Source organism: Nicotiana sylvestris, chromosome 6 (assembly GCF_000393655.2).
Source record: "Nicotiana sylvestris chromosome 6, ASM39365v2, whole genome shotgun sequence".
In the NCBI taxonomy this organism is placed as follows: domain Eukaryota; kingdom Viridiplantae; phylum Streptophyta; class Magnoliopsida; order Solanales; family Solanaceae; genus Nicotiana; species Nicotiana sylvestris.
In genome coordinates, this window is record NC_091062.1 from 102,438,452 (window position 1) to 102,510,540 (window position 72,089).

The window sequence follows — 72,089 nt, forward strand, 5'->3', positions numbered from 1 at the left end:
GAAGCACTGTTCTGTTGCAAGGTTAGGCTTTTAAAGTGAAGATAAATTGAAATTTTGGTAATTTAGAAAGCAAAGTAACGTTACTTCCAAATGAAAATGAAAAGTTTATTCCTTTTTGATTGATAAAGCTCACAAAAAAGTCTTGATAAGACTTTGAAATAACTTTTGACTCATGTAAAGCTCAATTAATGACTCACCTTATACTAAAGGGGGCTGCCACGTTACTCTTTGGGGTGATTTTGTTACGTTATCCACTTATTAGTTAACCGGGTAATATTTCGTTACCCGGTAATTAATCTATTACCCGCATAATTTAAAAATTATCACAAATTACTTAAAATTCTATTTATTTTCAAAATACTTCATATATACTTTATATATTATACTACCGTGGTCATATGATACATTGCATGGTAGTAGTTTATAATTATCCGATATTAACGCTCGGCCAGTATTTTATCTCAAATCGACATAACGAAACTCATTTTCTTTAATTCGTGTGCCCTTTCCTTCATGGTACTTAGTTATTACTTGATATAAGTTGCATAAATATGCTAACTTCCAGATAATCTCATCCCCGAGTCTACGTCAATTAACTGAAGACGAAATTTTAATGTAGGAAAAACGCGAGGTATGACATCCTTTGGAACATTCGTCCTCGAATGTTAACTGGTGCTCTTATCATTTTCATAGACTATGTCTTCTGAAGACTTTATTACTTTTCTTGCCATCTAAGCAACTGTTCTATGATTAAATCCAAAGTCCAGGGCATTCTCCCCTTTAGGACTCTTCCTCACACCACGACTTATGGTCAGAACCTTTCCAGTCTCGTAATTGTTGCTACCCTCTATATGCAGCCTGTACGATTTTGACTTTTAAAGGTGCCCAATCTCTAGGCTTCATATGTAGAGCATGATAAGATGTCCCTTTGGTCATCTATGAGTATACTGAAGTTCTTTGCTCGGTACTTTGTTGAATTTGCAAATATTGCTATATCTTATCGCATCGGTTTGTTTAGCCATCCGTATGAATTTACTTCCATAACTCTTACTTTAATTTATCGTTGTTGAGGTCTGCTACCAAATCCCAGCTTACTCTCGTTGCTTATTCCATATGTATAAATTTAAGTCCTTTAATGCCTCCTCATTAATGATCATCTTTAGAATGACGGCCTAATTTCATCTGATACTTTGTGACTTTTGTCCATCCATTGTTGATTCACCTCAATATTGATCTACAATATACCACCGATAACTTGAAACTTCTTATGCAATACTTTGTCACTAGGGCTTACGTTATATCAAGGAATATTCGAAGTGATTCCCATACTTCTTACGCAATACTTTCCTTAAAACTTTTTCGCTCTACCATACTTTAGCTTGCGACTTATACATATCCATTTATATTACTCGCAACTTTCTTTCAACTTGCTTGCACCATAGATTTTCTTATGTTATTCTGGAATGTCAAGCGAGACATCACATCGTCTCCAGTTTTTCTCTACTCTCTTAACTAGATTTGTCAATATTTAGAAACCATAGGTTGGAAGACATGTCGCCGACGATGCCGCTATCACTCCTGGTTATTGGATCCCCGTGCTTATAGCCTTCTATCCGAAGTATGGATTATTCACGATCTTCTGCCTTTGAGTAACTCGTACATTGTTCACCTTTACCTTACATACCTTAAAATTTCACATTGTATCTTCTATTTTTTTCCTGACCTTGCTCCCACCTAGGTGTAATTCACATCCATAACTTGAAGCTCTATTATAATACTCGCACCTCTGCTATATACACAATTCGATGGGAGCTTCGTACTGACTTCTTATGAGACTGGTACCCTTCTAACTAGCTTTATCGTAGAGTCGTTATAGAACATAGTCGTTGTATTATCTCTCTTGCACCTCTAATATTAAGAGTGATTCTGCAATGTTCTCAATCATGATTCCTATAACTTCTGGGTCCAATAATCAGATTCCTGATTTACTTGTTGATGTAACTCTTTAGTTTCCTTCTTCTTCTGATTAGCCTTTATGCTGTCTTAAGTTATCTTCTAATCGGCGACTCATGGTATTTGTTATTACTTTAGCCCTCCATTGACGCTATGAATATCCATGACACAATCTTCTAGCAATTCATTCCTTTGTCTATGACCTGGGCTTAATTCTTTCTTTTAACTTATACCAGAATCTTTTACGGCTGTATGATTGCAACATATATGCTGCATGTATAAAAATCCAAACTTTTAAGTGCATTCATAACATTACCAACTCGGGATCATTGATCAAATAATTCCTTTCGTTCCTTCTCAGCTTTCTTTTAACATAAGCTATTACCTTTCCTGATCTTTCTTCCCTATTGTTGTGTGCATACTTAGCTCCCACGCATGCCGGAATTTCCGTACAACTCATATGATCTTCAAATATTTCTTTTGATTTTTATTTCCCGTTCACTAGCCACGACAGATTCCTCTTTCTTATGGAGGACGTACAATGTTATTGTGAAACTGTTATTACAAGACCATTTCCTCTTTAGGTCACTATGCTTAGGTTGAAGCCTTCTTCCTTATTTCCTTAGCTAGTCATTCACTGTAGTACTTAGAGAGGATCCTCTGACTCTTATAAAGATGCGAGCTTATTATATCGTATTCTCAATAGAATTTTTGATGTTCGTGCTTACTTGTAATTATCCTTAGTTACTTACCTCCACACTAATCTGCTCGTACGGCTGCTTCTGAACTAAAGTTTTGACTGTCTTCCCAGTGGAACTATATTTTATTCCGTAACATTCATACGGTACCTTTAACTATCCCAACTCCTATTTGAATATTTCTCAAGTATTACAATGTCATAACTGCGGGGCTAAATTCACTATATTGGGTTTTACTATCTTTATCTTGCACGACTTGTTGTATCGTCTGTATCCTCTTGACTAGCCATAGCTAGGCTCTTCCTGAATCAACTACTAACTACTCGTTGGCCCATCCTCATGTCAATATTCGGCAAAATCTTTCTTGGGTTATTTCCTTGGTCTTAACTTACGTCTCGCACTGTCTCCTTAATTATCAATAACATCTCGGGCAGGAACCCATACTTCTTCTCCTTGACGTCGTGTTTGCATAATGTTCTGGAATTGTAGCATATCTTTAGTATTTGGATAAGTACAATCTCATCTATTTCTCATTTTTATCGCATTCTTCTTTTTATCATTCCATATTCCCCCCTTTAGGGGAGTACTAAGAGTTGGAGCTATGACGTCCTGCCTATAGATGTTTCACCTTTTCATCTTTGGCATCCTTTCACATCATCGATGACCCTTACTTGCCTTGCGGTAATCCTTCCGTACCAAGGATAGCAAAATTCCTTACTCACAAGGGTGAAACTTAGTATAACTGGCACAGACAGTCCCTTAAGCTAACCTTTGCTCACATTGCTTGTAGTAGGGAAGCGTCTTCTTGAATGACCATTCTCTGAATTTCTCATGAATCTTCTTTTGTCGTCCATTCTATTATTGGCGGAACAAAATCTGAAATTCTTATGATGGCGACTTTCATCAGTCACTCAGTCCCTAATTCATGTTTAGTTTATCTTGTTCACCAATCCATACTGATTTTATTACTCTAGGGTCTAACTTTTCCTCTTGGTAATCACGCTAGAGTTGTGAACTTATTTCTCGAAATGAGGACATGATTGTATAGCCTATACTCTTTTGTTGTCCTAATACCTGTCACTTCTCGTTTCTTCCTTCACTTGACTATAGATTTTATAATATTGTCATATTTTGATCTACCGTTGTCATCCATATATCACATCTTACTCATAATACTGCATTAACTTTTTTCTTATTTCCCGCTAACGTTTATGCCTATCACTTTATTCTGAAAACTTGAACAAGACATTCTTTTACTTTTAGCTTCCCTTTGCTCCATCCAATGGCTCTTCAAGTTCCTTAACGTTCTCGCTTTACTAGGGACACGAGCCACACTAAGGTAATATTTATCCCTTCAAGGCTTATAGTGCATGTCTTTGTAGTACTCATATCTAGCTGCACTATTTTAGAGTGTACCATCTGGGTATCTCACAAGGAGATCTGTCGCGCCCCCTTTTTCTCGCGAAATCAGGTTTATGACAATTGGGAGGACAACTCGCTCCCTTTTGGGAATTGGGTTTTTTTATTTGAAGAGTCGCCACCTAATGATTAAGTGCATTAGGACACTAGGAAGATTTTGTTTAGAAAAACCAAAGTTTGGGTAAGGGCTAGAAATTATCTCGAGGGGAAGGTGTTATGCACCCCTCACGATCCACTAGTATGGTTCCCGGCCATGCTACAATTGTGACTTAAGTACAAACAATAAATAAGCAATTAAGGGTTTCAAATATGAGGGGTTGTCACATTGTGATTGCAAATAAGTTAAAGTTTGAAGAAACAAGGAAGTTGAAATTTGAGAAAAAGGAGTTTGAAATTTTGAAAGTAACAAAATAAACAAGTAAACGGACGGGAGGTCCTAGGTTTATAAATTATATAGATCACATCAATGCAATACCCAGTAATCACTCCTAAGAAAAGGGGTTACACGTGGTATTAGTGCACCGGTTATCATATCCATATCTACCCTTTCCCACTCCGTTGAGGTATTTAAACTCGAAATGGTTTCGTTACTTATTGCATGCTAGTACCCGCCCCAATCCTATCAGTCCCGGAGGCATTTGGGGCTACTAATCCTAAAAGGAAGGGAAATGTGGGTTTTGTATGGTTTAAAAGGATAAAATTCTAAAGTGACAAACAAAAACACATAAGGCAGATTATGGGAAACATATAACAATTTAAAAGGCTTAGATGGGCCTCCTCACTTAAAGACAAATTGTTTAGCATGTCTTGCAGATATTGGTTTTGGTCTGAATTAAACTTAAACGTTAAGGAGGCAGACTTGTCTATTACACATTTCAGATAAGAAACCAGAATCAGACCTTCCTGCTGGTTGGAATTAACAGAGTCTGATTCAATTAGCTAATTTTACGTTATAGCTTGCTTAAGTGAAACCTACAAGCATGACATCTAATAATGCAGAAGTGTACTGATTTTTACAAGAAGGAGGCCTGTTGATTATAGAAAACATAAGTTCTACAGACATTGAGTAACGTTACTACTAATTTTAGACTTGTAAACAATTTAGATAAGTTGGTTACTCCTATAGACATGCTTTCTAAGCGTTATTGAGTTTAACGTTTACGAAAATGTAGAAATCCTATAGGTATGGTGTTGAAAACGCTGATATTTATTATTTAAGCCTATAAATGTGTTTTCCTAGTGATAGATGCATATGCAGAATTTAGGAAACTCTATAGACATGTTCTCTATGTGATAGGCAGAAACGCAGAAACCTATAGACATGGTCTCTATGTATGAAATGCAGAAGCTATAGACATGGACTCTATGTATGAAATGCAGAGGCTATAGACATGGTATCTACGTAAGAAATGCAAAACCTATAGACAGGATTTCTATATGAAATGCAGAACCTGTAGGCATGGTTTCTATATGAAAAACGCAGAAGTGCAGGACTTGTAAACATGATTTCTATATGAAAAATGCAGAAGTGAAAACAGGACATGATTGCAGCAATAAATACCTATGAACATGATATCTACCCTTATGCATACATGAGTGACCCTCCCCTTTTCACTAAAACCCCATAAGTTATTAAAAATTATTACAACCCAGAATGAATAAAGAAAAGTAAAATAAAATTACATCAGAAAGCTAAAAAAATCCCAACCAAGGAGAGCCTGATTCAGACTTCTGTCTGAAGCATGAAGTAAACCAACTCCAAAGATCAAATTCCAAAGCCTTTCTCCTATTCGGGATGTGTCAAAGTTCCCTAAGAGTCTCAAGTGGACTTCGGGCAGTGCTTACACCCAAATATATTACAGAATTTGATTATAGTGCAGTGTGAAAGGGCCAGGCCTCAAATGTCCAAGTTCAGAGGGAGCTCAAGGTCCCAAAGCAAGGCTCATAGGAGCGGGGCAGAACTTAGAATCTAAGAGAGAGTGAAAGTGCATAGAAGGGATTTTGGGGAAAGCCAAGACAAGCTGGTGGTCATACCCAGCAATTGGAGGTGTTGGCACACCCCAGCCAGCCTGTTAGCCACATTGTTTAGGAGTTAGGATCCATTAAAGGATCAAGTCCAGACATGAGCAACAATTTGTATGTTGCCATGTTTTGAACTTTAACTCAAACACATAGAAGGGAATAAGGGTATGGGTAATTCATACAACAATAGATGCAAAGAGACAGCATATTCAATACAGAACATAAACAACAAAGTAGACAAGATTGTTGAAACTATAAAGCAAACACATAGGGATGAAGCTGAAAGTTAAATTAGAACATACCAGTTTCTAGGAAATAAGACGAGAAGAGCGACAGTAAAGCCAAATTGCAAACACACAGCCAGAAGATTTCATAAGAGAGTAGAGTGTTGATTTGAGAATGTAGGAGTATTGAAATTGAAAGTGTTCAATAAGTGTTGTCAGAGTATTGAACTCAAGGTCTTAAAGAGTATTGAGTTGGAAGTGTTCAATAAGTGTTGTTAGAGTATTGAATTCAAGGTCTTAAAGAGTATTGAATTGGAAGTGTGTAAAAGTGCATAAGGCTCGTGCCCTTTATAGTGCAGAAAGAAAGTAAGAAAAGGTAAGAAAATAGTTTCGAAATCAATCACATAAGGCCTCCCTTCAATTAAGGGATTCTAGTTTCAAACGGGCAAGATAATTAGGAAAGAGTTTGATCAAAATCTTTTCCAAAGTAGCACAAGAAGGATCAATACACAGAAGTTATTTAAGGCAAAAGTCCAGTGGTACATGGTTTGTGCAAATAAGGAAAGGTGATCACTCAACAGCCAGTGAAATCAAAATTGTAGGCTTTGTTCGAATGAACCAAGTCAGGAAAAATGAGAAAAGGGTTTTACTTAAGGAAAATCAGTAATAATCAATCAAACCTTATTAAGAGGAATTCCGAATCAATCACAAGGTGACAAAACCTTTTGAAGGCAAAATTCCTCATATACAAAGCATACAGACATATCGAACAAGCAAGAACCATCATGTGAAAAAGCCTAGTATAGAAGAGTTCCGGGTCATAACAAAGAGGCTCAAATCCAGTACATAGACTCATAATGAGTTTGAGAGTGTCCAGGGTCCCAAATAGAACCCTAGTCCAAAACACAAGATCAAACTCGCCAAAAAACCCTCAAATCCCAGGGTTTTCAACTCGAGTCAGATACAGAGAAGAGAAGACAAATAACTAAAACAGGCTCAGAGGTCTCTTTCAGGGATTCATGTGAAAACAAACAAATAAAATAGCAGGTTCGAGGCAGATCGAATGAAGAACGGATTTGAAGCATAAAGAATACGTTTTAAGAAAGCTTGGAACTTAAACAAGTTTCAGAAGAGAAATGAGATAGTATAGAACTTAAGAGAATAGTAGAGGAAACATGTGTAACAAAGAACTCAAACAAATTCCAGAAGAAGGCAACTAAAGACCTAAAAGCTTAGTAGAAAATACAGTAGAGGAACATAGGGGTAAACAAACACATAAGATAAACATGTGAAAGCATGATATAGAAACCAGTAGAAGAAAGAACAGAGCACAATAGAAGGACATGCAAAATAAGGCAAACATAAGAACACAGGAGAAGGACATGCAAGGTAGAAAATAGAACATAAAAAACATAGCATAGACAGATTCACACAAAGAGAAAAATAAGAGGAGTCAGAAAACATTTTAAAACCTTTTCAGAGACCCTAAATCGAAGAGAAGTAATTTTTGAAAGAAAATTAGGGAAAACGTTTAAGAACTCAAGTAGAGCACAGATATAGCATAAATATAAGACAACAACCAAAGAAAAACCTCGAATAGCTTAGGGTTTCAGAGAAACCCTAGAAATGAGAAAGGCTTGGAAGAAGGTTCGATCTTGAGTCGGAGAGGTCAGAAATAGGCTTCTGATGTTTGAATACGCCGGAGCCAGGCCGGAGAGGCCATAGAACCTTGGATCTGTAGAGATCTGAAAGGACACCATCAAGGTTGGACCTCGAAACTTCGAACACCCAGGGTTTAATGGTGGAGGAGGGTGAGTACAGGCCATCCATGGCCTGAGAAGCCAAGAGTTCCGGTGAGATTGCGGTTGAAGCAGGGTGAGAGAGGCTAGAATTTTAGGAACCTTCGAGAGAGTTTGAGAGAGGGAGAGTATTCAAAGGCGGCTGAGAGATGGAATGAGGGGATTAGGGTAGGGTTAGTGAATTAAAAAAGGTAAGGGGTGATCGTGGCCGTTGATCTAAACGATCAACGAACTGGATTGAAAGAAAGGGCCAGGCGGGTTAATTGGTTGAGTCGGGGGTCGTGTTAGATTAGAATTGGGTCGGTCCAATTGGGTTTCAAAATTGGGTCAATTAGGGGGCATCAATTTGGCTATGATTGAAATAAAAATGGGCCAGGTTTTAAATAGACAGTTTTCCCCTTTTTATTTTATAAAAAATAGTAAAATAATTTTGAAAGTAAATTTAGAGTACTAGATCATTTAATAATATATAAATATTGATTTAAAAATGTTGGAACCAATTTTACAATTATAAAAATGCTATTAAATCTTAAAGTAGGCTAGAATTGCAACTATATGCAATTTAGCTTTAAAAATACCAAATAAATTTGTAAAAATATATAAAAATTACCTTAACTATATTTTCGTATAAATATGGGAAATAAAATAAATTATCCACCAAAATGATAATTTTAGAAATAATTATTGGTTTTTATATTGTTGAAATGAGCAATAAATTGATTTTAAAATTCTTTAAAAATTGGGAAAGAATACTAAAACATTTGGGCATGCTTATATATGCGTACATATGTTATTTTGAAAGTATTTTGTATATAAGAAAAATATACAAGGAAAAATTGGGTGTCAACAGCTGCCCCTCTTTACCCAGGAAGGATGAAAGAGTTGTCGGGTAAAGATATGATGGTCATTTTTGACCGAACGAGATAGAGATGGTTTGAAGAATTTGACCGTGCTCTGATTCCTGAGTTTCCTACATATCCCTGGTCTTACAGGTATCAGGTCATATGTAGTTCAAGATCCATCGGCGGAATATGCTGACAGAGGTTTTATAAGAACAGACGCGGTATTCAGGTCAGGAAGGATAGTTAAGGTCTAATCCGGGCTGCGGGAACTGGAGCGGGATCGCTCCTGCTGAGACGGCCGTTGCTAGCCGTTGGACCATGAATGTTGTCTTTGGACGGTTAAGATAATGTCCTCAGACCATGACGTCCTGGGCCATGAAGCGTATAACAAAGGATTCGCAGGTCATGAAATGGTGCTCTCGGGCTATGAAGATGATGCCTCTGAGCTATGATGCCTTTGAATAATGATATGCAAAAGATAAAATGGGGTCCTTAGGCCATGGCATGGCGTTCTCGGGCTATGAAAATGGTGCCTCCGAACAACGATTCCTTCAAACAATATGGCGATCTTTCAGCCCATGAGATGCAGAAGGAGGCGATCTTTCAACCAATGCAAAAAATGTAAATGCGGTGGCGGTATTTCAGTCGATGCAAGATGTAAATAGAAAGTGACGATATTTCAGCCATGCAAAAAATGTAAATGAGGTGGCAGTATTTCAGCCGATGCAAGATAGAAAGTGGTGATAGTCATGCAAGAAAAATAAAAGTGGCAATATTTCAGCCGTGCAAGATGTAGATGAAGGTGGCGATCTATCAGCCATGCGATACATAAATAAAGTGGCGATATTTCAGCCATGCAGGTAGAGACAGGGCTTAGTCTCGAAAGGTAGAATGGTAGCCTTATGCGATGCAGCGAAATACAGATGGAGGTAGAGCTTAACCTCGGAAGGCAGAATGATAGCCTTATGCAATGCAGAGAATGCATATGGAGACCAAGCTTAGTCTCAGAAGGTAGAATGGTAGCCTTATGCAATGCGGCGAAATGCAGATGGAGGTAGAGCTTAACCTCGGAAGGCAGAATGGTAGCCTCATGCAATGCAGGCATAATGCAGATGGAGGTAGAGCTTAACCTCGGAAGGCAGAATGGTAGCCTTATGCAATGCAAAGAATGCAGATGGAGACAGAGCTTAGTCTCGGAAGATAGAATGGTAGCCTTATGCAATGCAAAGAATGCATATGGAGACAGAGCTTAGTCTCGGAAGGCAGAATGGTAGCCTTATGCAATGTAAATAATGCAGATGGAGACAGTGCTTAGTCTCGGAAGGCAGAATGGTAGCCTTATGCAAGAAATAAAAGGTAGGTGGCAGTAGAGTTTTCTTAGCTGATATCTGATTTCGATATTGTGGCTACTGGGGATATTGTGTGCGTATAGCAACTGTGAGTAAGTGACGGTTCTGAGAGTTGTATTCCTGATCAGTATGAGTGTATAGTATATTCGATGATTTTCCAACTCAAGTGCCTACATCCAAAGAAAAATCGTGAGTTTTGTAAAGGGAAAAGGTTAGTTCGTATCCCCGCTAACTTTGCTTGACCTGCTCGGCTCTGTTTCGGTGATACTGTGCGTATCATTAGGGTAGCGTTGCTAAATAAAGAAATTTTGGTAACAGACATGCATGATTCAGTAAAAGCATAATATAAGTGCATAATTAAGAATAATTTTCTTTAGATGAACCAACGACTGCGACGTGGTTCAAAACATTGCAACTTCGCTTGCTCCGGAATTTTGAGGATCCTCCTCAAAATTCTGCCCCAGTTTACCGGGCTACTGCTCCTAACGGCTGTTAATGATAAATGACTGGAATCGACTTCGGAATTTTGATGGTCCTCTTCAAAATTTTGCCCCAGTTTCCAATAATGGGGAAAATGGAAATTTTATTGAATTATGACCGAACCCATAGGGCTGTCTACGTATCCCCTCTTAAACGGGAATCAGGTCAGGCGTAGTTCAAATTACATCATAAAATAAAGCATAAAGGTTACACATAGTATCGCTTGACTGCGTCTAAATTGATCGGCTTTGGCCAAACTTCTCCGTCCATTTCTGCAAGTATGAGGGCTCCTCCTATCAGAACTTGGTGAACCATGTACGAACCCTGCCAGTTGGGAGAGAATTTCCCTTTGGCTTCCTCTTGATGCGGAAAAATTTTCATTAACACCAGCTGCCCTGGTGCGAATTGTCTTGGCTTGACTCTTTTGTTGAAGGCTTTGGACATTCTATTCTGATAGAGCTGACCGTGGCAAACTGCATTCATTCTCTTTCCATCTATAAGAGCTAGTTGTTCATAACGACTCTTCACCCATTCTACGTCGTCGAGCTCTGCTTCCTGTATGATCCTTAAGGAAGGAATTTCTACCTCAGTGGGTATGACTACTTCTGTACCATATACCAACATGTAGGGAGTTGCCCCAGTTGATGTGTGGACTATGGTGCGGTATCCTAATAAAGCAAATGAGAGCTTCTCGTGCCACTGCTTATGCTTCTCTATCATTTTCCTTAGTATCTTCTTGATATTCTTGTTGGCAGCTTGTACGACTCCGTTCATCTGAGGTCTATAAGTTGTAGAATTCTTGTGTTTGATCTTGAAGGTTTCACACATGCTTCATCAAGTCACTGTTGAGATTGGAACCATTATCAGTAATGATTGATTCTAGGATCCCGAATCGACAAATGATGCGATCACGGACACAACTTTCTTAGTCACTGCTTTGTATGATGTTGCTTCAACCCATTTGGTGAAATAATCAATTGCCACTAGAATGAACCTGTGCTCGTTTGATGCGGTGGGCTCGATAGGTCCGATGGCATCCAGTCCCCAAGCGGCGAATGGCCACGGCGAGCTTGTTACATTAAGCTCATTTAGGGCACTTTTATCATGTCCGCATGTATCTGATAGCGATGGCACTTTCGGACATACTGGACACAATCTGTTTCCATAGTTATCCAAATATAACCAGCCCAGAGTATCTTCTTGGCTAAGACAAAACCGTTCATATGTGGATCGCATGTCCCAGCATGGATTTCCTCTAGTAGCCTGGATGCTTCCCTTGCGTCGACACACCTTAATAATACCAAATCAGGATTCCTCCTATATAGGATTCCTCCGCTGTGGAAGAAATTGTTAGATAACCTCCAAAGTGTGTGCTTCTGAGTGGTGTTGGCAAGCTCTGGGTATTCTCCTTTTGACAGGTATTCCTTGATATCATGAAACCAAGGTTTTTCGTCCGCTTCTTCCTCGACATGAGCACAGTAGGCTGGCTGATCATGAATCTTCACTGGAATAGGATCAATGAAGTTCTTATCTAGATGTTGTATAATAGAGGACAGGGTAGCCAATGCATCGGCAAACTCATTCTGGACTCTGGGAACATGCTGGAATTCTGTCTTTGTGAATCTCTTTCTCAACTCCTGTACATGATACAGATAAGGGAGTATCTTGGAGTTATTGGTTGCCCATTCTTCTCGGACCTGATGTATAAGTAAATCTGAATCCCCGATTACTAGCAACTCTTAGATGTTCATGTCAATGTCCATCTTGAATCCCAAGATGCAGGCTTCGTACTCGGCCATGTTGTTGGTGCATGGAAACCTGAGTTTGGCAGACACCGGATAATGCTGACCAGTTTTTGATACTAGAACTGCTCCTATGCTAACTCCTTTGAAATTTGTTGCTCCGTCGAAAAACATTCTCCAACCATCATAGGATTCTGCAATGTCTTCTCCTATGAAGGATACCTCCTCATTAGGAAAATACGTCTTTAAGGATTCGTATTCTCCGTCCACAGGATTCTCGGCAAGATGATCTGCCAAAGACTGTCCCTTGATCGCTTTCTAAGTCACGTAGACAATGTCGAATTCACTCAGCAAGATTTTCCATTTGGCTAGCTTGCCAGTGGGCATGGGCTTCTAAAAGATGTACTTCAACGGATCCATCTTTGATATGAGATACATAGTATAGGCACAGAAATAGTGCCTTAACTTTTGAGCTACCTACGTCAGAGCACAACAGGTGCGTTCCAACAGAGAATACTGGGCCTCGTATGGGGTGAACTTCTTACTGAGATAATAGATGGCCTGCTCCTTCCTTCCCGTTTCATCATGTTGTCCCAGAACACAACCTAATGCTCCATCCAATACTGCAAGGTAGAGCAATAGAGGTCTGCCCGGCTTGGGCGAGACCAAGACTGGCAGTGTGGATAGGTACTCCTTGATTCTATCAAAGACTTTTTGACAGTCATCGGTCCATTTGGCAGCGGCGTCCTTCTTCAACATCTTAAAGATTGGCTCACAGATGACAGTAGATTGAGCTATGAACCGGCTGATGTAGTTGAGTCTTCCCAAGAAACTCATTACGTCCTTCTTGTTCTTTGGTGGTGGCAACTCTTGAATGGCTTTGACCTTTGACGAATCCAGTTCTATCCCTCGGCGACTCACAATGAACCCAAGTAGTTTTTCGGTAGGAATCCCGAATGCACATTTTGCTGGATTCAGCTTCAAATTGTACCTTCTTAGTCTATTGAAGAACTTCCTCAAATCTTCCATGTGATAAGTGGCTTTCTTGGACTTAATGATGACGTCATCTACATATACCTCGATCTCCTTGTGTATCATATCATGGAAAATGGTAGTCATGGCCCTCATGTAGGTGGCCCCAGCATTCTTTAATCCAAACGGCATCATCCTGTAACAATACATTCCCCATGGCGTAATGAAGGCCGTTTTCTCAGCATCTTCTTCATCCATCCAGATCTGATGATACCTAGCAAAACAATCAACAAACGACTGCAGCTCGTGCTTGGTGCAGTTGTTAATTAGAATGTGTGTGTTTGGCAAGGGGAAGTCGTCTTTGGGACTGGCCCGGTTGAGGTCCTGGTAGTCTACATAGACTCTGACCTTCCCGTCCTTCTTTGGTACTGGCACGATGTTGGCTAACCATGTTGGATACTCTACTACTCTGAGAACCTTAGCTTTGACTTGCTTGGTGACTTCTTCTTTGATTTTCAAACTCATGTCAGGCTTGAGCTTCCTGAGCTTCTGCTTTACCGGTGAGCATGTCGGATAAGTTGGCAGCTTGTGCGCCACAATAGATGTACTCAAACCATTCATGTCGTCATACGACAAGGAAAATATGTCCTTATATTCCTTCAGAAATTCTGTGTATTCTTCTTTTTCTGCTAGTGACAAATGAACGCTGATCCGAGTTTCTTTGTCATTTTCTGCATCTCCTAGGTTAGCAATCTTGGTCTCGTCCAGGTTGGACTTAGGTCTATTCTCAAAATACTCAACCTCTTTAACAACCTCTTCTGGTATATCATCTTCCTCTGAGTCCATTTGTCGTGTTGTCTCGTTACATGTCACAGTCGTTGGTTCATCAAGATAAGTAATAGTAATACTGTAAATAAAGTAAATGAGAGAAAGTAATAAGAGTAGGATTCATAAGAAAAATCGAAATGCTTTGAAAAATTCCATAACTGTTTTGAACATTAAAGATCTTATTGCGAAATTAAAAGGCAAAAGGAAAGTCAACTAGTAAAAATGAAAAATAGTGCATGATGCTTGTTCAGCCTTGCTACCCCGAGGCTTTCCGGGCTCTGGTGGTTCTGATGGACCAATTGTTGAGGCGTGCTCCTCGGCTCACAGCTTGTATGGAAGGGCCTTCCTCCCCCTCCTCCTCGAAAATGACACAGCAATCCATGTCATCCTCTTCCAAAAACAAATCACTCATCGCTGCCAGTGCTTCCTCTTCTTTTGACCCATATATAACATCAGCTGGCTGGAAAATCTGCTCCAAGTGAGGTATCAGGTGCTCTAGTGGATAATAAGGCCCGCGCCATGGCGGCGACCATTCATTGAATTCTTTCCAGGTGTACTCGTATCACAAATCGAAGGTGGTACCATGTTTCTTCAGCTTGACAGGCTTAGCGATCCCTTGTAGGTTCTTGCCAAGTCCCTTGCCTAGCTCATATCTGCACCAATTCAATATGCTTTCGATTTTATTATCCCACCATTTATCCTTGTCAATGGCATTGACTCGCTCGATGTGGTGATAGGTTTCTCCGCCTATCTTCCTTCTTCCTCCGATCGCTGGGATGGTTTGGCGACTATATATGGGATTGCTACCGTCGCCGTAAATAATCACCTCTTGGTGATTCCACTCAAATTTCACTGCCTGATGTAGGGTTGATGCTACAGCTCCAACGGCATGAATCCATGGTCATCCTAAGAATAAGTTGTAATATGCCGGCACGTCTATTACTTGAAAGTTGACATCAAACCAAGTAGGCCCCATCTGTAAACATAGGCTGATTTCCCCAATAGTGGACCTTTGGGAACCGTCGAAGGCTTTGATATTAATGGCCCCGTATTTTATCTCATGCAGCCCTTTCCCTAATATTCTGAGTGTTACCAGCGGACAAATGTTGAGGCTGGACCCTCCATCGATCAAGACCCTGGTGATAAAATAATCCTCGCATTGCATGGTGATGTGCAACGCCTTGTTGTGGCTCAGCCCTTCTGGTGGCAACTCATCTTCATGAAAAGTGATTTTGTGACTATCCAATACTTGTCCCACCATATTTGCCATTTCTCCTCCGGTGACGTTGCTTGGTACATACGCCTCACTCAGCACCTTCAATAAGGCATTCTTATGTGCGTCAGAGCTTTGTAGCAGGGCTAAGATAGAGATCTGGGCTAGCATTTTCTTCAACTGATCAATGAGTGAATACTCTTTGGCTTGTATCTTCCTCCAGAGGTCGTCGGGCCCAGCTTCAGTGATGGTTGGCCATCCATATGACTGCTTACTCGACTCAGCCAAGTGTTCTAGAGTATAAACCCTACTGGTCCTTATCATACCCTATGCCGCAACTACTTCTCCGAACTTGGTTTTCCTTTTCCTTCTTGCCTCGGCTGTGTAATCCCACGGTATGGCTTTTGTGTGGAATGGTGTTACGGGTGTCATTACTACCGGAATGGGCGCCCTTGCTTTGGAAGGTAATACAGCAACCTCAATTGCTACAGGTGCCTTTGAGGACCCAAACTCGACCTCAATTGGTGTTGGCGTCTTTGTAGGGGGTGGTTCTTCAAACTCAAGTGGTACATACATATTCACCTCGGTGTCCCCAGAAGGCTGAATCTGGACCATAATCGGGTTAAGGGTGACTGTTGATTTCTTTGGCTCGTCACCCTCTGCGATTAATCCCATCGATTCCCAATCATCCTCTGTCTCAATCATGTTAATGCCTCCACCCTTTGTGGTCTGGTAGAGGGTTGTTGCCGATGTTCGGGGCAGGATCTTTTGCCACGATGATCTTGTTGTCAATCAAAGCTTGGATCTTATCCTTCAGAGAGTGGCACTCATCAATGGTATGCCATTTCATGTCGGAATGGTATGCATAAGTTTTATTTGGGTTGACCCATTGGTAGGGGTTTTCAGGGGTTATGGCAGGGATAGGGGTGACATAACCTGCAGCTTTGAGCCTTTCATATAGCTGGTCAATTGGTTCGGCAATGGCGGTATACTGTTTGGGAGGTCTGCGGCCGAAATTTGGTCGGGGTCTAGGAAAGTTTTGGCGAGGGAGAGGTGATTGATAGTGGGCTTGTTGGGTGTTGTAGGCTTGGTAGACGTGTGCGGGTTGGGAGTATCTTGGTGAAGTAGGTTGATATGTGGGTGGTGGAGGTGATTGGTAAGTAGGTGGTGGAGCTTGGTAAGAGGGCGAGAGTGCTTGGTAATTTGGGGTAGGTTGATATGTGAGTGGAGGTATAGGGTAGGTTCGGTATTTGATTAGGGATTTTGTTCTCTGTGCAACCATCACGGCACTCACGTCTCTTTTCTTGGATGTGCTTCCAGACTTTAGAGCCTTGTTGGTAGCCTGTAAAGCTTCAAGGTTTGTGACCATGCCACTTTTGATACCTTCCTCGATCCTCTCCCCCAGCTTGATGATGTCGGAAAATTTCTAGCTTTCAATCAACATCAACCTTTCGTAGTACTGTGGGTCTTGAGCTCGGATGAAAAACCTGTTCATTTGTTCTTCTTCTAAAGACGGTCTGACCTTAGTAGCCTCTGATCTCAAATGAGTGGCATACTCGCGGAAAGTTTCTGTGGGTTTCTTCTTTAGGTTTTGGATGTAGAACACATCTGGCGCATTCTCTATGTTGAACCTGAACCTGTCCATGAAATCAGATGCCATACTTACCCAATTCGACCACTTCTTCGGGTCTTGGCTAATGTACTAAGACAGAGCATCTCCTTTCAGACTTCTCATAAAAAGCTTCATGCAAATCTTTTCGTCCTTCCCTACTCCGACCAGCTTGTCGCAGTATGTCCTTAAATGGACTCTGGGATCCCCTGTACCATCAAACATTTCGAACTTAGGAGGTTTGTACCCCTCGGGCAGTTCGACATCTGGTTGTATGCAGAGGTCTTCGTAGTTCAATCCCTCGATTCCTTTGCTTCCTTCAACACACTGAACTCGGCTAGTCAACTTCTTGAGTTCTGCGGCCAGGTTCCTGATAAGGGAGTCTTTATCATCAGACTCAGGTGTGCTTGAGACAAGTTGGGTGGAGGGTGGCATGGTTTCCCCATAGATGGGGGTGTTATGGTGAGGGTGGAGATGATCATTTATGGAGTTCAGTGGTTCAGGGATGAGTAGCGGGGTGTTGTTGGAAGTGTGGCAAGTGTTACAGTGGTGATGGGGAGCGGGATGGTTTTGTGGTTTCGGGATGTTTTGCGGAGGTGTGGGGTTTTGAGTGTTAGGAAAGTTGACATCTGGGATGGTGAGGGAAAACGATAAGCTTGCCAAATTCCGGACTTGATCAAGTTCCTTCTGAAATTTCAGCAGTTTCTGCTCGAGTTGGGATGCACCTTCTTTGGAGACATGAGTACCCTGAGGGATTTCTACCCGTTCAACCGAGTTTTCCTTTCTGATGTTGCTCAAATCTTCCATTTTTTCCTTGTTCCTGTTTCTGACGGGACTAGGAAGAGGAGTGGGTGGAGGGCCCTTGGATCTTGTGGAGTATGATGACGATGCCAGAGTGCACGAACTAACCTTTGGGGAGGGGAATAAAACAAAAGTAAAAACAAAAAGGTAGCAAGTTAGCATGAATTATAAGGAAAAGATGTTGCGATATTTAAACACATAGTGCGAGAATATAAACCGTGTCCTAATTTGGGAGCCTTGTTGTGCCCGAGGTAGGCCTAGCGACAAATTGATTTGGAGAACTTAGAATGCTAAATGCCTCATTTTATTGATAAAAAGCAGACGAATCCTAAAACGACACTAAATAACAAGGAATGAAATGTCACTAGTGGCCATTAGCCTTATTACATTTCATAAAGTAAAAGAAAACTCCTATCTATTTGGTCCCAGAAGGACCTTCCTCAAGTTGAATGCTCTCGTTAATCAAATCCTCCAGCTCGCGTAGGTTCACCAGTAGAAATGCCTTTGCCATGTGTTCTCCTTCATTTCCTTCAGCGTTATGGCAGTCGGTGACTCTCTTCCTCACTTTCCTTTCCAATTCCAGCAGACTGTACTCCAAATATTCCAACTTTTCGCTAGCTTTGGTGGCCCTCTCTTTCCACTTGTTGATTTGGTCATTTGATGGAAGACTCCTCCACCAGTCCAGCAAGAGTGAGAGTGTTCTAACCACACCGAAGTTGGGGACCTCGTACCTCATGTTTTTGCAAGACAAAAGGGTTAGGCCCTTACCCCCGCCGGACTAGACTATTTAACTATCAATAATTGGCATAAGCAACATTTAGTTCTCCAAATAAATGCATAGAACGTGGTAATGTCCATTTGGGTTCCAAGGAAACCCGGTGGACTTTGGACAAGGCTATCTTAAAGAGTCATTATGTGGACAACATAACTGACTCGACTAGGTTTTGACAGTGATACATGCACAATTAAGCAGAGTAGGGTTTCTATGGGGTATTAGACTGGTACCCTTGAGCGGACAACTCAAGAGGGAAAGGCACGGAACCGTCGACTACACCGTTGATCGACTAGTTTTACCGAAAATACGCCTTTGCCAAATTTAGGGGGTAATAATATCGGAAGGGCGCAACCACTCATTATAAGCGTTGTTATGGTATTTTGTTTGGCACGAGTGGAATATGATGTTGAATATGCATTTACAATAATTAAACAAATTGTCATGTATTTGCATATTCATAAGGTAATAATTATAATTTCTCGAAATTACAACAGTATTAAAGGAAAGCGGTAAAAGAAAGCATTAAGAGAAATAAAGAGAAGAAACGAAGAGCCAAGTCAGTTTTAGAAGTAGGAGAGCAAAATAAATACTTAAAGGCATTAAATACATTCAAGGACGCATAAAGTCACAAATAGCATGAAATGGTAAAAGCCTTAAAGAAATCCCCAGCAGAGTCGCCACGCTGTCGCGCCCCATTTTTCTCACGAAATCGGGTTTATGACATTTGGGAGGACAACTCGTTCCCTTTTGGGAATTGGGTTTTTTTATTTGAAGAGTCACCACCTAATGATTAAGTTCATTAGGACACTAGGAAGAGTTTGTTTAGAAAAACCAGAGTTTGGGTAAGGGCTAGAAATTATCTCGAGGGGAAGGTGTTAGGCACCCCTCAAGATCCACTAGTATGGTTCCCGGCCATGCTACAATTGTGACTTAAGTACAAACAATAAATAAGCAATTAAGGGTTTCAAATATAAGGGGTTGTCACATTGTGATTGCAAATAGGTTAAAGTTTGAAGAAACAAGGAAGTTGAAATTTGAGAAAAAGGAGTTTGAAATTTTGGAAGTAACAAAATAAACAAGTAAAGGGAAGGGGTTCCTAGGTTTATAAATAATATGGATCACATCAATGCAATACCCGGCAATCACTCATCAGAAGAGGGGTTACACGTGGTATTAGTGCATCGGTCATCATATTCATATCTACCCTTTCCCACCCCGTTGAGGTATTTAAACGCGGAATGGTTTCGTTACTTATTGCATGCTAGTACCCGCTCCAATCCTATTAGTCCCGGAGGCATTTGGGACTACTAATCCTAAAGGGAATGGAAATGTGGGTTTTGTGTGGTTTAAAAGGATAAAATTCTAAAGCGACAAACAAAAACACACAAGGCAGATTATAGGAAACACATAACAATTTAAAAGGCTCAGATGGGCCTCCTCACTTAAAGACAGATTGTTTAGCTTGTTTTCCAGATACTGGTTATGGTCTGAATTAAACTAAAACGTTAAGGAGGCAGACTGGTCTATTACACATTTCAGATAAGAAACCAGAATCAGACCTGCCTGCTGGTTGGAATTAACAGAGTCTGATTCAATTAGCTAATTTTATCTTATAGCTTGCCTAAGTGAAACCTACAGGCATGACATCTAATAATGCAGAAGTGTACTGATTTTTACAAGAAGAAGGCCTATTGATTAAAGAAAACATAAGTTCTGCAGACATTGAGTAACGTTACTACTGATTTTAGACTTGTAAACGATTTAGATCAGTTGGTTAGTCCTATAGACATGCTTTCTAAGCGTTATTGAGTTTAACCTTTACGAAAATGCAGAAATCCTATAGGCATGGTGTTTAAAATGCTGATTTTTATTATTTAAGCCTATAAATGCGTTTGCCTAGTGATAGATGCATATGCAGAATTCAGGAAACTCTATAGACATGTTCTTTATATGATAGGCAGAAACGCAGAAACCTATAGACATGGTCTCTATGTATGAAATGCAGAAACTATAGACATGGTATCTATGTATGAAATGCAAAGGCTATAGACATGGTATCTACGTATGAAATGCAGAACCTATAGACATGATTTCTATATGAAATGCAGAACCTGTAGGCATGGTTTCTATATGCAAAACGCAGAAGTGCAGGACTTGTAAACATGATTTCTATATGAAAAATGCAGAAGTGAAAACAGGACATGATTGCAGCAGTAAATATCTATGAACATGATATCTACCATTATGCATACATGAGTGACCCTCCCCTTTTCACTAAAAACCCATAAGTTATTACAAATTATTACAGCCCAGAATGAATAAAGAAAAGTAAAATAAAATTACATTAAAAAGCTAAAAGATCACAACCAAGGAGAGCCTGATTCAGACTTCTGTCTGAAGCATGAAGTAAACCAACTCCAAAAATCAAATTCCAAAGCCTCTCCTATTCGGGATGTGTCAGAGTTCCCTAAGAGTCTCAAGTGGACTCCGGGCAGTGCTTACACCCAAATATCTTGCAGAATTGAATTATAGTGCAGTGTGGAAGGGCCAGTCCTTAAATGTCCAAGTTTAGAGGGAGCTCAAGGTCCCAAAGCAAGGCTCATAGGAGGAGGGCAGAACATAGAATCTAAGAGAGAGTACAAGTGCATAGAGGTGATTTTGGGGAAAGCCAAGATAGGCTGGTGGTCATACCCAGCAATTGGAGGTGCTGGCACGCCCCAACCATTCTATTAGCCACATTGTTTGGGAGTTAGGATCCATTAAAGGATCAAGTCCAAACATGAGCAACAATTTGGATGTTGCCATGCTTTGAACTTTAACTCAAACCCATAGAAGGGAAGAAGGGTATGGGTAATTCACACAGTAACAAATGTAAAGAGACAACATATTCAATATATAACATAAACAGCAAAGTAGACAAGATTGTTGAAACTGTAAAGCAAACACATAGGGATGAAGCTGAAAGTTAAATTAGAACATACCACTTTCAGGGAAATAAGAAAAGAAGAGCAGCAGTAAAGCCAAATTGCAAACATACAGCCAGAAGATTTCAGAAGAGAGTAGAGTGTTGATTTGAGAATGTAGGAGTATTGAAATTGAAAGTGTTCAATAAGTGTTGTCAGAGTATTGAACTCAAGGTCTAAAAGAGTATTGAATTGGAAGTGTGTAAAAGTGCAGAAGGCTCGTGCCCTTTATAGTGCAGAAAGCAAGTAAGAAAGGGTAAGAAAATAGTTTCGAAATCAATCACATAAGGTCTCCCTTCAATTAAGGGATTCTGATTTCAAACGGGCAAGATAATTAAGGAAAGAGTTTGATCAAAATCTTTTCCAAAGTAGCACAAGAAGGGTAAATACACAGAAGTTATTTAAGGCAAAAGTCCAGTGGTACATGGTTTGTGCAAATAAGGAAAGGCGATCACTCAACAGCCAGTGAAATCAAAATTGTAGGCTTTGTTCGAATGAACCAAGTCAGGAAAAATGAGGAAAGGGTTTTACTTAAGGAAAATCAGTAATAATCAATCAAACCTTATTAAGAGGAATTCCGAATCAATCACAAGGTGATAAAACCTCTGAAGGCAAAATTCTTCATATACAAAGCATACAGACATATCGAACAAGAAAGAACTATCATGCGAAAAAGCCTAGTATAGAAGAGTTTTGGATCATAACAAAGAGGCTCAAATCCAGTACATAGACTCAGAATGAGTTTGAGAGAGTCCAGGGTCCCAAATAGAACCCTAGTCCAAAACACAAGATCAAACTCACCAAAAAACCCTCAAATCCCAGGATTTTCAACTCGAGTCAGATACAGAGAAGAGAAGAGAAAAAACTAAAACAGGCTCAGAGGTCTCTTTCAGGTATTCATGTGAAAACAAACAAATAAAATAGTAGGTTCGAGGCAAATCGAATGAAGAACGGATTTGAAGCATAAAGAACATGTTTTAAGAAAACTTGGAACTTAAACAAGTTTCAGAAGAGAAATGAGATAGTATATAACTTAAGAGAACAGTAGAGGAAACATGTGTAACAAAGAACTCAAACAAAATCCAGAAGAAGGCAACTAAAGACCTAAAAGCTTAGTAGAAAATACAGTAGAGGAACATAGGGGTAAACAAACACATAAGATAAACATGTGAAAGCATGATATAGAACCCAGTAGAAGAAAGAACGGAGCACAATAGAAGGACATGCAAAATAAGGCAAACATAAGAACATAGGAGAAGGACATGCGAGGTAGAAAAGAGAACATAAAAACATAGCATAGACAGATTCACACAAAGAGAAGAAGAAGAGGAGTCAGAAAACATTTTAAAACCTTTTCAGAGACCCTAAATTGAATAGAAGTAATTTTTGAAAGAAAATTAGGGAAAACGTTTAAGAACTCAAGTAGAGCACAGACATAGCATAGATATAAGAAAAAAACTAGAGAAAAACCTTGAATAGCTTAGGGTTTCAGAAAAACCCTAGAAATGAGAAAGGCTTGGAAGAAGGTCCGATCTTGAGTCGGAGAGATCAGAAATAGGCTTCTGATGTTTGAATACGCCGGAGCCAGGCCGGAGAGGACATAGAACCTTGGATCTGTAGAGATATGAAAGGACACCATTGAGGTCGGACCTCGAAACTTCGAACACCCAGGGTTTAATGGTGGAGGAGGGTGAGTACAGGCCATCTATGGCCTGAGAAGCCATGGGTTCCGGTGAGATTGCGGTTGAAGGGGGTGAGAGAGGCTAGGGTTTCAGGAACCTTCGAGAGAGTTTGAGAGAGGGAGAGTATTCAAAGGCGACTGAGAGATGGAAATGAGGAGATTAGGGTAGGGTTAGTGAATTAAAAAAGGTAAGGGGTGATCGTGGCCGTTGATCTAAATGATCAACGGCCTGGATTGAAAGAAAGGGTCAGGCGGGTTAATTGGTTGGGCCGGGGGTCAGGTTAGATTAGAATTGGGCCAGTCCAATTGGGTTTCAAAATTGGGTCAATTAGGGGGGTCAATTTGGCTATGATTGAAATAAAAATGGGCCAGGTTTTAAATAGCCAGGTTTTCCCTTTTTATTTTATAAAAAATAGTAAAATGATTTTGAAAGTAAATTAAGAGCACTGGATCAGTTAATAATATATAAATATTGATTTAAAAATATTGGAACCAATTTTATAATTATAAAAATTCTATTAAATCTTAAAGTAGGCTAGAATTGCAACTATATGCAATTTAGCTTTAAAAATATCAAATAAATTTGTAAAAATAAAAATTACCTTAACTATATTTTGTTATAAATATGGGAAATAAAACAAATTATCCACCAAAATGATAACTTTGGGAATAATTATTGATTTTTATACCGCTGAAATGAGCAATAAATTAATTTTAAAAATCTTTAAAAATTGGGAAAGAATACTAAAACACTTGGGCATGCTTATATATGCATACATGTGTTATTTTGAAAGTATTTTGTATATATGAAAAATATACAGGGAAAAATTGGTATCAACAAGATCTACTAGAATACTTGCAATATCCTTCGGAAATGTCAACTAACACAAACAATCCATTCACCATTTTGGTTTACTCTAACCCCAGCCAGATCCTGATGTTTCATCCTTTTCTTAAACTACACCTGTTAGCCCCCATAGGGCATAACTGAGATGGGTACATCCAATTGTACATACCTATGTTACTGTTGAGGGTAACTCTTAATGCTTATGTTTTTCCGTCAGAACTGTAATACTGATAACCTTCATTAACTGGGGGCCTCGTACCCTTCTTCACCTTGCTTCTTTTACTTCTTGGAAGCATTGTCTTTCACCATAAAGATGGATAGGCATTCTTGCCTTAACGCTTCTTATCAAGAGGCTTACACATTTTAGTACGCACATGATCCGCTGAAGACCTCACATTTACTTATCATAAGCATGATACAAAGTTGAATTCCTCTAATTCAACACTTTCACAGATATTTCTCTTATCGATCATCTTTCTGAACGTAGGCATCGTCTTATTACGAATAAAAATAGAAGTTCGGGACTTGAATTCTTATAAGTGAGCTCTACCACACGATCTAGAGTAAGAAAAAAGAGTGATAGTCCTAAATGCCCTGTAGTCTCTTGCTAATAAGTGTGGTGCACGACACAACCATAAACAAGACTCTACTAGACATGACTTGTAGACTCCCTAGGATAGTATGATACCACTTTTGTCACAACCCAAACCGATGGGCCACGACGGGCGCCCAGTACCTTACTCAACCGAGTACCAACGTAATGTATCTTTCTTATTACATCATCATATGCACGTGACATATGGGCCTAATATGCCAACATGATCATTTATAAACTCAAAACATAGGCCGACAAGGCCGTACAATCTTTCACATACACGACATATGTCTACAAGCCTCTAAAAGTTCATAAATATCATAAAGGTCGGGACAGAATCCCGCCATACCAAATAATACTCGTCTAAATCATACTAACCAAACAAGCAACTCCGAAGCAAATGGAGCGCACCAACAACTTCTGATGAGTTGATAGCCTACTTGGAGGGCTCTCGACCTGTCTATCGGGACCTGCGGGCATGAAACGCAGCGTCCCCAGGAAAAAGGGACGTTAGTATGAAAAATGTACCGAGTATGTAAGGCACATAAATAAGTACATAACAGACATGGAAGAAATATGGAGTACATGACTCAACCTATAAGTTTGAATAACTTTGTAAATCATGAAATAATTATAGTATCATGCATATACGTATGAATATCATGTCATGCATAGGTACATGTTTCATAACATCATCAGCCTCTGAGGGCATCCCATCATATCATCTCGACCACTGTAGGCAAAATCATCAACGTATACCAGCTGATCAGGTGGTGATGCGTATATAATGCCATAACCTTTCCCATATCCCATATACATATATATACGCATATATAACGCCATCTGGACATGGGTCAATGTGCATATGTAAATTCATGAAATGCATGTGAAAATATGTTAATAAAATGTCTCGGTACGTCATAAGACCATTATGCCTCTGATTAATATCATGAAATAAATTTTACCAACTTACGTATCTTTGAGACCCATGAACAGAAAATAGAATAATATGACACATAGGGAATCAAGAACATCGACATCTCTAGTATTTCTGTGAATAGAGTCATTAATGGAATTTGTGCATTTTCTCATTTAGTTCGTGTCGTATAGATCATGCCAAAAAGAAAGAAGGGATAGCCTTAACATACCTGGAGTAGAGAAAACTCCGTATAATACTTTTGAAGAAGATTGCACGTATTCCTTTAGGACCGTAAAATTTTACGTTGCTACGATTCTACCAAATTCTCGTTGGAACCGTGTTGCTGCACGTTGGATTGAACTTAAAATCACAGGAACTGAAATAGCTATTGTTCTTGAACCAAGAAATGAAAATGTTTCTATTGAAAATAGCTACTATTCTTGGTTCATTAGGCTTGGTTTCAACGTTTCCTTGGTTTCAAAGTTCATAGGATTTAATGTTTAAATTAGAAGCAATGTTCTGTTGCAAGGTTAGGCTTTTAAAGTGAAAATGAATTGAAATTTTGGTAATTTAGAAAGCAAAGCAACGTTACTTCCAAATGAAAATGAAAGGTTTAACCCTTTTTGATTGATAAAGCTCACAAAAAAGTCTTGATAAGACTTTGAAATCTAAACTTTTGACTCATGTAAAGCTCAATTAATGACTCACCTTTAGGCTGCCACATTACTCTTTGGGGTGATTTTGTTACTTTATCCACTTATTAGTTAACCGGGTAATATTTCGTTATCCGGTAATTAATCTATTACCTACATAATTTAAAAATTATCACAAATTACTTAAAATTTTATTTATTTTCAAAATACTTTATAAATACTTTATATATTATACTACCGTGATCATATGGTACCTTGCATGGTACTAGTTTATAATTATCGGGTATTAACGCTCGGTCCGTATTTTATCCCAAATCGACAACCTTCAACGAAACTCATTTTATTTAATTCACGTACCCTTTCCTTCATGGTACTTAGTTATACTTGATATAAGTCGCATAAATATGCTAACCTCCAGATAATCTCATCCCTGAGTCTACGTCAATTAACTGAAGACGAAATTTTAACGTAGGAAAAACGCGAGGTATAACAACTTTTGGATGACCATGGAGATAGATTGTGTGCAGTATGTCCGCAAATGCTATCAATGTCAAGTGCATGCTGATATAATAAAAGTGCCGCTAAATAAGCTCAACGCAACAAGCTCACCTTGGCCATTCGCCGCCTAGGGAATGGATGCCATCGGTCCGATTGAGCCCACTACTTCAAACGGGCACAGGTTTATTCTGGTAGCCATTGATTACTTCACAAAATGGGTAGAGGCTGCATCTTATAAAGCCGTCACCAAGAAAGTCGTCGTAGACTTTGTCAAAGATCGTTTCATTTGCCGATTTGGAGTTCCCGAGTCCATTGTTACTGATAATGCTGCCAATCTCAATAGTGATCTGATGAAGGCCATGTATGAAACTTTCAAAATCAAACACAAGAATTCCACAACCTATAGACCTTAGATGAATGGAGTCGTAGAAGTCGCCAACAAAAATATCAAGAAGATACTAAGGAAGATGGTAGAAAATCACAAACAATGGCATGATAAGCTACCTTTTGCTCTGTTAGGATACCACACTATAGTTCGCACATCAACTGGAGTAACTCCCTACATGCTGGTTTATGGTACCGAGGTTGTCATCCCGGCCGAGGTAGAGATTCCTTCTTTAAGAATCATACAGGAAGCTGAACTCAGCGATGCAGAATGGATAAGGAACCGCTATGAACAATCGGCCCTTATAGATGGAAAAAGGATGAATGCAGTATGTCACTATAAGCTTTACCAGAACAGAATGTCTAGAGCTTTCAACAAAAGGGTCAAACCAAAGTAATTTGCATCAGAATAGCTGGTACTGAAGAAGATCTTCCCACATCAAGATGAAGCCAAAGGGAAATTCTCTCCCAACCGGCAAGGTCCTTACATGGTTCACAGGGTGCTAACAGGAGGAGCACTGATACTTGCAGAAATGGACGGAGAAATTTGGCCAAAACCAATCAATTCAGACGCAGTCAAGAGATACTATGCTTAGTCTATTTACATTTCCCCATCTGATGTAATTGAACTACGCGTGACCTGATTCCCATTTAAGAGGGGATACGTAGGCAGCCTTATGGGTTCGGTCATATCATAATAAAATTTCCATTTTTCCCAAAATCAGAAACTGGGGCGGAATTTTGAGGAGGACCCTCAAATTTCGGAGCAAGTCTAGCCGACGCCGTCGCATACCAGAAAGTCAGAAATTGGTTAAGAAACTGGGGCAGAATTTTGAGAAGGATTCTCAAAATTCCAAAGAATGTTCAACAAAGCTCGCAAACGGACGGAGGATCATTTACCAAACTGGGGCAGAATTTTGAGGAGGACCCTCAAAATTCTAACATAAGGAAGCTGTAATGTCTCTTAAATGTGTTACAATCACTAGTTCATATAAAACTACTTAATACTCCAATATATTTCTAAAAGAACTCTAACTTTATCAATAATTGCATATTTTCAAAAACTCTATTTTCGTAACAGTCAGGTTACCCAGGGGAAACTCAGATAAAGCCTCCAAGACGGAACAAAGCAAGGCCAGCAGACAAAGGTGCGAACCAACCTCCCCTCACAAAACTGGCAATTTTTTTTAACGCAAGCACATTTGACGTAGCGATAGCATTCGCAAACATGCATACACAAAGCAAATTCACTATCAATCGGGCCATCAAACACTGAATATATCTCCAACTAAGAAATATACTACTCTTATTTGCTATTCGCTCTTTGCATGGGACTAAGCCCTATCCCGCATACTCGCATGAGGCTAATCCCTGCCTCCATATTTGCATGAGGCTAATCCCTACCTCCATATTTGGATGAAGCTAATCCTTTCCTCCATATCTGCATGAGGCTAATCCCTGCCTCCATATCTGCATGAGGCTAATTCTTGCCTCCATATTTGCATGAGGCTATTCCTTGCCTCCCTATCTGCATGAGGCTAATCTTTGCCTCCACTCTTTCATGAGGCTAATCCTTGCCTCCATATTTGTATGAGGCTAATCCTTGCCCCCATATCTACATGAGGCTAATTCTTGCCTCCATATTTGCATGAGGCTAATCCTTGCCTCCATATTTGCATGAGGCTAATCCCTGCCTCCATATTTGCATGAGGCTAATCCCTGCCTCAATATTTGCATGAGGCTAATCCTTGCCTCCACATCTGCATGAGTCTAATCCCTTCCTCCATATCTGCATGAGGCTAATCCCTACCTCCATATCCGCATGAGGCTAATCCCTGCCTCCACATCTGCATGAGGCTAATCCCTGCTTCCATATTTGCATGAGGCTAATCCTTGCCTCCATATTTGCATGAGGCTAATCCCTGCCTCCACATTTGCATGGGACTAAGCATTGTCCCTCCTTGCATAAATATTGCTCTATTCTAGTACTATCTGTTTGCTTTTCAATCGGGCTAAGCTCAGCCCTTCATTTCATAAGACTAAGCCTTGTCTTGTTAACATCATATTATTGCATCTTATGGGCTGAAATATCGCCAACCTATCCAAAGGCATCATAGTCTAAAAGGCATCATCCTCATAGTCGGAAGACATCATACCATGGCCTGAGGATTTCTCAAATTTGCATATCATTATTCAAAGGCATCATGGTTCGGAGGCACCATCTGCATGGCCCGAGAACACCATTTCATGGCCTGCGAATCCCTCACCAAATAATTCATGGCCCAAGACATCATGGTTTGAGGACGTCATCCTTATACCGTCTGAAAACAACTCTCATGGTCCAAAGGGAATCTGCATCATGTTTAAATTTTCACACAAAGACATGTTCATAGCATCTCTTTATATGCAGGTGACCAGTAAGCAACCGCTATCCTAGCAGGAGCGACCTCGCTCCAGTTCTTCAACTATCTCAAACCTGGACCATTCACCATAACCACTCTTGCATCCAGTCCGAAATATCGTGTTCGTTCTTGTGATGACTTCATCAGTACACTCCGCCAATGAATCAAGAACTACACATGGCCTAATTCCTGTAAAACCAGGGATATATATGCAGCTCCAAGACCAGAGTCCGGCCTCTGGTTAAAATTGACCATAATTTCTTTACCCGAAAATTCTTTCATCCTTCCCAGGTAAAGAGGGGAAGCTGTTGATACCTAACTTTTCCTATAATGTTTTCAAAATGATGCTTTGGCATCAATTAGCATTTTTTATATACAATTTCTGCATTTTAAAATATTTTAAATAATTTCTCCCAGCATTTTATTTATAAAACAATCACTAATTATATTACAAATAGTTTTATAATAATTTTTCTAATTTAATTTTATCATCTGCATTTGTACTAAGTTTCAATTGTTGCACAAATAGCCACTTTTGTATTTTTTGGGATGCAATTGCAATTACTTTGCAATTATAGACTGTGCATGCATTATTACATTATTTTACCAGACAATAGCCTTTTATATTTTTTAAATATTAAGTAATTATTTTAAAATATTTCCAGGCATGAAAATTATTTTTTATAGCCTATTTGGTTATTTTTTAAAATTGTTTTATCAATTAAATCGGGTATTTAAAAAATAGCACCTATAACCATAATTAAATTCGGACCCCTGGCCCAATCAAATACACCCCTACCCTAATTAAAACCCCAACCCAATTAACCTATCCCAAAACCCTGACCCAATTTTATAACCCGTCCCAACCCGAAACCAATCTTGGTTGTTGATCTCAAGAGATCAACGGTCTAAAACAAACCTTCCTTTTTTATCTAACCTAACCCCCGAAACCCTAAGCCATTTTCACCAAACAGCCGCCCTGGAACCCCTTTTCCTCTCTAATTCTCTCTGAGACCTAAACCTAACGCTAGCCGCCGCCACCCAAAACCAGCCCTAATCCATGTGATTCCTACTCTATCTACGGCTTCACATGGCTGTACGAGGCCTCTGCTTGTCTCCTATCTCCCTGGTTGTTTGATTGTGTAGTTTTTGTTGAAGTACCTCAAAGAGATCTGGTCCAGATCTCATTTAAGGCTCTTCAAGAGTTTGTCCATGGTCTGTGAGTGAGTTCTATTAAAGTTCCATGGTTCAAATCCTTGATTCAAAGGCCAAATTCGCTTACCCTTTATCTTTTCTTCAAGAAACCCAATGTTTGGACTTGAATTGGTTCAGATCTTCGTAGATCTGGAATGATCCTGAGTTCATCGTTGATTTCCTAAAAGTTCCTTTACTTCTTTACTAGTTAATCGATGTCTGAACATTTTTGTTATATTAGGATTTATTGGTCGAACCTCTAGGTATGTGAAACATTTTAAAACTTCCATGGCTACTCTTCTAGGTTCTTTTACTCCTTTACTACTGACCGATTTTTAAACACTACAATACTTCAGGTTTTGACTTCTATGACTTCTATTTGTTCGAACCTTTGTATGTTGACATGCCTTCAAGTTTTCTTCTTTAAGTGTTTTCAAACTAGGGTTTCATCCCTTTAAGTTTTCTGCAAAAATTCTTAAGTGTTTGACTGTGGTTCTCTTTACTTGTTCGACTGATTCTTCATATCTATGTTTTAGTCCCTAGGGTTTCTGCTTATTTCACTAATTATTTCAATATTTTGCCCGTTATTCGTTAGTTCTATCAATTAAAAGGGATTGACTAATTTTATTTGCCTAATTAGGGTTCAAATTATATTTGCCGAGTTTGGTATTTCTCTATGATTTTTTTCCTTATTTATGACTCATGACTGGTACTACTTGCCTTAATTGGTTTATTAGCCTGATTTATGGGATTTAATTGCTTTAACCGACTCCTAGAGGGTCTTTGATTGATTTATTTACCTTATTGAACCTGTACCTTGGCTATTAATTGATTCTCCCTCATTTAAGGGGTGCTTTCCGGATTTTGTTGAATTATTTGATTGGTTTAGCCCCAATGAACTATTTAATTTTACTTGCATACCTTATTTGGAACTCTTAATTATTCTTTGCATTATTTGTTTTACTCTGATAAGTGCTATATAATCTCCTCATTCTGACTTTTGAAAGACACGAACACTAGTTCATCCATACTCTCACTCTCTCAAGCTCTCTATTCTCTTCTGTTACTTGTAATTCTTACTAACCTAGCCGGCTATAAGCCAAGGCTAGCTGTTTGCACCATCTCTACTCTATACTCTGTATTCTCTCCTTAACTGGTATGTCCTGATTCAATTCACATTCCAAAACTATGTGTTTTCTTTGTTGCTGCAGTTCATTAGTTGTGATTTCCCGTTCTATTTACTATTCTACTATCATATGCTCAATGTGTAACCAGTATGCCTAGATTACACTACCTAACTACTGCATCACTTAGCATGTTGGAGTTTGTTATGTTAGAAGCTATGACTGGTTTATTTACCCATGAGGATCTGTTTACTATTTAGCATGTCCAATCCTATTTTGAGATAATTGCATGAATCTTATTTGTTCACTAGCATATCCAACCTACATTATTTATTTACTGTCTTACCCAACAAGTCTAAATTCTGCTTGTTCTATATATGATCCGTATTTCTAAACTTTGAATACTTCATGAAGCGCTTGCCTAGTTTGGTCATCTAAGTCTTACCTACTCTACTTTACTAATAAGATCCTGTTAAGGCATCTAGCCCTTCAAAGTACTCTAGTTGTGTGTATTGGTCATGTATAAGACTTATGTGTTCTCAACATGTCTTTGTTGTAATCGTTGTAACTAACTTTTCAATTCCACAACCTCTTGAGAAATTTGTGTATCTGTTTGCTTATACACTAGGTTGTATTCTATATGTCCCTCAACCCCTCTCTCTCCATGTGTGGAACCTGTTTGCCCCAAAATGTTTCTAAAACTGTGTATTCTATGACTTGCATTCTGATTTCAAAAAATGTTTTTCATACTTTCCTCAAACTATTTACCACCCTAACTAGTACTGGTTTCAAGAAATCTTTTCACTCCTAAGGCCCTCTTGCTATTGTTTACCAAAACTCTTTCAAATCATGTCAAGCACTCTCACTTATTCTTGGGTTATTAAGTTCTGCCCCTATGGTATGTGTACTGCTTAGAGTTCCTTGAGATCTCTCTGAACTCTGGCATATCAGGGCTGGCACTTCCACACTGCACACAATCAGTCTTTATTTGAGAAAATTCTGGTTGTGAACACTTCCCGGGATCCTTGAGGTCCTTAGGAAACTCTGACGCACCTAGACACGAAATTGGGCTATGGAATCTTAGGCATTTGAGACTAGTGAAGGTTTGGTACACCAGGATTTGCTTTGGGCATATTTCAGGCTCCCTATAGCTTAATGTATATTTATATTTATATAATATATTCAATCCTTGGTTTGTAATAATTATTGTAAATAAATTGGGATGTCTAGTGAAAGGAAGGGTAGTTGTATACTGTGGGTAAAGTTGGTTAGATAACATGCTTATAGGGTCCATTTCGGTTCAAATATTTTTTGTTAGATGACATGCCTATAGGGGTTCATTTGGTTCAAATGTGTTTGTTAGATAATATGCCTATAGGATCTGCTTTGATTCAAATAAATTCTGCTTGCTTTACTTTTACATAATTAGAAGTCATGCCTATAGGATCTAAATCAGCTTTAATTATAGAAATCACGCCTATAGGATCCAAAATCAGTTTTAGTTAGACCTAAAATCAGTTTAACTCACGCTTGTAGATTCTGAATCAGTTTAATTAACTAACCCACTCATCTCTTCAACGATGTGTTAATTAACATCACTAGAAAGCATGCCTATAGGATCTTAATTGTCCGTTTAAAATCGTTTACTGTTTTACTACATTCCTGATCAATTATTAGATATCATGCTCATATGACATCACTATTATACGCCTAGGCAAGCCTGTAGGGCGACTAAAATTCTGCCAACTGTAAAACCACGCCTTGTTATCTGTGACTGCTCATATTCAACAGGTCTAAAATCAGTAGGCAAACTGAATAGGTCTTTGACACTTTAGTCCTAACTTATTACTGCATATTATCTGCTCACCTAGATATCCTGTTCTAGGGCTTCTTTTTTTAAATACCTGAAACTGTGTTTAAGATGTGCATTTGCTTGCTCTGTATGTGGAGGTAAAACTTGAGCCTTTAATTGTTCCATCTTTGGTCCATTCCTAATTGTTTTGGTTGTCGCCTAGATTTTTTCCTTTAAGTACCTTAGGATGGTCTAGAACTACCTAAATTAGAGGTCCTAAATACCTCCAGGGCCACAAGGAAGGGACGGGTAGTGCACGTATAGGATATCTTTTAAGGCTGCTAGAACGCTTTAGGCTATGACCAAGGGGAGGGAATTGGGTAGTAAGGATATGATGACTGCGCGCTAATATCACGTGTAGCCCCTCATTGAGGAGTGATTACCAGGCATTTCATGGGTGTGATCATGTAGGCTAACCAACCTAGGACCCCTCTTTCCCAATTCCTATGTGTTTTGAATGAACTTCCTTTTCTTTACGTATATATATGCAAGTTGTTCAAACCTCTCCCTTGCTTCCATTACCTGAATCATACATGTGTTTAGAATGTGAAAACATGTCTTTATTTGCGAATATGTGTTGAAATTGTTTACTTGTAAAATGACTAATTCACATAGTTTAAGTTCGGTCGGGACCCACCGTTGTGGACCGCGAGGGGTACCTAACACCTTCCCCTCAAGGTTATTTCGAGCCCTTACCCTAATCTTTGGTAATGCAAACTAGTTCATGAGTTAATTGCTCTAGGTGCCCTAACGCACCATAATCCGTTAGGTAGCGACTCTTCAAATACCCAATTCCCAAAAGGAAACGAGTTGTTCCCCCATGAATGTTGAAACCCGGACTTCCCCGCAAAAAAGAAAAAAAAAAGGGGTGCGACACTAGTAGCTCATACACTTGTGACACCAGGTCTCGGAGATATGCTAGTGGTCACTTGGTGATTTTTTGATTAACTACTTCATCTCATTTGCTTTTAAACTATCTATTCTCATGTTATTTAATTTCACTTCTTATTTAACCAATAACTAAAAGTCAACCATTTCTAAATTGTCAAAAGAAATAATCACACGGTTAGTACATTATTGGCTTGCCTAACGGTAACGTTGGGTGCCATCACGACCTATAAGAGAAATTGGGTCGTGACAGCTGGCAGTATACAACTTGTTCAAACTGTTTTCTTTTGTATACAAGCATACTGGGGTCAGTTATTTTCTCTACTCACAAAGGTTTTGAAGATTATTGATTCATATTGCAAAAGATATATATGAACTGGTGTAAATGTGATTAAAAAAAAAAACTCTAGTAGCCTAGGATAGAATGTGTGCACCTAAGTCTAGTGGAGGCCTAAATTTGATTAACTTACATTTATGGAATAATGATGCTTTAGCTAAAATATGATGGGATTTAGCAAACAAACAGGATAGATTATGGATAAGGTGGATTCATGCATACTATATCAAATAATCACCAGTTTCAGAATGTAGCAATGCCTCAACAAGCAAATTGGGTGATTAGACAGATCCTGAGTGTCAGGGCGATAATGAATCATGTGCATTATAATGATCACCCAAGCAAGATCATGGTAAGGATGCTTTACTTACATCCATTGGGGGACAGACCACAGGTCAGTTGGAAGTGTTTGGTTTTTCAAAATAATGCCAGGCTCAAATCAATATTTACTATGTGGCTACAACTACATGAGAGACTACTGACTACAAATAGGTTGCTGCAGTAAGGATTCACTGTGGTCACAAGGTGCTCGTTATGCCAAGCCATGATAAGAACAGAGAGCGCATGTGTATTAAATGCAAATTACCCAGGGAGTTTTGGAAAATACTGTTGCAATGGATACAAAGACTAGGGATGTCAAACGGTGCACTGTGCGGGGCAAACCCGCAAAGATTTTGGCCCGTCCCGCCCTGCCCCGCATACACCCACCTCACACTCACACCCGCATCCACCCGCCCCGCATATTTTTTTCTTCATTTTTTTAGTTTTATTTCTTTTGAGCTTTTAATTGGTTGGACTTTCTAATTTAATCAATCAAAAGATTGAAAGTTTTTTTGTTGCTCATATACTGAATTCGACCTAAAAAAATATAAGTTCTTGCTGCTCATTTTAAAAAATGCAAATACCCCCTTAATGTAAGTATTTGAATTATTAATGTCTCAATTATTAAAAGCACTCTCTATAGACAAAAAATAAGTATGTATCTTTCAAAACTAACAAATTATTGAATTAGACATGTGATATTTAGACCAAGTTTTTGGTGGAGAAATGGGGTGTATGTGTTTAATTTTAGTTTAAATAATATTAAACTGAGATGAAACTTAATTAGAGCGTCACGGATAATGAGAATCCATATAATTGGCCCAAGTTTTTTGGGTTGAGGTGTATTTATTGTAGTATTCCTAGTTAAGATTTTAGCAACATTAACTCAAAAACGATATACTTATAAGCGAAATAAGCCTTAGTTTATAAGAAAAAAGTTACTCAAATCAATATATTTTGTGTCAAAATGATCACTTGCAAGTTTTGGCCAATTTTGCACAGTTTGAGTGCCTTATAAATCTTACATAAAAATGGATAAGGGATACAATTTTATAAAAAAGATCCGCCCCGTAACCCGCAAAGATTTCTTTCTAAAAAAAATTAAACCCGTCCTGCACCGCCCCACGCCCGCAAAGCCCAAACCTGCACCGCCCCCATAGGTTGAAACCCGCCCCGTCCTGTCCCATTGCCATCCCTGACAAAGACAACACACAGAGGCAGATAATTGCGGGCAACATGTGCACTGGGCCATTCAATGTTCTAAGGGAAAATCACTAAAAGCGCAAATCTTTAGAATGGTGTATGCTTAGATAGTTCACTCCATTTTGATAGAAAGAAAATTGAGGCTGTTCGAAAAGAGAAGGAAAGGAAGTGATATTATTGCATGAGAGATAGCCTACATATGCAACTTACGAGCTACCACTGGGACTATCAATATGGTGCAGAATTTTATGTCCCATATAGATAAATTAGAGTAGGCTTTGTTATATTTTTTAGATATCCTGAGTTTATAAGTTGGTTATGGTTATGTACAATAACTGATGATTGGTACAAAATGGTTAGTTACCAAAAAAAAAAAAAAAAGAGTAGGAACCTAACATTGACCATTTATTATTACGTCATTTAATAAATTTTATAAATAGTGTAAAGCATAATTCTCTTTACGAGAATTTTGAAATATACAATATGCATATGTGACATGTGATTTGTATACGTTCTAAGTTACTGAGGTAACAGATAGTTTGGAAATCATCGTTAGCTTCAACTTAAAGAAATTTATAAATCGTAATTTGCCAAATGCAATGAACATTTGCTGACTTATGTCAAATGCAACATTATGAATCGCACTTGTTAAATATGACTTATAAATCGCAATTGTCTCTAGAACACCATTGTCAAATGTTACTTATAAAACGGATTCGGCCCAATGCAACATACTTTTCCTGTCCGGCCACGCTCATTACCAATAAGAAGAATCAATTTTGGCGTGCCCGTTCAGCGGCTCAATTCATTCCATAATGATTGGATTCTGACTCCGCCGGCTCTTCGCTTCATATTAAAGAATGTTTGTTCCATCCAATTGGTCCCCAATCTATTCATTTTCAGCTATAAGCCCTAGCTTCCCCTGCCGGCCTCTCTCTTTTGTCCTGAATCCAGGTAAATATCGTGCTTTCGGTTTTCTGTGATCTTAATTACTATTGGGTATGTGGAATTTCAAGCATCATTCAACTATTTCTTTCTGATTTACTCATGATGAAGAGAATTTTTTTTTCTGGGTCGGAAAGATGTTTCTTTTGGATCACGATTGTCTTGATGTATAATTGTACATGAGAACTGTTTTTATTTTGATACCCCTGCTTTGGAATTGAGAGTATAGCGGCAGTAGCAGCAATAAAACTTGAGGGGAAAAAATGAAGTTCAAATGCTGAGTTCTCAAGATTAATTGATAACCAGCTTAAAGGACTTTCACGCAAGTTACTTTTTAGAGTTGACAGCATTTTGACTCCTTTTCTGATGGCAGAAGAAAAAATCTTTTGGGTGGTATACTTGTGCAAATAGAAAGGGATGTGAGTCTACTATGATGGAAAAGAAAGTGCTTAATTAATATGCTTGTTTGATATTATAAGCTTAATAATTATGTATATAACAACAATAACAAACCCAGTGTAATCCCACGAGTGGGGTCTGGGGAAGGCAGTGCGTACGTAGACCTTACCCCTATCTTGAGAAAGTAGAGTAATAATGATGTATATACACTTCAAAAATAATGCTGAAACATGTATCTATTCCATATAACTTCTAAAACGTATCTAGTCCATAATGCTGCATTAACTTTTCTCGAGTACGTTCAATCTACAACTTATTGTTCAAATTTACGGATGATCGCTTGGCGCACAAAATAACTAGGGATCACTATCTACTGATTTATTTCCTTATTCTCATTGTTGACATCTCAAACGGTGTAATAATGAGGCTTCAAATATGCACTACTGTGTGCAATGCTAGTGAATCTTTACCCACCACTTTGATATATGGCAGCCTTGAGAGTTACCCGATAATTCACTCTCAAATCGAATGCTGCAGTTTTACTTATTAGTATTTCATTCAAACAGTTAGCTAACTATAATACATGTTGAAACAGATGGAGCAACATGAGGATTCCAAGTCTGAAATAAAGCAATTGCTGGGAGCAAAATGTAATGGCAACGGTAAGCGAGCTCAGTCTTGTTGCAATCCAATTTGCTCATTCTCAGAGCAAGAGCATAGTATGTTGGGTTCAAGACAAAGGTCAAAGTCGACTATGAAACTTTGTGGGCTCATAATCTTTTATGTAATAGTCATGGCCGTGGAGACCATAGGAGGGGTGAAAGCCCACAGCCTCGCGGTTCTAACTGATGCAGCTCACTTGCTCAGTGATGTTGTTGGATTTTCTATTTCTCTTTTTGCTGTTTGGGTGTCCGGCTGGGATGCGACAAAAGAACACTCTTTCGGGTACCACCGTCTTGAAGTTTTAGGAGCCCTTCTATCTGTACAGCTAATATGGCTCGTCTCTGGTTTGCTGATTTATGAAGCAATTCAGAGAATGTTTCATCCACAATCCAAAGTGAACGGGAAGCTTATGTTTGCTATTGCTGCATTTGGTCTCATAATTAACTTCGTCTCAGTTGTGTGGCTTGGCCATGATCATTCTCTCCATTGCCATTCATATAATCCTTGCAAGGATCATGATCATGATCACGAAATGCAAGAATTGCATCCAAGAAATGAAGAAGAGAGCTTGAAACTAGTACCAGCAGCCTCTAGTTGCAGCAAACCAACGAACATAAATATCGAAGGGGCTTACCTGCATGTTATATCTGATTTGATACAATCAGTTGGGGTGATGGTTGCTGGAGCTTTTATGTGGTTCAAACCAGAATGGTTGGTGGTTGATCTTCTCTGTACTATTTTTTTCTCGATCTTTGCTCTTAGTACTACCATACCCATGCTTAGAACTATCTTCTCCGTATTGATGGAGAAGACACCAGAGGAAGTTGATATTGTTCAACTCGAGAATGGCCTTAAATCTTTAGTAGGACTTCAGGAAGTTCATGACCTGCATGTTTGGGCCATCACTGTAGGGAAAATTGTTTTGTCCTGTCATGTTGTACTTGAGCCTGGAGTCGACCAATATGAAATTATTCAGAAGGTTAGGGAATATTGTGACAGGACATACAGAATTCATCATGTAACCATACAAGTTGAACCATCTTCATAGTAGATGTATATATTGCTTACTTCATCTCTTTCTTTCTCTATCTCTCTTGTTGAGTTTAAGTTTATCGCATTGATCTGTCTTTATTATAATGTTACTGTTTCATTGATAGCATAATTGATTTACTCTATCTTTGGCTAGGGAGATAATTGTCAACACAAACTGAGAATTTAGACACTCTGTTACACAATTTTCTACGGATTTACCTTATGTCTATTGACACTGTGATGATAATTTTTACTTATTATCTGGTTATTTGATGATACTAAATTGACTTATTATGGTTAATTATATGCAATGACCTTTTAATGATACTATAGTGTGTGAAACTTTTAAACAGTTCGGTTAAACTCATTTACTACTCGTATACAAATGATACGATAGTAAGTTTTTCGCGTTTCCAAAGGGCCAAGAGACTGACAACTGCAAGAAGTTTATTTTTTCCTTCTGTCTTGTATTTTAAGGAAGATCTTTGAAAATAATGGCATCGGCTCAATGAATTGGGTTAAAGAACAATGAGATCTTAAGGTTCATACACTAGGTGATCTCTTCCTATTTGTCCAAGCTTTGGTAGATAGAGTTACTCCGTACTTGTGCTGGTAAGAAATAGCAGGTACCCTATGGAATTAATCGAGATGCGCGTAAGCTGGCTCGGGCTCTGACATCATGGTTATCAAAAAGAGAATCATGGTTATCAAAAAGAGAATAGATCACTGAAAATGCTCATGTTCTTGAGACAGTTATATGTTTGTCCCATTGGGCACTAATCACCAACTGGATTCGCAACTTGTGCCATTTCCATTTTTGAGAGGCCGCCTTTAACAAAGCCGTCAACAATCCACAACGTGACTTCGTGCACTCCATTTCCATTATACGGAAAAGGGATATTTTTGTTCCTTTCTAAGTTGCAAGAAAACAACTAAAGAAACAGATGAAGACAGCCACAAGAATCGAAGTGCAAAGCATGTCTGTCACCTAATCACGACAAAGTGAAAAAAAATGAACTGGGAATAATCACTGAATTCAAACGTTTTTTATTAGCGGATTGCGTGATATGTTTGCATCAAAGGTTAATTTATATCAACTTTCAAGTGATTAGGCTTTTTCCAGGGTTCCATTCTCGACAACTTTGTCATTCTTGTTTTTGTCATGCATTCCATTAATCTATATTATATTAAAAGCACGAATGCCCTTAGCGAAATGTTATTGCCTTTTTTACTCTTTTAAAATAATTACATCGGATAAAATAGTCATTTAATTATTTTTCTAATATTTAGAAATAGTCATTTAATTAATTCCCTAACATTTAGTAGTTTGTATAATAAATTTTTTCCTTATTTGAATTGTATTAAATATTCTGACATTTAAAACTTAAAATCATTAATATTTTACCTTATATAAATTCTATACTTAAATCATATATAAATAATAAATAAAATAAATAAAGGAGAGAGCAAGAACATTAAAAAAAAGAGAAAGTGCGTTTGGCTTTGGATGATATGGAAGTGGTCGACTTTTTTAAAACTTGTATATGTTCTGATTTTTGTGAAAATCTTCTATATTAAAATATTTAAAAATATACAGGAGACTATTCCACTAACAATTGTATTCTATGTTATATTAGTTTTCAAAGTTTTTAAATTAGCAATTACAATTATTTGGAATATTGAGCAAAAATCAATAACAAACTCCAAAATTATCCATTATTCCAACAAGATAATTTATGAGATCGTTTAACTTCTCTAGATAGTATTAAATTTAGCTGAATATAAGGGAGTTTCTTGACTATAATTATAGCTTTTAAAAGAGCATTTCAACTATAGACATTATTTTTGGTATAAGGTGATTCTTAAATTTTTGAGATTTACAAATAATTATTATTTTCTTTTTTTGGAACATGTCATGCATGGTTGATTTTTCACCTAATCGGTTCCTTACTATTTGAAAAAAATAAATTCATATCACATTAAAATATAATTGAAAATAAATACTTAAAATTTGGTCTAAGCTAGCTAATTAGTATTATTTAAATACTTATCTCACTTGAATAATGATACTTCCAAACTAAATACACACCTGCGGTTCTAACTTCAGTCACTCTTTGGAATGCATTTTAAGTGAATTATTTGACCGGTGATTGAGTATTTTTGTTGAGCAGTTTTATTTTTTTATTAGTTATATACGACCAATATTTATTATTTTCAAGAACTTGTATTTTTATTTTATAACTCAAAAATAAATTTTTTATTGAGTTAGGTACACGTGCAAAGCGCGTACACTAAGACTAGGTACACTAATATCTTATAAAGGTTAAGGGGGTGCTTCTATTTTCTCATTTCCCTAATTAGGAACCTTCTGTCTATTAAAATCATTCAAAATTATGGAGAAAAAAAAAAGAGAGCCTCAAATCTGTTAAGAAATTCCTTGGGACAGAAAGGTTAGAGGGGAACAAGTTTAGTTGGGGACTTCGAATGAAAATACCTTTCACATTGTGCATGAAAAACTTGTAAGTACATGTAGTCGACGAAACATACCTTCCCCAGCACTTCTTTCTTCTCCTTTTTCTCTTCTGCCTGTAAATATGGACTCACAATATCACCCTCTAAGTATCTCTCTAATGTTATTCATATTACTACTTTATTAACAGAACACGAGGAAACTTGCCACAAAATAAAATGCTGCAATTGAATTAACAAGTCCTGTGTTCCAAAGTCCTGGAAGATCAGAGTTATTTTGGTCTTGCGAACAGTACCAGTATTCCTTCTTTTTTTTTAAAAAAGTAAACAGTTAAACTGTGTATCATGTGAAGTACAGATTGTCCTAGACCAATAGATAATGAACATGCACAAGCTCTCCTCTTAAATGAATCAAGAAAGTAATCTACAAGCCTGAAAAGGAGAAGAAAATAGAAGAGAAGAAAAGAAAGAAGGGGAAAAAAACAAAAAAAGTTTATGCCTTGCTACAAATTCTATTTCTTTTTGAAACACCAACTCAAGTTGAACAGCAGCCTCTCTTCACATTTGCAGAGTTATCACTGACGTTGATTGTTGTACCCTGACCAGGAAGTGCAGTGCTCGCGGCTGCTTCCTGGGCTGCCAATGCCTTCTTGCTTATGATATGGTAAATATCTGTCAATATAGTCTGAAAAGCCTTGTCAACATTAAGAGCTTCCAATGCTGAGGTCTCAAGAAATGAAAGTCCTTCCTTCTCAGCTAAAGCTTGACCATCCTGCTCAGAGACTGCTCTAAGATGTTTAAGGTCAGACTTGTTTCCTGCGAGTATGATTACAATGTTAGAGTCTGCATGGTCTCTCAATTCTCGTAGCCACCTCTGGACATTGTCAAATGTTTGCCTCTTTGTTATGTCATAGACAAGGAGTGCACCCACTGCTCCTCGATAGTAAGCACTGGTAATGGCTCGGTACCTTTCTTGTCCTGCAGTGTCCCATATCTGGGCCTTCACTGTTTTTCCCTCCACCTGCATCATTAAGTAGATAAATATATTACTCCGTGAGAGATGCCAAAAGACCAGTAACTTTGTACCATCCCCGCATTTCCATGACTTAGTAATGAGAAGAAATGGATCTTGTTGCTGGCAGAAAAAGCAATTTGCATCAGTTCCACAATAGGTGAATAGGGGTTACAAAGTCGAAAATTTCAGTGTTAAGATCTTTTGTCCAAAGGACATGATAAACGCCATTAAACATTCCAATTCCCCATCAGAGATAGACATCTAGTTTTGCTGTTGAACGTTTTCATTTTAACAGAGAGCAGTATTGTGTACGGTGACACATAATTGTTAAAGGTGTCATGCCAAGTCATAAGCATTCCTACTTTATTCTCGGAAGCACATTAGTTTAGCTTCAGACAGATGAATCCATAACCAAGGCGATTAGACATAAATCACAAGTACCAAAATTTCCTCACTCCTAACAAGAATATGTCTATACAATTACAAAAGGTCTAGCTGCTTCTATGCACGTGCATCTTGTGCATACGTGAAGATATGACTGAATCTGTACTCTGTAGACTATCAAAGAATCAAATTTCTTGGCTTTCATTCAGTAGATGATGATCATGTCTGAGGTATTTGTTTTTGTTTACAATGGATGACGAGATAAATTAACTATGATGAGTCATTTAGTCAAAATAACGTATGACCATGGAAGCTGAATTCAAAATATGAAACAGAAAGCAATCGTCAGCCCATACATGTGAACGACAATCGCATTAAATTCTCAGTTTGAGAGAATAAATGCTCAAAATCAACAGCTCTCATGATTCAATAATTCCTATGACATTCACATCATAAAACACACAATTCCAATGGGCATTCGCCATACAGTTATTCATTCAACAGTTTATCTTAGTGTTCATGTTTCACAAGAGCAATTAAAAAACCCAAAATTTACAATTTCAAGTTGTATGCACTAACGGTGTAAAAGATATTTACAATCAAGTCACTTAAGGACAATTGCAAACAACTCTATTTAATAGTATTGATTGGTAATCTAGAAACATTTATAAGTAACATAACAGGTTAAATCACACAGATGTTGTAAAAGATTCATTACATTGTCAGTGTATGTAACTTAAATGCAAAACTTAAAGGTTGAACCAATAGAAATTAGAAAATCACTGTGCGCGAAGCTCAAAGGAAATGAGTAGAATATAAATACATCATGATTCATGAGATTGATAGAGACCTGAAGAGTTCTGGTGGCGAACTCAACTCCGATAGTGGACTTCGACTCCAAACAGAATTCATTTCTCGTGAACCTGGATAAAATATTTGATTTTCCTACTCCAGAATCCCCAATCAACACGATCTTAAACAAATAATCGTACTCGTGATCCACTCTATTCGCCATCACTTATGAATTATGATATCTTCTCTCCCAAAACCTACACAAAACGAGCAATTTTTTTCAGATCGGCATCAACACTCCCGATCTAATCGGATCTGATTTAAACCCTAACTGCAACATAAGACATAAACAGAGGCTATTTTCAAATATCTATTAACATATCCTGATCTTCAAATTTTTATAAGTATGCAAATGAAAAGCTTACCGAAAAAGGAGCGATCGGAACGGCGTCGTTGTGAGAAGAATCCGGAGGCGATTGAGGAAGAAAATGGATGAATGAGCAGAGATAACAATGGGGAAATAGTTGGCGTTTTGAAACGGCCAATGTGCGCACTACGACTCTTTACTCACATTTCCGTTCATTTTTTCCCCAATAAATACTCCGTCCAAAAAAAGAAAAATTCTATTACTCCATTATTATTGTTTTGTCATTAATAATTACTAGTATCACTACCCGTGCGATGTGCGGATAAATTATTTCAAATTGCGATGTAGGTTATTTGAATCATGTACAAATAACTTTAAAATATAAACCTCTCATATACAAATTATATAACATGAGAATTTAATTATGAAACATGATATGAAATTATTGTTCAAATCTCGTAGTGAACAACCAATCTTTTTAATATATATTTATAGCAACCTAACCCTTTGATTTTGGTACTTGTATTTCGTTCCGCTGTCGATATTAAAGAATACTAAATATGTCATATTGTGATCTATCTTGTTCGAGCACATTAGATCATATTATCTTAACAAAATTCTTATTATCACTTTATTTTTATCTAGACGTCAAATATATCTTATTCATCACATTGCTTTTACATAAATTCTTTTTTTTGTTCTTTTCTTATAGTTATTGTATTATTTAATATTTAATATTATTATACTATAATATAATTTATTTATTAGCTTATAATTAAATTAATGTCTTACTTTTTATCCTTTTAATAGTATTTAATAAAAATAAATATTTTATTCTTAAAATTTGGTATATTTTTATGCTTTTATCTTCTTACTCATAATATTTTAATCATTTAAATTTATCAGTAATATTTTTAAATATAATTTAATATTTTATTTTATCTATTTTTAAATTAATTTAAAATATAAGTATCCTCACACCACCTTTATTTTTTTATGTACATTCTCTTCCTATTACAATTGTTAATTAGTTTTTATATTAATATTTTACCTATAGCCAAAATAATATCATATTTTGTTTTAAATTGTAACTTTTAATTAGTCTAACATATTAATACATAAGTTATTTGATTATCATGTTCCAAATGTATTGAGTTCTCTTATAATTAATTTTGTGTTAGATGCAGTTAAATTTTCTTCCTTTTTTAGCTATAAGATACAATTTAATTTTTAATTTTCATTAGTAAGATTACCAATATTAGAAATTTATTTTGTATTTTAAAATTTTATTTAATCATAGAAAAAAATTTCTTAATTGTTTGAACACATTATTTCTAAATATTGTAGTAATATTTTTACTGTCATTTTAGTTCTTTACATAATATTTTTAAAAACAAAAAAATAATATCAACTCAAATTCAAATAATTCTTATCATTCTATTTTCTAAAATGGACCGCATTTTTAAAAAATTATGCTATGCATTCAAACTCAAACTAACTGCACTCGATTCAGATATTAATCATAGAAAAATATTTTCGTAATTGTTTGAACATATCTAAATGTTGTAATAATATTTTCACTGTCATTTTATTTCTTTACATAAATTTTCTTTCTTTTTTAGTTTTAAGATACAAATTTAATTTTTGTTAAATTACCTATATTAGAAATTTATTTTTGTCATTTAAAATTTTTATTTTTTATTATTGTTTTATTTTTCATAAGTAAAACTTCAATTTCGTGGTATTATCCATAATTTGAGCATTCGCATCATAGTTTTAAGAACTTTCTAATCTCAAAGTCAAATAGCCTTTTCTTTTAATTTTTAATAGTAAATTTTTAATAATTTAACATAATTTTGCTATTTTTTTATTCTAATATATATAGTCTTATTACATTTTATGTGGCTTTTCATTAACTTGTAAATTTATTTAATATCATTATCAACTACTTTTCTTTAATAATATAAGATAAATATATAATTTTTTTAATTATGAAATAAATATTTATTTTGTTTTAAAAACATTACTCGAAAATTTTAAATTATTTTAAATTTAATAATATTTTTAAGTATTATATATTTATTTTATTTTATTTTCTAAACTTATGATTTATAAATGTCCTTACATTATCTCTAATTTATTTTTATTGTTCAATTTTTTTAGTTGTTTATTTTAACTATTGGACTTGAGTTATGTGGACATATATTATGACTTTTCTTAGTATAATATAAAAAACTTTCTCGTCTGAAATTTAAATAAGTTTGACTCTTTTTTCTATGATAAAAAATCTGAATTTTTATTTTTTCTCTTATTCGTTATTTTATATTTTATATTATTCAATACCTAATATTATTACATTGTCATATGAATTTTTATTAGCTTGTTTGAATTTAGTATTTATTTTTGCCACACTCATTCTTATATAATATAGATAAATTTAAAAACTTTCTCATCTCAAATTCAAATAATTTTTATCATTCTATTTTTTTTACTAGGACCATATTTTTAAAAAATTATGTTATGCTTTCAAATTTAAACTAACTGAACTTAATTCAAATATAATCATAGAAAAATAATTTTCTTAATTGTTCGAACACATTATATCTAATGTTGTAGTAAATCCTTAATATCTTATGTAAATTTTAGTTTCTATATTTTAACTTACTCCAAAGTATAAATAGTTATAGGTTATCTCAATTTACGTCTTTATATATTTTTATATTTTTATTATAGTTTTTAATTAATTTTTCACCTTCATATTTCTAGTTAATATAGAAAAAAATCTATGAGTAGATTAATATATAAATATAAATATAGATATAGATACAAATATAAATATAAATTTAATTATAGATATATAGATTAGATTTGTCTAAGATCTATTTAGATTATGTATAAGATTCATTAAACTATTTCCATTAATTATGTTTCTATATATAATTTCTAATTACTAATGTTGTCCTAAAATTGCCAAGTGGTTTCTATTTAGCTTGCCAGTTGGCTTAACCATAATGCATACTACTCTCCTTTTAATATAATATAGATAGATTATACTATTTAAATAAAAGTAAACAAATATTTGAAGCGGTGTCGTTTTAGGGAAGCTAACAGAATTGAAGTGTTTGACGAAAAGAACTGGGTTGGCACTGACAGTGGCAGGCTGGAATGGGAATGTTTAAGTTAAACTATTCCTTTAATTTACTGAATTAATTCACCGAATCAAAACATTAGCAGGCAAACCGGTGGCACCTTCGACATTTCCAAGGAGAGGCTATCATATGCTTATATTCTCAACAACTACTAATTTTTTTTTAAAATTATTAATCATCTGAGATTGCAAATTTGCTACTCTTGTTTGACCAAAAGATATTGAAACCTTTTTGATTGAATTAATTAATGATGATGATGAGGGTAAATTCTAGTTAAGGATAATAAATTCTAGATCCAAAATGAATAATATGAATAGAAAAACATAGTTGAGTATAAGTGTTGACAGTGATTATGGTCAGATTTAATAGCATAAAGAGAGATGCATTAAGTAACATTAGATGACAATAAAATGTAAATAAAAAAAAAGAGTCACCAAGTCCTGAGTGAGGCGGATCCTCTTTCATTTGATAAAGATGAATGATAGACAAATATAAGAACCTTAGGACCCTTTTTGGATCTCATCAAGGTCTGGGATCACAGATCCTCTAATCTTTTTAAAGATGAATGTTTACATGTTTTCTAGAGAGAGGGAGAAGGAGAGAGAGAAAGACCCCTTTTTCGAAGTCCTCTCTTCCTATTTATAAGGGGTGTCCATAGAAAATCCTAAAAAAGTACAATTAAAGGGAATATTCCCTTTAAGGATTCCAAAGCAAACTAGCTATTTCGTCACTGCCCGACCTCGACCTTACTGATGATTATCCGACCTTGGTCTGTAGGACCTCGGCCTTATTGATGTATGTCCGACCGGCCCTATTGATGACTGTCCGACCTCGGCCTTATCGAAAACTATCCGATCTCGACCGGTCCGACCTTGGTCTGTCCGACCTCGGCCTTATCGATGATTGTCCAACCTCGGCCTTATCGATAACTGTCCATCCTCGTCCTGTTGTCTCCGCGTACCGAATTTTTTTGATCTGATTTTGACCCATACAGTTAGTCCCTCCGCTTATCGAGGTCGTCTTTTGGTCGAGCTCGGTGAGCGGACTTCATTAATCGTAGTTCGAGAAATTCGGATGGGGAGGTCGACTAGTATGGATTGCGGCTGAGGGTGCCGATCTTTAGGTCAAAGTGGTATCCCCGCGGGTTGAACTCGAGCAGAGTTTGATCAGGGCCAATGATTTGAGTGATGAGTCAATCAAGAAGATGGTAGAGTTGGAGAAGGCCGTCGAGGCTAGGATGGCGGCTTTGGCAAGGATGACGGCATCGGAGGAGGTCATTCGAGTCCTTGGATATGGACGGGCGATGAGGTCGAATGTGAATTCGGACGAGGTCGTCGAATGGGAATTCGGGCGCGGTCGCCGAATGGGAATTCAGGTGTGGTCGCCGAATGGGAATTCGGGTGTGGTCGCCGAATGGGAATTCGGGCGCGGTTGCCGAATGTGAATTCGGGCGAGGTCGCCTAATGTGGATTCGGACGAGGTTGCCGTATGTTGATTCGGGTGAGGTCGCTGAATGTTGATTCGGGCGAGGTCGTCAAATGTTGATTCTGGCGAGGTCACCGAATATGAGTACGGACGAGGTCGGCTACTGTAAATTCGGACGAGGTCGCCCACTGTGAATTCGGACGAGGCCGAATGTTGGTTCGAACGAGGTCGAACTCTTCTTTTTTGGCGATGGCCCTTGCCCGTCGGGGTATTATTTCGAGCTGGTCGAAATGTTAACCCGTTATGGTTCGAACAAGGTCGATCTCTTCTCTTTTGGCGATGGTCATTGGGGTATTATTTCGAGTTGGTCGAAATGTTAACCCATCGTGGTTCGAACGAGGTCAACTCTTCTTTTTTGGTGTTGGCCCTAAGTCGTCGGGGTGTTATTTCGAGTCGATCGAAATGTTAACCCATCAAGGTTCGAACACGGTCGAAGTCTTCTCTTTTGGCGATGGCCTTTGGCCGTCAGGGTGCTATTTCGAGCTGGTCGAAATGATAACCCATCGTGGTTCGAATGAGGTCGAACTCTTCTTTTTCGGCGATGGCCCTTAGCCGTCGGGGTGTTATTTTGATCCGGTCAAAATGTTAACCCATTGTGGTTCAAACGAGGTCGAACTCTTCTTTTTTGGCGATGGCCTTTGGCCGTTAGGGTGTTATTTCGAGCTGGTCGAAATGTTAATCCGTCGTGGTTCGAACGAGGTCGAAATCTTCTTTTTTGGCGATGGCCCTTGGCCGCGGGGTATTATTTCGAGCCGGTCGAAATCTTAACCCGTCGTGGTTCGAACGAGGTCGAACTCTTTTTTTTAGCGATGGCCTTTGGCCGCGAGGTGTTATTTCAAGCTGGTCGAAATGTTAACCCGTCGTGGTTCAAACGAGGTCCAACTCTTTTTTTGGTGATGGCCCTTGGCCTTGGGGTGTTATTTCGAACTGTTCGAAATTTTAACTCGTCGTGGTTCAAACGAGGTCGAACTCTTCTTCTTTTTGCAATGGCCCTTGGCCGTCGGGGTGTTATTTCAAGCTGGTCAAAATACCTGTCGTGGTTCAAACGAGGCTGAACTCTTCTTTTTTGGTAATGGCCCTTAGCCGTCAGGGTGTTATTTCGAGCCGGTCGAAATGTTAACCCGTCGTGGTTCGAACGAGGTTGAACTCTTCTTTTTTGGTGGTGGCCCTTAGCAGTCGGGGTGTTATTTCGAGCCGGTCAAAATGTTAACCCGTCGTGGTTCGAACTCGAACTCTTCTCTTTTGGCGATGGCCTTTGGCCGTCGGGGTGTTATTTCGAGCTGGTCGAAATCCTTAGTACCCCGTCATCAGCAATAGTCACATCTCTAGCATCACCATGCTGAACCTTGTCCTTGAGGACAAGCAAATGAGGGTCATCATAGTGACGCTCCCTGATACGATCAAATAAAGAAGACTGAGAAACCATGCAAGCTAGAACCCGACTGGGCTCCAAAAGATCCAATCTCACCAACTGGCTGGCTAAGGCCTGAACATCCATCGCCATAGGCCTCTCCGATGCTGGTAAATAAGCCAAACTCCCTAAACTCTCTGCCTGGCGACTCAAGGCATCGACCACCATATTGTCTTTGCTCGGGTGATACAAAATACTAATATCATAGTCCTTCAGCAACTCGAACCACCTCATCTGGTGCAAGTTTAGATCATTTTGCTTGAACAGGTGCTGCAAGCTCCGATAATCGGTATCAACCTCACAAGGAACCCTATACAAATAATGATGCCAGATCTTCAGGACGTGAACAATGGTAGCTAACTCAAGGTCGTGGATCGGATAATTCTTCTCGTGAACCTTCAACTGTCGGGACGCGTAGGCAATCACCCTACCGTCCTGCATCAAAATCGCTCCAAAGCCAATCCTCGAGGCATCACAATAGACAGTGTAAGACCCCGAACATGTAGGCAATATCAAAATTGGGGCTGTAGTCAAAGATGTCTTGAGCTTCTGAAAGCTTGCCTCACACTCTTCTGTCCAGTGGAATGGAGCATCCTTCTAGGTCAGTCTAGTCATAGGGGCTACAATCGATGAAAACCCCTCCACAAAACGACGGTAATAACTTGCCAAGCCAAGAAAACTGCGGATCTTTATAGCTGAGGATGGTTTGGGCCAACTCTACACTGCCTCTATGTTCTTCGAATCCACCTGAATACCCTCACTCGATACCACGTGGCCTAAGAATGCCACGGAATCCAACCAAAACTCACATTTCGAGAACTTAACATATAACTTCTTTTCTCTCAAGGTCTGAAGCACTGTCCTCAGGTGCTGCTCATGATCTTTCCGACTCCAGGAATACACTAGAATATCATCAATAAATACAATGACAAACGAGTTAAGATACGGACGGAACACACTGTGCATCAAATGCTAAAGGCTGTTGGGGCATTGGTCAGCCCAAATGACATAACAAGGAACTCGTAATGACCATACCGAGTCTTGAAAGCAGTTTTCGGGATATCTGGCTCCCGAATCTTCAACTGATGGTAACCTGAGCATAAGTCAATCTTAGAAAACACCCGTGTGCCCTGAAGCTGGTCAAGCAGATCATCAATATGAGGCAAAGGATAACTGTTCTTCACTGTAACTTTGTTCAACTGGCGATAATCAATACACATACGCATAGAACCATCCTTTTTCTTCACAAACAAGACAGGAGCACCCCAAGGTGATACACTGGGACTAATAAAACCCTTATCAACCAATTCCTGTAACTGATCCTTCAATTCCTTCAACTCAGGAGGAGTCATACGATATGGAGGAATAGAAATGGACTGAGTGCCCGGCAACAGATCAATGCCAAAATCAATATCTCTATCAGGTGGCATGCCCGAAAGATCAGCTGGAAACACATTAGGAAAATCTCGTACTATTGGGACTAAATCAACTGAAGGGGTATCAATACTGACATCTCTCACATAAGCTAGATATGCGTCGCACCCCTTTTCAACCATTCGCTGAGCCTTAAGAAAAGAAATAACTCTACTAGGAGTATGATCTAAAGTACCCCTCCACTCAACACACGGTACACCTGGCATAGCCAGCGTCACGATTTTGGCATGACAATCAAGAATAGCATAATGGGGCGACAACCAGTCCATGCCCAAGATAATATCAAAATCTACTATGCTGAGTAATAATAAATCGGCTCTGGTCTCAAAACCACTAAAAGCAACCAAACACGACTGATAAATGAGGTCCACAATAAGAGAGTCTCCCACAAGAGTAGAAACATAAACAGAGGAGCTTAATGAATCCCGAGGTACACCCAAATGCAGAGCAAAATAAGAAGACACATAAGAGTAAGTGGAGCCCAGATCGAATAGAACCGATGCATCTTTGTGACAAACCAGTATAATACTTGTGATGACAGAATCGGAGGCGACAACCTCGGTATGGGCAGGAAGGGCATAGTATCAGGCCTGGCCTCCCCCTCTAGAGTGACCTCTACCTCCCCGACCTCTACCTCTAGCTGGCTGAGCAGGTGGGGCAGCAACTGGAGCTATAACCATAGCCTGAGAACTCTGTAGGGCACACTGTGGCTGAGAAGTCTGTGGAGGCGCACTCCACCTAAGTCTAGGGCAATCCCTCACCACATGGAGTGTGTCACCATACTCAAAACAAGCTCTGGGAGGACGTGGCGACTATGACTGGCTCGGGCCAGGTCTGCTGGACTGACCTCTGAAAGCACCCCGTGCAGGAGGCGCGCTAGGTACTGGAGGTGCATAATAAGGCTCCTGAGGCATAGGAGGGGCTGGAATACCACTGGCTGCTGGAAGAGCTGAATGAACAGGGTGCCTCATATAACCCCTACCATGACGACCTGCAGCTGGGGCACGAGCACTAGAATAATGGCCCGACTCTCGAGACCTCTTGGCCCCCCTCTCCTCTCTCTCCCTAGCATGTATACCCTCAATCCTCCTAGCAATGCTCACCACTTACTGATAAGAAATATCCATCTCCAACTCATGAGTCATGCTAGACCTGATGTTGGGAATAAGCCCCTCAATAAATCGGCGAACCCTCTCGCGAACAGTAGAAACCAAGGCTGGGGCACGTCTAGCCAAACTGGTGTAACAGACAGCATACTCCGAGACAGTCATAGTACCCTGGCGCAAATGCTCAAACTCTGCGCGCCATGCGTCCCTGAGGCTCTGAGGAACAAACTCCCTCAAGAACATATCTGAAAACTGAGTCCAAGTCAGTGAAACTGCCTCATCCGGACTATCTAACTCATAGGTGCGCCACCACTCACAGGCGGCTCCTCGAAGCTGGAAGGCAGTGAAAGATACCCCACTCGATCTTGATATACTCATAGTGCGGAGGATACGGTGATACTCCTCCAAAATTTCCAGGGCATCATCTAAGGCAAACCCACTGAATACAGGAGGATCATACTTTTTGAACCTCTCAAGCCTCCGCTGCTCATCCTCTGAAACTACTACCTTATCCTTAGGCTGACCTAGGGCTATAGGTTGTACAGGAATAATCTCTGGGACCTGATCAACATGCACTTGCTGCTCAGGAGTGCGGGCGGTGAGAGTCTGTGCTCCTCCCCCGGCCTGAGATGTAGCTGCAGCAAGGGGAAGCAACCCTGCCTGAGCCAAAGTGGTGTACATGCTCATGAACTGTGCCAGAGTCTTCTGAAGGGCTAGAGTAGTAGTAGCAGTAGGCGTGTCAGGTGCCTGGACTCCGGATGGAACTGTTAGTGGCACCTCGGTGGCAGCTCGCGCGGGTGCTCTGGCTACACCGTGTGCGCATCCTCGGTCTCTACCCCGGCCCCGACCTCTAACGGTTGCAGTAGGGGCGTGCATGCCTAATCATCTTGGGTAGCGCGTGTCCTCACCATATGTGAGAGAATAGAAGACAGAAGTTTAGAATTGTGATATCAAAATCTCGCACGACAAGGAAATCAAATGAAGTGGAATTTTACTAACAGTTACATAGCCTCTCGTAGATAAGTACAGACGTCTTCGTACCTATCCGCGAGACTCTAATAAACCGGCTTGTGATTCATGACTCCTATGAACCTGGAGCTCTGATACCAACTTATCACGACCTCGGTTCGCCCTCCATGAACCATCGTGATGACACCTAGTCTCTACGACTAGGTAAGACTAACAATGCGGAAAATAAACCAATTTGCGGAAGAAATAATAAGAACAAAACAGTGAAGCAAAACAGTGTTTAAAAGTGTCGCTCGACATACACAATATCAACTCTCGAAATCTAAATACATTTCCCAAAACCTGGAATCTCATGATCACAAGCCTTTGAATGTCTATGAATGTCTACTCCAGAATATCTATCCAAAGGAAAAAGGAAAATACAGAAGGGCTAATACTAAAAAGGGGGAGTAGAAAGGGAATCTTCGGTTTGCGGACGCGGCAAATATACCTCGGAGTCTCTATAAGTGCCTCGTCTCAAGCGTAATGAGTCTGAGTGGAGGTGCCTGGATCTGCACATGAAAAATATGCACAGAAAGGGCGTGAGTACACCACAACGGTACTTAGTAAATGCCAAGCCTAACCTTGGTCGGGTAGTAACGAGGAAGGTCAGGGCCCTACTAAGATTAAATGAAATATAAGGTGCGACAGTATAAGATAAAGCAGTACAGTTAGAAGAAAGCAGTACAGTTAGAAGATAATAATAAACATCAATACATGATAATAAGGATAACTATAACTAAAACAGAAACAATTACCAAGAATACCACTCTTCTCAAAGAAATGACCGGGGATCTCTCAGTATCCCGAGTATCTCTTAGTACCCTCGATACATGACATGGATCTCTTAGTATCCCAAGGATCTCTTAGTATCCTCAATATAAGCTAGGGGTCTCTTAGTATCTCGAGGATCTCTTGGTATCCTCAATATACGTACTAGGGCAATCTCGGTATCCCGCACCTCAACTCAAATCATAAATACGTGCAGGGGATCTCCCAGGATGTCGTCCCAAAGAAAAACACACAGCAACAACACAAGGAATACTCAATTAAGCTAAATTTCGTACCACATAAAAACAAGTAATTCTAACCTAACATGCTTCACATAATACACTTACGGCAGTTTATACAATAAAGTAATTAAGTAAATTAAACATGCTTTTCTAAGCTAATAGAAGATTTAAATTTCAAGTAAAGTAAGCAAGAAAATAAAACACAATTAAAGCTACTTAAGTGAAAACACGATTTTCAACAATTAGCACAAGTACGCACTCGTCACCTCACGTACAAGGCCTTTCAATTACCGCAATACCAAATCCTAAGGGGAATGTCCCCCACACAAGGTCAGGCAAGCCACTTACCTCGAACCAGCTCAAAATCAACCCGAAACCATGCTCTTGCCACGAGTACTCGACTCCAAATAGCCCAAATTTATTCAATTCAATTGTATAATGTAAATAACACTTCAAGTAACTGATTCCACAAAAACATTTTAAGCTAATACGCGAAATTAGGTAAAATGACCAAAACGCCCCTCAGGCCTACATCTTGGAATCAGGTGAAATTTATATTTTTAGAATCCTCATACTCTCACGAGTCTATACATAACACGAATACCGAAATCGGAGTTGGATTATCCCCTCAAATACCCATTTTACGGTCTCTTAATCTCAAGCCCTAATTACCTATTTTTTCCAAATTTTTTATCACTAATTATGTCCTTAATCACATATAAACGAGTTATGAAGTCAAAAATATTACCTCCAAGTGATTCCCCTTTGGTTTCCTCAAAAATCACCCTCAAAAGCTTCAATCCCGTTCAAAAATGGTGAAAAAATGAAGAAGGGTCGTGGATGGGCTATTTAGATACTGCCTAGATATTCCTTCTTCGCGAACGCGGAAGGCCCCTCGCATTATCGAAGCACAAATTCACTTGGGCCCAAATTTCTTCATCGCGAACGCGATGCCCAGGTCGCGAACACGATGCAACACTTCCTCCTCCTACGCGAACGCAGGAACACCATCGCGAACGTGTAGGTATAAAACTCTCAGCTTCACGAACACGGGAGACACTTCGCGAGCGCGAACCATAAATTCCTCAACAGCCCCAGCTCCTCTTCTTGAACGCGAGACCCCACTCGCGAACGCGAAGAAGAAAACCAGAACTGACAGCTGCAATATTTTTCTACAATTTCTAAGTTCGAAAAATGACCCGTTGAGCATCCGAAATACACCCGAGGCCCTCGGGACCTCAACCAAATATGCCAACCATTCCTACAACATCTCTCAAACTTATTCCAATTTTTGGAATGCTCAAAACAACATCAAAACACCAATTTAGCATCGGATTCAAGCCTAAGAACTTCAAAAACTCTCAAAATACGCTTTCGATCAAAAAGTTTATCAAACCTCATCCTAATGACCTAAAATTTTGCACACACGTCACATTCAACACTACGGAGCTACTCCAACTTCCAGAATTCTATTTTGGCCCTCAGATCAAAGTCTCACTATCGAACCGGAAACTTCAAAAATTCAACTTTTGGCATTTCAAGCCTAAATACACACTTCTAAATCCGAAATCACCCAACGGAGCTAATGGAACCATCAGAATTCCATTCCGAGGCTGTCTTCACACTGTTCCAACTAAGGTCAAGTTTCCAAAACTTAAGCTCTTATTTAGGGACTAAGTGTCTTAAAACTCTCTGAAACTCCCAATAATTTTCCCCCGACAACTCACAACAGCAGAAACAAACATGGGGAAAACAGTTAATAGGGTATCGGGGCATAAATTCTTAAAACGACCGGCTGGGTCATTACAAAAGGAAAGCCAGCTATTAGCCAAAGACAACTCCAAATGAAAAGTACTATGCATAGAGTCCAAAAAAAAGCAAAAGCTATTAAGATTCAAACATCTCAAACTGGAAAATCTCTATCCAAAGAACCAACATAGATTTGTTCTATGATTAAGTTAGTTTTTTTTTGGTGTATGCTTGGTATGTAATCAGATAATTACAACTTTCTTTGTGGTAGTATTTGTGTAGTTGTCCGATTGTTTTATAAACAGCTCTTTTGTGATATTGGTAGTATTTTGTGTAGTTGTTCGATATTGGTAGTATTTTGTCCAGATGATTGTTGCAATCTAGTTTTGTAAACAACGTGTATCTATCTTACATTTCTTTTTTGTAAGATGTAAGAAAAGTAAAAGGCTTGTGTGTTTTTAGGAGAGGTGACAACATTCTGGGACATTTTAGAAAGAAAAGCATTATATGAGTTTGGTGCTAAGTGTACTTTAGGTTGTGAATTACCAGAACATGTCTTCCTATTATCTGCAGTGACTAGTGCATATTTGGCCACACAACAGTATTGTGATTAGTATGAAATTTAGGAATATTCATCTCATATGATATCTTATGTTTTAAATATTATAATTCATTCTACTATTTATCAAATTTGTAGATACCAATTAAAATTAGATTAAATTGGACACCAACCAAAATACAACATCACATTGCATACTACACTAATACATAGACTAATCTTCAATGTTCTTCCCCACTTCAGCTCTTTCTCTTGTTTATTTCTCTTCTTCAACAAACCCAAAATAACAATATTAGTTTGTTTTGGAAATTCCGGTTCATACCACTCAAAACGAATTACAAGCCATACGACCTTTAACCTGCACAAAAAGCATAACTATCACTTTTTTTTTAATGAAAAAACCTAGAACAAACCCAACATAAATTATAATCAATTTAAACCTTCTAAACATTACTTTATCATACCTTATAGTTTTTACAATCAAAAAGTCTTCTTCCCAGATTGTCATTTGACCATGAAATTTCAAATGTGATGGATACCCACATTTACAAAGTGGGTTCATCTTCAATGTCTTTCTAACGACCCGACCAGTCGTTTTGAGCTTTTGCATTTCTCTCACCAGTTCTCGGGCATGACTTTCCCCGTGTGATGTAATATGACTTATGTAAATCGTTGGTGTTGGGTTTCAGGTTAATCAGAATTTAATTTGAAAAAACAGTCTCAGTTGAAAGCTTAAAAATTTGAAAGGTTTGACCAATATTTGACTTGTTTGTATATGATCTCGGATTGGAATTTTTATTATTTGGTTAGCTCCGTTAGGTGATTTGGGACTTATGAGCGTGATCGGATTGCATTTTAGAAGTCCGTGGAAGGTTTAGGCTTGGATTGGCGAAATTGAGATTTAGGCACTTTCCGGTTGATAGGTGAGATTTTGATATAAAGGTCGGAACGAAATTACGAGAGTTGCAGTAGCTTCGTTGTGTCATTTGCGATGTGTGCGCAAAATTTCAGGTCATTCGGACGAGGTTTGATAGACTTTTTGATCGAAAGCATAATTTAAGAGTTCTTAGGCTTGAATCCTATGTTAAATTGGTGATTTGATGTTGTTGTGAGCGTTCAAAGTTTTGAACAAGTTTGAACGATGTCATGGGATGTGTTGGTACAATTAGTTTGAAGTTCCGGGAGTTCCGGGTAGGTTCCGGGATGTGTTAGGCCGAAAATCATAGCTGTAGCAGGTCCAGAAGGGTTGCAGGCCTCGGAACTCACTCGCGCGGTCCGCTCAAAAAGAAGTGCGGCCGCGGTACGTGCTGTGCGGACCACACAAAAAGAAGTGCGGTCGCGGTAGATGATGTGCGGACCGCACAAAATGCTGTGCGGCCGCGGTGGGAAACTTTTAACTGGTCCTACTTCGGAAGCTCATATCTTTTGATCTACAAGAAATTTTGAGATGATTAAAAAATGAAAGTTGTAGTCCTTCGTATCTAGTTTCCATAAAGGTAAAGATATTGAAATTTGGACATCTTTAGTGAAAGTTATGGCCAAAATACTAAAACCTGTCACTGCAGAGGAAAGCTATGCGTCCGCGGTCGTTTTTGTGCGGACCACACTGATTTTGTGCGGACCGCGGTCGATTTTGTGCGGCCCGCGGAGGTGGAAATCTGTGGGGCACTCTGTAAATATGAGGTTTTGGGTTTTATTTGATATTTTGACCTACAGAGCTCAGATTTTGGCGATTTTTTAAAGGTTTTTCAAGAAATTCATCGGGGTAAGTGATTCTAACTCAGATTTGGCTAGAGTACATGAATCTATCATTTAATTCGTGATTTGGGAAGAAAATTTGTGGAATATTCCAAAAATATATAATGATGATTTGAAGGACCAAATGGTACCGGAATTGGATAATTTTCATATGGTTAGACTCGTGAGAGTATAAGGATTCTAGTTTTGTAAATTTTATCAAATTTTGAGATGTGGGCCCGGGGGTCGGGTTTGACCAAATTCTAGAATTTTGTGGTAATTCTATTATTTTCGCTTGGGCTTTGTTCCCTTAGCATATTGTGACGTATTCGTTTTAATTTGGATAGATTCGACGCACGTGGAGGCCGATTCGAGGGGCAAAGGCATCGCGAGCTAGAGAATTAGCCGGTTCGAGGTGAGTAATGATTGTAAATGATGCCCTGAGGGTTTGAAACCCCGAATTTGCACATCATAGTGCTATAATAAGGTGAGACACGCGCTTGATGATGAGTGTGGGGTCGTTTACTATTGGGGATTGTGACTTGGTCCATCCCGATTGATGATTTTACCGTGTATTTGTCTAAAACTTGTTTCTTATCATCATGGTTTAGGCTGATTGCCATATTTGGGCTTCGTGCCAACTATTTGAACCCTCCGGGGATTTTTATCACTATTTCCTCACGGTATTGATTTATTACCTGAACTCAGTCCTGTTGTTTTCCACTATTTTACAACTCAGCCACTCTTACTCAGTTTTGAGACTTAAATGATATTCTAAATGATGTTTTGGGATGAGCACTATTGTTTTACAAATGCCCAAGGGGCTTGTGATGATTTTCGGACTGAGTGAGGCCGAGGTCCATATGTGAGGATATGCTGAGTGATATGAGGCCGAGGGCCTGAGATCTTTTTATACGCCACGAGGTGGCTTACGTGATGTGAGGCCGAGTGCCGAGTGATGTGAGGCCAAGTGCCGAGAGATGATGCCACGAGGTGGCTTGATATAGAGCTTGGGCTGTAAGGGGCCCCTCCGGAGTCTGAACACCCACAGTGAGTGCGAGTACCCATCATGATCTGAGAGTGAGCCCGAGGGGCTGATATTGTACTGAGAGTGAGCCCGAGGGGCTGATATTGTACTGAGAGTGAGCCCGAGGGGAAGATTTCTACTTGTTATTTACCTGCCAAACTACCTGTTTTACTTGTTTAAAAAGGGATTTAACTTGATTTCTTCACGGATTTACTGCTTTAAGTGATTTTACTGCTTTGATATAGAATTGCCTTGTGCCTTTACGTGTTTTCATGCTTTCATCCATTATTTATATTTGTTACTCACTGAGTTGGAGTACTCACTTTACTCCCTGCACCCCTGTGTGCAGATTCAGGCATAGCATATCCCGCTCCTGAGTGTTGATCCTCCCAGTCCAGGCGGTGTTTCGGTACGAGGTAGCTGTTGGCGTCCGCTGCCCCCGTGCCTCCCTTTATCTTATTAATTCTATGTTTTTCAAACTATTGTACCAGACATCGTAACTAGTAGACTCGTATCAGGATCATTTGTTGCTCATGACTTGTGACACCCCGGTTAGGGCTATGTCGGGTTGGACTTTCCGTATTGTTAACAATATTTCTTCTATTTAGTATTGTTTAAATCATGTTTAGACTATTTTTATGTTGATTAACGGCTTTAAAAGTTGAGTTGGGTTGAACTGGCTGGCCTTGTCTTCACAAGAGGCGTCATCACGATCGAGTTCAGGGTTAGGGTCGTGACAAGTTGGTATCAGAGCCTAGGTTACATAGGTCTCACGAGTCATGAGCAGGTTTAGTAGAGTCTCGTGGATCGGTACGGAGACATCTGTATTTATCCTTGAGAGGATGCAGAACCTTTAGGAAAACTTCACATTCTTGAATTCTTATCGTGCGTCCTTGATTCAGCTTGAAATGTAACTCTTTGAATTCCTTCCACGCATTCATATGCGCGCATGAACGCTCAGTATCAGATGTTCCTCGATGGCTTGTGATTCCCTGATCGAGGGGCGAGATGTGATCTCTGTGAGTTGATGTTGGTCCAGTCTAGAGGACTTGAGGCCGGATCTTTGCCTATAGCTTGAGCACTGAGGTGTTGATTGTGTGAGCAAGTGCTTTTGAATTTATATGTTCGGTATTTTTCCCTATTAGTGGAAGTGACAGCTGGATGGCTATGTAATGATAATGTTAGTGTTGTGAGGTGTATTCGTATGATTTGGAAGTGACGAGGATGGTCTGCTAAAGGATAGAAGAACTATTAGGTGCTTGAATTCCATCTTGATTCGAGGTATAGCCCCGAGTTATGGGCACGTGAAGGATCTTTTCATGTTTCCCAGTTGTGAGTGAAGTAAATTTCATGTTGCGGTATGAGTTCAGACTTAGGAAGACTAAGTGACTGCATACAATTTATGACGGTGGAAGGTATACAGAAATGTTAGTTAGAGGCAAAGCAGGTGGGTTGTCTCCTGCGAAATGTTCTGAGGTTGTACGATCCTTTTGTGTTTGTTAGAAGATCTCATTTGCGAGTGAAGAATATGTGTTGCAATTTAAATTGTGTCGCTTGGAGAGCGGGTGTAACTGTTATGAGAGTGGAATGCGATATTTGCAAAAGAGTTAAAATTCTAGATGAACTATGTTTTCATGGGCTTATAAAAGATTTGAGTTTAATCTCAATATGGTATCATGGCATCAATAGAGTATAATCGTTATGAGTTATTGAGTGTGTGCTGATCTATGGTTTCGAGCCAAGTGGGGGAGCCTACTATTGATTAAGCGATTGCACCGTTAGGTGCTATGTTGGTTCCAGTTTGAGGCGTGCTGGTGAATCAGTTATGGCTTGCAGAAATTGAGACCGAGGATGGCTCGAGTAAAGGAAAATTTTGACGAAGATTATATTATGCTTCATAGGTGTGTGAGAATCACAGGATGTCTTGAGTTGTTATTGGCAAGAATGCTCGGCGCATAGAGCAGGAAGTTGCTTGGTTGTATTGGGATGAGATTACATTCTGCAGTGTCGGAGTGCCAATGAGGCACGGGTTGTTCGGTTCATTTGATCAGACTAATTGCAGTTTGAATAGAGTGAATGACTCTCGAGCATGGTTCTAATGTGTTCAAGATTCTACATGTAGCAATTGGGTATTTTAAAGTTGTATATGTGGTTAGGAACTGAGTTTTCATTTGGAAGATGGCAAGACTTGTGGTACTTTCTACATTAACTATGGGATTCTATATATCAGTATTAGGAAGGTAATGGTTCCAGATTCGTAGGAAGTCCCTTCGGGGTAGGTATTTTTAACGTGGTGCTTTTGAAAACATTTAAGAGAGTACTCAGCGGCTTATGAGCCTTAGACAGTGTGGTTTCATGCTTGGGACTCGCGTGGTGAGTCTGGGTTGAGGAATTATGGCGTTATAGCAAGAAGAAGTGTCAAGCTAATGGTAGATCAGAGGGAAACTCGAATAGATGGGATAGCGTGGTAGTAGGGTAGATCGGTATGGTAAGGATATGATTAGTTCCTTGGGTGTTTTTGAGGTAACGAGTCTCTGCAGGTTTTTTGCGGCAATTCTTTTTGGTTTTAGTGACATGCGTAGCTTGGTTGAGTTAGAAGAATTCAATCCTGATGAGTTAGTGTCGTGCAAAAGGAATTCGGGGAGTTCTAGATGGTTTCTACCACAGTTAGAGAGGTATATTTTTCCTATTGGCGTGAGGAGCATGGGATGTATAGTGGTTCTCTTCTAGATGGGATCAATGGGGAATTCTTGGCTAGTGGAATTCCTAGTTACTTGTGGTTCGGAAGGGATATGAAGTTCTCATGGTTATCCTAGGATGGTACGGGTTATGCGGTATGTTGTGAAGGATTGAGAATCACGTGTGTAAGGTTGCAGTTTAGTTCTGAAAGGAAGGTCACAACACTTAGGCGGCGGGCAGTTTCAGATAATTAGAGGAACGAGCTTCAGATAATTAGAGAAAGGGTCTTCGGATGATTAAGGAAATGGTATTGCTAATTTGACGAGGGCATATGTTTCAGAAAGGGTAATGTGATTAAGTTGATGATACTTCGGTAGTATTATGACATTTTTCTTGTTAGATCAACTGCTGATATTCGAGTTTGCTTGGTGGCATAGTGGAATTCTAGAATTTCTCTCGTGGAATGATTGGGTATTTGAGGTGTGGTATGTATTCGGACGGCGGAATTAGGACCAGATATGTTAATTCATGGGCCATATGGAGTTGGAGACGGGAAGTTCTCACATTCAGGCTATGTGGTGGTTGTGATTCATGTGTATCGGCACTGTTTAGTGACTATCGGGATTTGGAGACCTGACTAGATCTTTATGTTGCTTGGTATGTTAGATTTTGGATATGATATCGGGTTCAGATTGTTTGTCTTTGTGTGGTGTCATTCTGGACTATTGCGTTAAGGCGATGCCGTTGGCTATGCCTAAAATGTCACGGATTGAGTGGCGAGGTTCGACGGATTATGTCCTAGTGGAGTGGTTTTATATTTCGAAGACCCAGCAGGCGGCTGAGAAGGATTATTTTTCTTAGTTGGGTTTTCGTGATAGATGTCAGTGCAGAGGCTCCTACCATTGATTTAGTTCCGGTGGTGAGGGACTTTTCGGATATGTTTCTTGTGGTCGAGCATGTCGTCGGGCAAGGTGGTTGATTTCGGTATTGATTTGATGCCGGGCACTGTATCGTATGGCACCGACAGAGTTAAAGGAGTTGAAAAACAACTCCAGGATTTTTGTGATAAGGAGCTCGTTGGCAAACCAATGTGGATGCGTGTTCTAATTTGAGCCAACTTGGTTGGCTTCGAATTGTGCTGTTAAAGGGTGTGTTGATTCGATTGTTATTGAGCTTATTAATAATATGGGGAGATCCATGAGTTACCTTTCTGTGTTGTGAGATGTTATGATTTGTTGGTTATAGGTACATATGGTGCGGTTCTATTAGGGTTTCATAGTGGAAGTCGAGCGGGAAGAGTGATTGGGTGTTTCTCGGTGAATGGCGTATCGGTTATATCCTTTCGGGTTAGTGTGGTGTATGCTATTTGCTTCACAGTGGGTATGATGATTTGCTTTGGTTCTAGACCTCGAATTGTGCGTGGTGATTTCGAGCAATGTGACTAAGGTGGCTCATGTGGAGCAGTGTTGGATAGGATCGCACATCGCAACGAAGTTAATTGGAAGTATGACCTTGCAGGTTAGATTCATGTGTTTTGTTCCTATGATGTGAGACGGGTTCTCAGTCTTGTGTTATGGTAGTACTAGTGAACTTGAGGTTCAACTCTTTCATTTGAGTCATTTTCATGATTTGAGTATGTTCGGACTGTTGCGTATTGATGCGTGTATTATGCAAGTTGTGGCTTAGGTCTGTATGGATGTGTCATGTCACCAGAGTAATGTGTTGGATTAGAGGAGATCGTTGGTGATCATTAATAAATACGAACGGATGCGATTTCAGCATGTTGGAAGGATAGTATCGAGCTTCAGTTCGGAAATTTGTTGTGGTATTTGCCAAGGAAGGAGTGACTTCATGAATGGTTGATCTGGGAAATGGTTATGGCTTACCACATGTCTTAGTGATCATTGGCAGTATTGTTGATACCCAATTTTTCCCTATGTATTTTTATATACAAAATACTTTTAAAATAGCATATATAAGCATGCCCAAGTGTTTTGGTATTTTTTCTAATTTTTTTAAAATCAATTTATTGTCTATTTTTAGCAGTACAAAATCCAATAATTATTCCCAAGATTATCATTTTGGTGAATAACTTATTTTATTCTCATATTTACACCAAAATATAATTAAGGTGTTTTTTGTATATTTTTACAAATTTTATTTGGTATTTTTAAAGCTAAATTGCATATAATTGCAATTCTAGCCTACTTTAAGATTAATAGCATTTTACAATTGTAAAATTATTTCCAGTATTTTTAAATTAATATTTATATATTATTTATTGTCTCAGTACTTTTAGTTTGCTTTTAAAATTATTTTTTACTATTTTTATAAATAAAAGGGAAAACTAGCTATTTAACATCTAGCCTCATTCCATTTCAAATATAGCCTTTTTACCTTTAAATTTTAACCATTATTTGACCCAATCTTAACCCATTTGTACTGGCCCAATTTTTATTTTGACCAAACCCACAACCCGATCCAAATGACCCTTACCTGGTTCCCACCTACCCTCCTAAATCTGGGCCGTTGATCACACAAGATCAACGACCATAACTCACCCTTCCATAATTAAACCAAACGACCTACCCTAATCTCCCTCATTCTCACCTGACCCGCCGCCTTTGAATCCCAAACGCTCTCAAATCCTCTCATCAGCTCTTCGAAACCCTAGCCTCCTCCTACCTTATTTCACCATGTTTTCATCGGAATCCATGGCTTCTCAGGCCATGGACGATCTGTACTCACCCCTCTCCATCATTATACCTTGGGTGTTCGAGATTTTGAAGGCTGACTTCGATGGTTCTTCCAGATCTTCTCAGATCTTCATTTCTATAGCTTCTCCGGCCATGCTCTGGCACATCCAGGCCTCAGGAGCCTGATTCCTCACCTCTTCGACTCAGGATCTGATTTTTCTTCCAAGCCTTTCTCATTTCTAAGATTTCTCCGAAACCCTAAGTTATTCGAGGCTCTTCTCTGTTTATTTTCTTAAATCTATGGTATGTTCGTGTTCTACTAGGCTTCTGAAGTGTTTACCCCAAATTTTCTTTTCAAAATCGTTTCTGAAAAAAATTTCAAAAAGATCTTTCTGATTCTTTCTTTATGTGTGTTTGTCTGTGCTATGCTTGTATGGCTTCTTTTACTATGCGTGTATTGTTCTCCTACTATTCTTTTTCTACTATACCTGTTACTCATGTTAATCCTTGTTATGTTTCCCTTACTCTTCTACTATATGTGCTTACTGTTGAGTTTTTTTTTGTTTGCTTTATTAGACTCTGTTTGCGTTCTTGCTGAACATGTTTCCTCTATTTTAATTTAAGTCTGTATCACCTCTTCTTTTCTGAACTTGTTTAAGTTCCGAGTTTCTCAAATATGTTCTCTATGACCTCAAATTAGCTTTCTTTCTTTGTATCATGTCTGTTTGTTTCTCATAAGTCTTTGAAAGAGGCTTCTGAGCCTGTTTCAATGACTTGCTTTCTCATCTCTATGAAACTCTAGGATTTGGGGGTTTCTTGGCAATTTTGAATTTGTGCGAGTTAGGGAATTTCTCATAAGTTTGCAGACTCATTGTGAGTCTGCAAACTGGACTTGTACCCTTTCTTGCTCCTGATTCTGAACCTCTCTTTGAGTAAACTCTCTTCTACATAACTTCTTGATTCACATGTTTGTGTGCTTTATATATGAGAACTCTTCTTTCAAAAGGTCTTTACCGACTAATTGATTGATTTCGAATTCCTTTTAATGAGTCCTGACTGATTGTGACTGATTCTCTCTAATTGAACCTTATTTACCTTTCCTGACTTGGTTCATTCGAGATTAAACCTGTAACTTTGATTTACCTGGCTGTTTGATTGATTCCCTTTCCTTATTTTTTCCAAGCCTTGTACCACTGAGCTTTTCCTTAAATAAACTTCTACGTATTTACCCCTTTTGTGCTACTTTGAAAAGGTTTTTAATCAAAATTTATTTCTTTAAATGTCTTTTACCCATTTGAAATCAAATCCCTTAACTGAAGGGAAATTCTATGTGATTGATTGCAAGTTATTTTCTTACCTTTCTTACTTTCTTCTCTGCACTATAAAAGGGACTACCCTTCCTCATTTTTAACACACTTCCAATTCAATACTTTTACACCACTACATCGAGTTCAATACCTCGAACTTTTAGATCAATACTTTCAACTTACTTACACACTTTATTGCTTTGAGTTCAATACTCTTACAACATTCTGCTCTTTTCTAGGATCTCTTGGAACTTTTGCTTGCAACTTGGCTTTTTCAAGACTACTTTTACTTGTTTGTTTTCCCTGAAACTGGTATGTTCTAATTTAGCTTTCCTGCCTCACCCCTATGTGGTTTTTTACAGTTTTCTGCAGTCCTGTTTACTTTGTTGTTCATGATTAATGTTAACTATGTGTGTTCTTTCCTTGCACCTATTTTCTGTTATGAATCCCTACCCCTATTCCCTTCTATGTGTTTGAGTTAAGGTTCATGGCCTGGCAGTATCCAAATTACTGCCCAGGTCCAAACCTAATCCTCAATGGATCCTAACTCCTAATTTTGGCTGACAGGCTGGTCAGGGGTGTGCCAACACTCTTAAATTGTTGGGGCATGACCACCAGCCTGCCACGGCCTTCCCCTAAATCCCCTCTATGCACTTGCACTCTCTCTTAGATTTTAAGTTCTTCCCCCTCCTATGAACCTTGCTTTGGGACCTTGAGTTCCCTCTAAACTTGGACATTTGAGGCCTCGCTCTTCCACACCGCACTTGCTTAAGTCTGCAATATATTTGGGGTGTAAGCACTGCCCGGAGTCCACTTGAGGCTCTTAGGGAACTTTGACACACCCCAAATGAGAGAAAGGCTTAGAAAATCTGATCCTGGAAGTTGGTTCATCTCATATTGTTAGACCTTAAGTCTGAATTAGGCTCATTGGTTGTAGCTTAAATCTCTGATGTAATTTTACTTTTCTTGATTTATTATGGTCTGTAATATTTTATAATAACTTATGGGGTTCTAAGTAAGAAGGGAAGGGTCATTTATGTATGCAAAGGATGCTCATAGGTGTTACTATTTACAAGTTCTGCACTTATGCATTTCATATAGAAATCCTGCCTATAGTTTCTGCACTTTTGCATTAGAAATCCTGCCTATAAGTTTCTACAATTCTGCATATCATATAGAAATTCCGCCTACAAGTTCTGCACTTATGCATTTCATATAGAAATCCTGCCTATAGTTTCTGCACTTTTGCATTAGAAATCCTGCCTATAAGTTTCTGCATTTCTGCATATCATATAGAAATCCCGCCTATAAGTTTCTGCATATCATATAGAAATTCTGCCTATAAGTTTTTGCACTTCTACATATCATATAGAAATCCTGTCTGTAGGTTTTTTTCTGCACTTCTACATATAAAAATCATAATTATAGGTTTTCTGCACTTCCGCATATACCTCCATCATTAGGCAAACAGTTATAGGTTAAAAATAACAAAATGTATCCTAGATACCATGTCTATAGGACTCCTGCACTTTCATAATTGTTTTTAAACCAACGACGCTTAGAAAGCATGCCTATAGGAGTAATTAACCGAATCTGAATCGTTTGCAAGTCCAAAATTAGTAATAATGTCGTTTAATATCTGCAAATCTTATTTTATATATATATATATAATCAATAAGCCTTCTTTAAAATCCGAGTAAGCATCGTTAGATATCATGCCTATAGGTTTCACCTAGGCAAGCCATTAGGTAATTAATTAACTGCATCAGTATTTGATAATTACAACCAGTGGAGGCCTAATTCAGACTTCTCATCTGAGAAATATGTGATAAATCAGCCTTCCCTAACACTTTAAATTTAATTCAGACCATAACCAATATTTGTAAGTCATGCTAAACAATTTGTTTCTTTAAATGAGGAGGGTCGTTTGAGCCCTTTAAACTGTTATGTGTTCTCCCATACCTGCCTTATATGTTTTGATTGTCGCCCTAGAATTTTATCCTTTTAAAACTCTGAAAAGCCAAATCTCCCTTCCCTTTAGGACTAGTAGTCCCAAATGTCTCCGGGACTGATAGGATTGGGGCGGGTACTAGCATGAAATAAGTAACGATACTATTCCGCGCTTAATACCTTAACGGGGTGGGAAAGGGTAGATATGGATATGATGACCGGTGCGCTAATACCACGTGTAACCCCTCTTCTGAGGAGTGATTACCGAGTATTGCATTGATGTGATCCATATTATTTGTAAACCTAGGACCCCCTTTCCTTTATTTGTTTATTTTATTCTCAAACTATTTCTTTAAAATTTCTTCTTTCTTTACTTTCGTCAAACTCTCAACTTGCTTGCAATATTATGTGAAAATCCCCTTCTATTTGAGACTTTTATTTGCTTACTTGTTATTCAAAGTCACAATTGTAGCATGGTCTGGAACCACACTAGTGGATCTTGGGGGTGCCTAACACCTTCCCCTCAAGATAATTTCTAGCCCTTACCCGAACTCTGGTTTTCCAACTTGAACTCTTCTTTAGTGTCTTAGTGAACTTTAATCATTAGGTGGTGACTCTTCAAAAATCCCAATTCCCAAGAGGGAACGAGTTGTCCTCCCAAATGTCATGAACCCAATATCGCGAGAAAAAGGAGGCGTGACAGCATGGCGACTCTGCTGGGGACTTCTTTAGGCTTTTACCATCTCATGTTACTTATGACTTCACTGCTTCTTTATTACCTTTATTTAATGTCTTTACCTCTTTTCTGCTATGAAACTGACTTGGCTCTTTGTTTCTTGTCTTTAATGCTTTCTTTTACCGCTTTCCTTCAATGCCGTTGTAATTATGAGCAATTATTGTAATCATTACTTTATGAATGTGCAAATACGTGACAACTTATTTCATTCTTATAATTGCATAGTCAACATCATATTCCACTCGTGCCAAACAAAATACCATAGCAACGCTTATAATGAGTGGTTGCGCCCTTCCAATATTATCACCCCTAAATTTGGCAAAGGCATATTTGCGGTAAAACCAGTCGATCAGCGGTGCAGTCGACGGTTCCGTGCCTTTCCCTCTTGAGTTGTCCGCTCAAGGGTACCAGTCTAATACCCCATAGAAACCTTACTCTGTTCAATTGTGCATGCATCATTGTCAAACCTAGTAGAGTCAGTTATGCTGTCCGCATAATGACTCTTTAAGATAGCCTTGTCCAAAGTCCACTGGGTTTCCTTGAAACCCAAACGAACGCTACCATGTCTGTGCATTTATTTGGAGAACTAAATTCTGCTCATGCTAATTGTTGATATTTAATAGCCAAATTTGTCAGAAGTATGGCCTCACCCTTTTGTTTTGCAGAAATGAATGACAAAGTTCCCAACTTTGGTATGGTCAACATACCCTCACTCTTGCTGACTTGGTGGAGGAACCTCCCATAAAGTAACCAAATCAACAAATGGAAAGAGAGAGTCACCAGGGCTAGTGAGAAGCTGGAATATCTGGAATACAGTCTGATGGAGTTGGAAGGAAAAGTGAGGAAAAGAGTCATCGACTGTCAAAATACTGAGGAAGTTAAAGGAGAATGCCTGGCGAGGGCATTCTTACTAGAAAATCTGCGCGAGCTGGAGGATCTGATCAACGAAAACATTCAACCTGAAGAAGGTCCTTCTGGGACCAAGTAGCTAGGAGTCTTTTCTTTTGCTTTAATAATGTAATAAGGCCAATGGCCATTAGTGACATTTTATTTTCTGCTATTTTTAGTGTCGTTTTGGGATTCGTCTTATTTTTATTAATAAATTGAGGCATTTAGCATTATAAGTTCTCCAAATCAACTTGTCGCTAGGCCTACCTCGGGCACAACGAGGCTCCCAAATTAGGACACGAATTATATTCTTGCACTATGTGTTTAAATATCGCAACCTCTTTTCTTACAACCTGCACTAACTTGCTACCTTTGTTTTTATTTTTTTGTTTTATTCCTCTCTCCAAGGGTTAGTTCGTTCACTCTGGCATCGTCATCATAATCCACAAGATCTAAGGGCCCTCTTCCTCCTCCTCCTACGAGTCCTATCAGAAACAAGAACAAGGGAAAAATTGAAGATTTGAGCAACATCAGAAAGGAGAACTCAGTTGAAAGGGTAGAGGTTCCTCAGGGTATTCAGGTTTCCAAGGAAAGTGCCTCCCAGTTTGAGCAAAAGTTGTTGAAATTTCAGGAAGAACTGGACCAAGTTCGAAACTTTGCAAGCTTGTCGTTTTCCCTCACCACCCCAGATGTCAACTTTCCCAACACTCAAAACCCCACACCTCCACAAAACATCCCAAAACCACAAAACCAACCCGCTCCCCATCACCACTGCAACACATGCCATACTTCAAACAACACCCCACTGCTCATCCCTGAACCACTAAACTCCACAAATGATCATCTCCACAACAGCCCCATCTATGTGGAAACCATACCACACTATACTCAATCTATTTCAAGCACACCTGAGTCTGATGACAAAGACTCTATTATCAAGAATCTGGTTGCGGAACTCAAGAAGCTAACTAGCAGAGTTTAGGGTGTTGAAGGAAGCAAGGAGATCGAGGGATTGAATTACGAAGATCTTTGCATTCAGCCAGATGTCGAACTACCCAAGGGGTACAAACCTCCCAAGTTCGAGATGTTCGATGGCACCGGGGATCCCAGAGTTCATTTGAAGACATACTATGACAAGCTGGTCAGAGTAGGAAAGGATGAAAAGATTCGCATGAAGCTCTTTATGAAAAGTCAAAAAGGGTATGCTCTATCTTGGTACATTATCCAAGACCCGAAGAAGTGGTCGAATTAGGTAAGTATGGCATCCAATTTCATGGACAGATTCAGATTCAACACGGAATGCGCTAGATGTGTTCTACATCCAGAACCTAAAAAAGAAACCTACTAAGACATTCCGCGAGTATGCTACTCATTGGAGATTAGAAGCTGCTAAGGTCAGGCCGGCTTTAGAAGAAGAACAAATGAATAGGTTTTTCGTCCGGGCTCAAGACCCACAATATTATGAGAGGTTGATGTTGATTGAAGGCCAGAAATTTTCCGAC

General features: G+C 38.7%; 2 protein-coding genes across 3 annotated transcripts; one reads left to right on the forward strand and one right to left on the reverse strand.

Annotated features, from left to right (window-relative positions):
* Positions 1 to 37,285: 37,285 nt before the first annotated feature.
* On the forward strand, positions 37,286 to 39,670 carry LOC104242410 (metal tolerance protein B). The gene is made up of 2 exons (XM_009797457.2): positions 37,286 to 37,541; positions 38,527 to 39,670. The coding sequence occupies exon 2, from the start codon at positions 38,527 to 38,529 to the stop codon at positions 39,640 to 39,642; it is 1,116 nt and encodes a 371-aa protein (XP_009795759.1). The 5' UTR covers positions 37,286 to 37,541; the 3' UTR covers positions 39,643 to 39,670.
* Positions 39,671 to 42,370: 2,700 nt separating this feature from the next.
* LOC104242409 (ras-related protein Rab11A) lies at positions 42,371 to 44,893 on the reverse strand. 2 transcript variants are annotated; one of them, XM_009797455.2, is made up of 3 exons: positions 44,712 to 44,893; positions 44,345 to 44,543; positions 42,371 to 43,116 (listed from the first exon to the last, which is right to left on the reverse strand). In XM_009797455.2, exons 2-3 carry the CDS (start codon positions 44,507 to 44,509, stop codon positions 42,631 to 42,633), a joined length of 651 nt encoding a protein of 216 aa, XP_009795757.1. In that variant the 5' UTR covers positions 44,510 to 44,543; positions 44,712 to 44,893; the 3' UTR covers positions 42,371 to 42,630. The 2 variants fall into 2 exon arrangements, with proteins under 2 accessions (XP_009795757.1, XP_009795758.1); XM_009797456.2 differs by having other exon boundaries at positions 44,345 to 44,617; positions 44,712 to 44,855.
* Between the last annotated feature and the right edge of the window lie 27,196 nt (positions 44,894 to 72,089).

What these genes read in the sequence shown, in the direction of transcription:
- LOC104242410 (XM_009797457.2), top strand. Translation starts at nt 38,527, where the DNA reads ATGGAGCAACATGAGGATTCCAAGTCTGAAATAAAGCAATTGCTGGGA.
- LOC104242409 (XM_009797455.2), bottom strand. Translation starts at nt 44,509, where the DNA reads ATGGCGAATAGAGTGGATCACGAGTACGATTATTTGTTTAAGATCGTG. An exon ending in TCGCCACCAGAACTCTTCAG is followed by an intron (nt 43,117 to 44,344) that starts GTCTCTATCAAT and finishes TTAATGATGCAG; the next exon opens with GTGGAGGGAAAAACAGTGAA.